A 72,089-nucleotide genomic window follows, 5' to 3' on the forward strand; every position below is an offset into this window, starting at 1 on the left:
GGTCAATGCCCTTTTTCGGATCCTTGGCAAACTTTTTTAAGAACGTTAACAAACTAACGTCGATCTCGGGTGTGTCTGCCACCTTATGGGCCAGGTCAGGTCTAGGGCATTCTGAGCGTAAACGGTTACGCACCTCTTTGTCAAAACCTTTCCTGAGGTTCTCTTGCAGATACTCCGCCACGGCAGCGGCCGGGACCCAGTCAGATGACCTGGGGTGGACAATTTCGTTAGGATCGAAAGTGAAAGGTGTAGCAACTTTCGGGATGGACGCCGAAGGTGAGGCCTGTTTTGCTCTCTTCTTCGGTGGGACCTCCTCGTCCGTGTCAGTGGTATCAGTACCAGTAGTGGTGGAAGTGTCCGTGTCCACGTAGTGTTGCTTGCTCTTGGCCTTGGCCCCTGTAGAGTAACCATGCTCTGTCCCTGACGCTGGTATGAACTGCAGAGCCTGAGCTTGCCCAGAGGCTGGTAGGGATTGCAGAGCGCTTGAATGCGGCCATTGGTCACTGTTACCTGCCTGCGTAGCTGGTGGAGTGGTCTTAGTGGACTTGTCCTTAGTGAAACCATGTCTCTTAGCAAAATTCTCCAACTGTTTAGTAATAGGCTTAAGAGCCTTTGCCAATGCTTGATGCACAGTAGAAGGCACTGTGCTCTCGACTGCCTTGTTAACTGAGGCCTGCACCGAAGCGTCTAAGGCCTCCACAATCTTGTCTTCAACTGCAGCAGCAGGCTGCTCTCCATAAACTTCTTCCCCTGCCTCCTCGTCAAAATACACCCAGTCTTCCATTGCAAAACACAGTGGGAATGACACCACCAAAAAGAGGCAGACACAAGGGGAGTAAGAGGGGGGGGTCAGCCCCACTGCACACCGAATACACACAGAAGTCCTGTACCAGACCCCCTCAGCAAAGCTGTATAATTATTATTGCAGCCCAGTGGGCGTCAGAGCCGTTGAAAATACAAAATATAGAGCGTGTGCACACTCTCAAGTAAGGCAACTGCTGTTACAACCAGTTAGGCGTCTCCTCCACCAGCTCTAACTAACAAACGCGGTCAAATTTGGTGGAAAAACGAGCTCGAAGCGTGTGCAGCCCAACCGAGTCCAAATCCTACTAGGAATAGCCCAATGGACGTGGCTTGGGCTGCACGCGCTTGCCGTGTGGTTCGCGGCTCTGTTGTGCACTTCAGGCGATCAGGGGCAGCCTTGCGCCTTCCCTCAGGCCCCTGGAGAGTGCGGCCGGGGAAACTAGACACCCGCAGGGCGGGCCGGTACAGGCGCGCAATGCGCGTGAAGGAAAAAACGGAGCGAGGCTCCAACACAAGCGCGGCAGCGCCACCAACGCGGCTACAACCGCCGACCCAGGAGCGGGTCCTCAGAGCGCGAAGCGCGCGTAGTGAACAACACAATAAAATGAAAAATCGGCAAATAAACGGCAGCGCCGTTTACAAGTACACCAACAAGGTAAATACAGCAATCTATGCATATAGCAACCAATAACACTCGTGTATAAAAGCATAAACACTGTTAAATCAATGTGAGAATAATGGGAGCAGCACTTATCTCTTGCTGTGAGAAGCAAAGAAAGAGGAAGTTGGGACTATTACCAGGGCTCTTGTAGGGCTAAGGAGGCGTGGCTTGGGCCAAGCATGATGGTTAATGTAGTTTTAATTTGATAAACTGTATGTTTATTGGCTGCTGTGAGTTTTACAGTAAACGAAAGAGAAGCATAATCTGAAGCCTCCGGTCCTGTAATAGAATCACGTTTACGTGGCAATCTTGGCCCTTTAAATATGACTGGGCTCCTAGGGGGGCGTTTAACACTAAGAAACCTCCACGACGCACGGCTCCAATTGAAAGGAAAGAATCCGAGAAGACCTCTGTTTCAGCATAGTTAGCGAGCAGTAATACCTAGACTGTGGTAGAGACCATATGGATATCAGATTTATGACTCTTTACAACGCCAGAGGTGAAGTCTTCTACAAGACAAGATTGAGTAACTTGACACGCTGCGTTCATCGAGTTGATACGCAAGTCAAAGAGAGAGGCATGGGTGACTTGACATGCTGCGTTAATTGAGCCTGAACGCGTGTCAATAACAGAGAGGCAGTATCAGGATATAGGATTTGAACTGCGAAACGATAGTGAATGTTAGTACTCCGCCCCACAAGTGATTAGCTATATGAGCAATACATGGGGGAATAGATTTGTTGGGTTATTCCGAACCGGACTCATGTCTTTACATGCACATAAAATCAGGCAGTTGGAAGATGACTTTTATTCTCTCTTCTAGGGCATAAACTGATGTTCGTGTAGACGGTTGTATGACAAATGAGGACGTTTAAGGCTGACACTCCTCGTGCTATATATATTTTTTCAAATAGACCGTTCATAAGAAGGTAAGGGGAATAGGCAGTACCGTCTGCTACAATACTGCATGTCCGGAGTTTTAATTTTTAACAATAAATGAAATATGCAATCCAAGGATGTAAGTTCTATAGACATCGCATTGGTTAATTTTCCAGTGCATACCTTAATCTGACCTCTAAGAGGCGGATGAGTTGCAGCAGGAAGATCAGATACAAGAGGGTCTCCGATTATCTGCATACTGTCTTCACTACCTGGCAGCAACTTGTTATCTAACAGTCATCGCAGGTGGTTTGCACATTACTAGAGAGGATTGTTGATATCATAAACTTTACAGAATGCAAATCATGAAGTAATCATGAAGTAATTAGATAAATAAACTATTGAGGGCTAATACTGGATTTTTTTGTTTTTCCCATGTTTTTGTACATCTGTAATAATCAGAATTAGATGCTGGTCTTGTTAGAAGGGATTGGAGGCATATCCACCCTACAGCTTGAGGAAATAGGAAAGTGGAGATTTTTAACGTTGAGGCACGATTATTCAAGGACGTGGCCTATGAGAATAGCGCAGGTAATGAGACATGAATACTGTATCAGGATCAACAAGAATATACAGTAATATATTAGGATTATTAATATTTGACTGAGTAGATGTTATCCTGTTTTGTCTCCCTATTGCTGGTTTTAAAACAGCCCTAAGGATTTTTAATGAAGTTGTGTGAGAGTACAGACGGAAAGCTATTTGCTGGTCTGTCTGACCACCCGGTGAGTGTGAATTGGAGTTTTTATTTTAAGAGGACCATGTGGATTGAGTAGAGGAACATGTAGTATTATTCCATCATGGGTCGTAGGGTGAGTTTTTCCTGGTACCTATGGATTGAGATATTGCACAGAAAATCTGTAATAGAATATACATCTCCTAAAGGATCTAGTTGGTGCTACATGTGGGACAATGCAAGAATGAACATCAATAAGTCCCAGGGGGCTTTAGAACCTGGGTTGTGTCATCAGAGGCATCTATTAGAAAAATAAGAGATGAAGTTTTATTGAAATTACATAATGTACAAGATGAGACACTGTCTCTTTATGCTAAATATGTTTTTTTGTATATGTTTTGTTATGTATGCTTTTGGAAATGCATTTCATGTGACCTGAGTCCTGAAGAAGGTGGTCGTATATTTCTTTGTGTACCACCGAAACACGTTGACGCTCTTTTAAATAAGGAATCCAACAAGGAGTAAACATAAGGATAGGAGCCGGGCTCTTACCTGGTTTTCAACCCTGAGAAACATTGCTGTTCCTTTAGAGACAACAGAATTTTTCTCTGTGTCAATAGGGTTTCCTCAAGTTCAAGTTCAGTAATTTGTATAGCGCACTACTCACCCAGAGGGTCTCAAGGCGCTTGAGGGCGGGTGGGAGCATTACTTATCGAATAGCCAGGTTTTTAGCTGCTTTCTGAAAAAGAGGTGGTTCTGTGTAAGGCGGAGGTGAGTGGGGAGAGAATTCCAGGTTTTGGCTGCTAAGTAGGAGAAAGATCTTCCTCCTATGGTGGATCTATTGATGCGTGTAATTGTGGCGAGGGCTTGATTGGATGAATGTAGTTGGCGGGTGGGTGTGTAGAAGGACAGTCGTTTGTTGAGGCATTTGGGTCCTAGGTCGTAGAGGGCCTTGTGTGCGTGGGTGAGGAGACGGAACGTTATTCTCTTGTTGATAGGAAGCCAGTGGAGATCTTTCAGGTGACCGGAAATGTGAGCTTGACGGGGGATGTCCAGTATGAGTCTGGCTGAGGCGTTTTGGATGCGTTGGAGTTTTTTCTGTAGTTTGGCTGTGGTTCCGGCGTAAAGTGTGTTTCCATAATCTAGTCGGCTAGTGACTAGTGCGTGGGTGACTGTCTTTCTTGATTCGGCGGGGATCCAGCTGAAGATTTTTTTGAGCATGCGTAGGATGTTGAAGCATGATGATGAGACGGCGTTGACTTGTCTGGTCATCGAGAGGGAGGAGTCTAGGATGAAGCCCAGGTTACGTGCGTGATCTGTAGGTATGGGTGCTGTGCCCAGAGCCGGTGGCCACCACGAGTCGTCCCATGCAGAGGGGGAGGATCCTAAGATGAGGACTTCCGTTTTGTCCGAGTTTAGTTTTAAACGGCTGTTCTTCATTCATACGGCTACTTCTTTCATTCCTTCGTGTAGATTGGTTTTGGCTGTGTTAGGGTCTTCGGTGAGGGAGAGGATCAGCTGGGTGTCATCTGCGTAGGAGATGATGTTGAGGTTGTGTTGGCACGCGATGGATGCGAGGGGACTCATGTAAACGTTGAAGAGGGTGGGACTGAGTGATGATCCTTGTGGTATGCCGCAGATGACTTCGGTGGCCTCTGATCTAAAAGGGGGAAGGCGGACTCTTTGGGTTCTTCCGGCGAGGAACGAGATGATCCGGTCCAGTGCTTTTCCTTGTATTCCGATGTTGCTGAGGCGTTGTATGAGGGTGTTATGACAGACTGTGTCGAAGGCGGCGGAGAGGTCAAGTAGGATGAGGGCAACTGTTTCTCCTTTGTCCAGTAGCGTTCGGATGTAGTCTGTGGCAGCGATGAGGGCAGTTTCGGTGCTGTGTTTGGCTCGGAAGCCGGACTGTGAGGGGTCGAGTGAATTGTTGGATTCAAGGAAGGCGGCGAGCTGACTATTGACGGCTTTCTCGATGACTTTGGCCGGGAAGGGGATGAGTGGGATGGGGCGGTAGTTCTTAAGTTCAGAGGGGTCTGCTGTGGGTTTCTTCAGAAGGGCGCTGAGCTCGGCATGTTTCCAGCTTTCTGGGAAGGTAGCGGAGTTGAAGGAGCAGTTGATGACCCCACGGAGATGTGGTGCGATGATGGAGTCTGCTTTGTTGAAGATGTGATGGGGACATGGGTCGGTTGGTGAACCTGAGTGGATGGAGTTCATCAGGCGGATGGTGTCTTCAGTAGTGATTGGGTTCCAGGCGCAAAGGTTGTGAGAGTGCTGTTTTGGTTCGGAGGTGGGTGGAGTGGATTGTTCTTCGGACAGGTTTTCAAAGCTGTTATGAATGTTGGCGATTTTGTTGTGGAAGAAAGAGGATAGAGAGTCGCAGAGGTCTTGGGAGGGAGTGATGTCATTGGTGCCGGCAGTGGGGTTGGTAAATTCTTTGACGATGTTGAATAATTCCTTGCTGTTGTGGGCGTTGTTGTCGAGTCGATCCTTGAGTGCTGATTTCTTGGTGGATCGGATCAATTGGTGGTGTTTGCGGGTGGCGTCCTTGAAGGTGGTCAGGTTGTTAGTGGTTGGGTTTTTTCTCCAGGTTTTCTCGAGGGAGCGACATAGCTTCTTGGATTTATTAAGGTCATTGTTGAACCAGGGGGCCTTTTTGCTACCTTGTTTGATCTGGTGGTTTTTCAAGGGTGCTAATTCGTCAGCGCAGTGGGTGATCCATTTTGTGAGTTTGGTGGCAGCTTGGTTTGGGTCCAATGATATGGCGGGGGGTAAAGCTTAAGCGTTGTGAAGAGTTGGTCGGTGGTGATTTTGTTCCAGTTTCTTCGAGGAATAGGTTGTGGTGGGACGTGGGTCGTGGCCTTTTTGTAGCTGAAGTGAACGCAGCTGTGGTCCGTCCAATGGAGAGCTGTGGTGTGTTCAAAGGAGATGTGTTTGCTGGAGGTGAAGATAGGGTCGAGCGTGTGTCTGGCTAGGTGGGTGGGGGTGTCAACAAGTTGTTTGAGTCTGAGATTGGCCAGGTTGTCCAGAAGGGTGGTGGTGTTGCTGTCGTTTTTCTTTTCCAGGTGGAAGTTGAGGTCTCCCAGTAGAATGTAGTTCTCGGATGTGAGGGCATGTGGGCTGATGAAGTCAGTGATGTCTTCGTTGAATTGTGTGCGGGTTCCTGATGGTCTGTAGATGAGAGTGCCTCTAAGTGTGGTCCTGGGGTCGGTATGGATCTGGAAGTGCAGGTGTTTGGCAGTCGCGAGGTTATCGTCGGAGCTGGTCGTGATTCGGATGGTGTTCTTATGGGCGATGGCGATGCCTCCTCCTGTTTAGTTGGTACGGTCTTTTCGGATGATCTTGTAGGCGTCCGGGATGGCTATGGCGATGTCGGGCGCTGAAGAGGCGTTCATCCAAGTTTCTGTAAGGAAGGCGACGTCCGGCGATGTAGTGTTGAGTAGGTCCCAGAGTTCAGTGGCGTGTTTGTGGAGCGAGCGGGTGTTCAGCAGGATGCACTTCAGGTGGTTAGAGTTGGAGTTGCGTTTGGAGGAGGAGGATATGGTGTGGGTTCTGATGCAGGCGAACTTGCAGGAGAGGCAGACGAATGGTCCATGGGTGTGTCCTGGGGTAGCTACGCAGCATTGTGGGGTGCGACCGGGGTTAAGGGCAAGGAGAATTGCGGCATCATACGTTATGCGGGAGGAGTGGGTCTTGCGAGGGTCAGGGGGTCTGGCGCTGGGCGCGGTCCAGGTGCGGACGGGCGTAGACGGGCTTACCTTTGGCGCACCTTCGGCGTGACTGGGGCGCGTCCGCTGCGCGTGAACGCTGCGCGAAAATGCATCTGTCATAGGAGGGGGGAGGGGCGAGGGAGGAGCAGCTGGGAGGCGGGTGCGTGGTGGAGGGGGCAGGCTCCGGGCACAACAACAACAATAATGGCGGCTAAAACGGAAGCGCAAAGCAGGTTGAGGGAAACTGACTAAATATTTACTCGGTGGGCAGCGAGGCGCTTGAGGAGTGGAGCACAGAAGCAATGGGCCACAATATTAAATAAATAAATGATCCGGTAATGCGAGCAAAACGATACAGGCACTTAAAGTTAATGAAATAATGCAGGCACAGTCAAGCAAAACAATACAGGTACTTGAAATTAATGAAATAATGCAGGCACAGTCAAGCAAACAATACAGGCACTTGAAATTAATGAAATAATGCAGGCACAGTCAAGCGCAGGCACAGTCAAGCGCTATTATGAGCAACAGAGCAGAGCTAACGATACCCAGGCAGAGTAGGCAGGGGAGAGCAGGGGCAGTAGGGAGCGACCGCTTCTGTCGAAGTCAGGACGGTCACAGCGCTTCGGTCGGCAGGGAGAAGCCTTGCCACTTAGTGGGAGGGAGGAGCAGCTGGGAGGCGGGTGCGTGGTGGAGGGGGCGGGCTCCGGGCACAACAACAACTATAATGGCAGCTAAAACGGAAGCGCAAAGCGGGTTGGGGAAACTGACTAAATATTTACTCGGTGGGCAGCGAGGCGCTTGAGGAGTGGAGCACAGAAGCAATGGGCCACAATATTAAATAAATAAACGATCCGGTAATGCGAGCAAAACGATACAGGCACTTAAAGTTAATGAAATAATGCAGGCACAGTCAAGCAAAACAATACAGGTACTTGAAATTAATGAAATAATGCAGGCACAGTCAAGCAAACAATACAGGCACTTGAAATTAATGAAATAATGCAGGCACAGTCAGGCGCAGGCACAGTCAAGCGCTATTATGAGCAACAGAGCAGCGCTAACGATACCCAGGCAGAGTAGGCAGGGGAGAGCAGGGGCAGTAGGGAGCGACCGCTACTGACGAAGTCAGTATAGGGAATGTCTGTGTTTATGTTTTGTTGATGTATTTTTATGTTATTCAATTTCGCATTGGACACCTATGCTGAAGTTTTTAATTATTGTGCAACTAGAAATTAAATGAATTTTGACTCGAGGAGTGGGAGGAGCATTCCTCTTGCTTTTTAAAACTGAAATTTGAAATTTTTAATAAAATAATAGTTTTTCACGCGCTATATCTGAATCCAAGGGATTTCTTTCTGACTACTTTTTAAATTTAGTGGGCCATCCCTTAGTGGTATTACTACTCCAATGTTTGGGTATGAGAGTAAGCATGAGGTGCATTTTTGATGGATGTGAGAGCTAGAACATTTGCGCACAAAAAAAACCCTAGGGGAGTGTGTTTTTTTCACTGTAACTTAGTGCTCGGTCCCCTAGGACAGTTGAGCCACCTCTTACTTGTCTTACAATAAGGCGTACCTACGGATGGTTGACTCTTGGATATTTAAAAGAAAGGTTTAGGCCTATCGAAACATGTATTTTGACAACTCAAATTAGCTATTGAAAACTACCACAGGTATGTTACCTGTGTGCAGCTACCATTCTGTGCAGAACTGTAGTCTCTCACATGCAGCCTGCACCTGTGCAACATACGTGTGCACATGAGCTCATGTGTAACCTGCCCAGTGCTTCTTATGCTTGCTGCATCACATCCACCTTATCTTAAAAGGCAGACTGGTGATAAACATGCACAGTTAATTTGCCTTGCAAATCTCATGAGTGAGACTCAGATAGGGAGACTCATCCACAATAAAGGTCCAAAAACCAAAGGATCCAAAGCAAAACATTTGTCATGAACTAAATGTGCGGAACTTATTTGCAACAATACCTAATTGTTTTTCAATCTTCTGTAACAAACAGAATCTTTCCAGCAGTCTTCCTCTAGCTTTGGTAGTACACTCAAACCTGGATAAAATGATCCATTGCTCCTACTCTCTCTTTGTTTTAACCAGCTTCATAAATGGCCTTCTTTGACCATATATGGCCAAATGAATTAGGCTTGATTTAATGAGAGTAGTCCACACAAAGGGCTCTGGCCGATTTCAGTGGGGGCAATCCTTACTGCGGTTTTGTTAGAAACGTAGGTATCACCCTAAACTCTTGATTGTTCCTGAGAAGCCAAGTGTATAAGATGACAAAACCTGATTTTTGCCTGTGCAAATTACTGCGCATGTTGCTTTAAAGTAAAATGGTCTTTTTATTGCCCTACTTAAGAAAAATAGCATCTATAGTCTACTCGGAACGCTACTGCGAGTGTTATTTTCATTGAGCATATCACTGAACATTTAAGACAATTACACTGTTACCACCCCCTCACTTCACCAGGAGATCTGGTATGAATCAAACTGATTAATGCATATGTTTTTAAGACTCTATGTAGGCTAAGTTAGCTCGAAATGTACTTTATAGACCTTTATAGATCATGCCACAAATTGATTATATAGTTCTTATATATAGGTATCAGGCTATAAAAAAAAACGATATATATATATATATATATATATATATATATATATATATATATATATATATATATATATATATATATATATATATATATATATATATATATATATTACCTACTGGCGTTCGCCAGTAGGTATATATAGTTAGGATTTTTTCCCTATGGGATTTTTGAAAATTCTATGTCTAATAACTTTGGCGTTTGTGGACGGAATCGGCTGAAATTTTCAGGAAAATGGCACATTTTGTTTCTGAGCAGCCCCTGAAAATTTGGTGGGGTTTCGTCAAGGGGGGGCCGAGAAAAAAGGGGGGTCCCAAAACGCGTTTTTCCCATTCATTTTTCCATAGGGCGGTTGGACTCACTTTTAGCTCGAACGGCTGAATGGATTTGCACGAAACTTGGCAAAATTGTAGGGACTGTTAGCCCGATGTGCCTTTGCTAGGTCTCAATATATGTGCTCCAGTAGTTTTTGAGAAATTAACGTTCAAAACAAGATATATATCTGTAACAGCGCTCTGGGCAGCGATCCGGTCCGCTTACTTTTCGCGAAACGGAACTTTGCGCGCAGAAAGCTGATTGGCTCTCCGGTGTCTGTCAACATTCTAAACAGTCCGGAGCGGCCGCCATCTTATCTCTCGGTAGGATCGAGAGAGAAGAAGAGGTGAAAAACGAAGGGGGAATTTATTGAAAGGGGGCAACGTATACCCCTCTTGACCCCCTAGGAATGTTGTTGGGGTTATTAAAGGGTCCTGTGGGGAAAATAAAAAAAAAATGATTTTTCACGGTAGAAGCGCTTCACGGGCCGCGAACTGGGCCGCAAACTGGTAGCGAAACGGGAATTCGCCATTTTGTGCTTCGTTAATTAAATTACTAGGTATAAGGGGGTGCGGGAGACGTATCCTAATCCCCTATGTTTCCTGAGGGTGGCTGAGGAGGCTCATATATGTTGATACATCTCTTCCAGCGGCTGTGCGTGAGCTTTTTTTTTTTTTGCTGCGTGACAGTCCGGAGCGGCCGCCATCTTATCTCTCGGTAGGCTCGAGAGAGAAGAAGAGGTGAAAAACGAAGGGGGAATTTAATGAAAGGGGGCAAGGTATCCCCCTCTTGACCCCCTAGGAATGTTGTTGGGGTTATTAAAGGGTCCCGTGGGGAAAATAAAAAAAAAATGATTTTTCACGGTAGAAGCGCTTCACGGGCCGCGAACTGGGCCGCAAACTGGTAGCGAAACGGGAATTCGCCATTTTGTGCTGCGTTAATTAAATTACTAGGTATAAGGGGGTGCGGGAGACGTATCCTAATCCCCTATGTTTCCTGAGGGTGGCTGAGGAGGCTCATATATGTTGATACATCTCTTCCAGCGGCTGCGCCATCTTGCCTTTTTTCCAATGCCACAATTTTGTCGTGCACGGCAGCCATTTTAGATGCCAGGCTGGTCCCAGGCTATCACCTACCCCTGCGGATGTAGTTTATGGCCCCAGCTGTAGAGAATTCAGACATGCCAACCCTCCCGATTCAGGCGTGAGACTACTGATTTCAGTGCTAGTCTCCCGCCTCCCGATTTCTGCAAGCAAAAACCCGGGGGCATATTACGAACAACTAGCGATAATTTTTGTCTCTAACTTGTTTAGAGACAAAAATTATCGCCGCACATCGGCGATTTTTATCGCAGATAAACTTTGCTATTATCGCAGAAAAGTCAGCGATATTCATGTATTATCGAGCAAATGCTCTTAGCCATGTTATCCACCTCCCATTGGATAACATGGCTAAGAACTGCTCAGGGCAGGTGTTAGATTTTGGAGATATTCGCGCTTAGCGCAAATATCTCCAAAAGTTGGTAATAGGAGATAGCGATGGTTAGGGACTGTTTCCAGTCGCTAACATCTTGGCACGCCCACTTTGCATGTCATTAGTGATAAATATCACTGATATGCAAAGCGGGGCCCAAGATGGTCGCTATCACCTTTTAGCTGTCACTAACTGGTGTTAGCGACAGCTTGGTAATAGGGAGATAATTTTATCTCTTTTTTTTTGGCTTTTAAAGTCCAAAAAGCGGAAATAAAACCCCTTGATAATATGCCCCATGATTTCTCGGGAGTTTCAGCTGACAGGGCTTGGTATTGTGTTACGTGCTAATTCTTCCAGGAAACGTCAGAGGGTCGATGCAGGGGTTCTAGAAGGGGTGATAAACCATTTAAGCCTCATGAACAAGCGCATGGTCTTTTAAAGATTTGTGAAGTACTCGGGGCGGCGGTGTGTGTGTGCCCTCTTTCAGGAGCGGGCGGGGGGGCACTGCCAGCAACTTGCCAGGCCAGGCAGTGTTCAACACGTGCGTCACCCTTTCTCTGCCTGCTATTGCGCTCCATGCTTCGGAAAGGTAAGAAAAAGAACGTGCATTTGAGTTTGAAATGTCCGATCTTGTAGCAGTACACTTGCAAAGCCCACACATGACAATAACCCGATTCAAGGCCCCATTCACCCGATTTTTTAAACATATATAGCACTCCAACAAAGTTAGATTTTAAAACTTTATTAACATTTAACTATAATGAACGGAACAAAAACTGTAAAAACATTTAAACATTTTTCACCCAAAAAAGCAACAATGGTCAGAAGCTGTCTTTTGTGCGAATAGTCCCAAGGCAGCACAACGTGCAGAGTTCTGGACGGCACCCAGGTGATGTCGCCTGGGTGCCGCACTGGTTTTGGGATCCTACAATGCTGCTCCGAAAATTGGCGTGGGGCGTCCCGGGTGGGGCGAGGGGAGGCCTCGTCAGTAGCGGTCTGTTGTGCGAATAGTCCCAAGGCAGCAGAACGCGCTGAGATGTTGATGGCACCCAGGTGATGTCCAGTAAACTGCCGCACTGGTTTTGGTATCCTACAATGCTGCTCCGAAAATTGGTGTGCGGCGGCCCGGGGGGGGGGGGGGCGTGGGGGAGGCGGCGTGAACGGGCCTCCCCAGGTGGCGGCCATCCAGCTGAGTTGCGCCCGCTCTTGCGGCTACAGCGTCTCGCTCACCATGTTGTTGAGTTGCTCCCACTCTTGCAGTGCAGCGATAGGCGCCTGCCACAGGACTCTTAAAATGGCGGACGGCTCTTCGGTTTTGGGCCTGGTGCACTGAAATGGCCCTGGGACACCTTGGAACTCGGACGCTTGCCTGCTAGGGCTTGGGCTCCATTCTCGAAAAGCGTCCCCTCAGCCGTGAAGATTCTACAAAAGTCTTGGGGGCCCCCGACTCCCGCAGGCTTCCGGTGGGGAGCGGCTGCCATGATTGCTCGCGGAATGACCACGACGGAGCCACGAGATGGTGGTGCTCTCATGCTGACGCCAACTTCAGTCTGAATGAGCCAGAAACAAGGTGGGGCTTTCATCGTTTGGGAAAAAAAAATGTTCTAAACCAATGAAAAGTGTTATTTTTAGGTCATATGACCAAGCCTTCCATCTTTAGGAAACCAAAAGTAAAATGATCCAATGAAAAGTCACATGACCTGTTATGCGGCATAGGGCTACAAAAAGCGTAGAAAATCCGTTGGCACGTGAGGCGGCGTCAGTAGCGGACCGATGTGCGAATAGGCCGAAGGCAGCACAACGCGTCGAGATCCGGATGGCACCGAGGTGGTGTCCAGCAAATTGCCGCACTGGTGTGGCCATCCTACAATGCTGCGCCGAAAGACGGCGTGTGCAGCTGAGTTGCGGTCACTCTTGCGGTACAGTGACTCGAACGCGCCGAGATCCGGATGGCACCGGGGTGGTGTCCAGCAAATTGCCGCACTGGTGTGGCCATCCTACAATGCTGCGCCGAAAGACGGCGTGTCCAGCTGAGTTGCGGTCACTCTTGCGGTACAGTGAGTCGAACGCGCCGAGATCCGGATGGCACCGAGGTTGTGTCCAGCAATTTGCCGCACTGGTGTGGCCATCCTACAATGCTGCGCCGAAAGTCGGCGTGGGGTGCCCCGTTGGCTTATGAGGTGATGTCAGTAGTGGACCGATGTGTGAATAGGTCGGAACCAGCACAAGGCGCCAAGATCCGAATGGCAAGTCCTGGATGTTGAGTGCCTCAGTTGAGATTTCTGAGCAGTGCTTGTAAGACTGTCTGAAGCTTATTTGCACCTGCTGCAGCTTCACTATTGCCCTTGTGTGGCCAAAGGTCGCACATGACATAGGCGGCCGGCTCCCGAGGTCCGGCGGAACTTTTTTCCTTTTCCTTTCTGCTTCTTTTCCTACAATCCGTTTCATCTGAAGACACGACCAGGTCCCTGAATGTGTGCAGGGGGACGCTATTGATTGAATGAAAATGGCGGCTTGACACAAAGCTGACTCAAGCGTTGCTGTTGATGCTATACAGACAAAAATTGGTTTTCAGTTTGTACATTCTTCAGGATTTTTTTTTCTATCCAAGTCTGATTGAGAGTTTGTAGAAAAATGGCTTCAGATTTTCCACATACTACTCTTCAACATTCTTCCTAAATGTAACAATGTGAAACTCACTAGGAGAACGGCTGTTTCTGTTTCCTTTCAAAATGCTGCCAACAATATTTTCTGAATGGAAGACACCATCTTGTAGCATAAAGGGCCGAAAGGGGTTCTGGTCTGGCCGATGGTTGGTGGAGACATTTTGACTATATCTTGGACCTGCCCGGCCTCGCACAAAATGGCGCCGGTATAAATGGGACTCGTAACTCCTTGCCCGCAAATGTATATCTAGAAAATGTTATTGTAAGTGGCCCTGTCGTATTTTAATTACAAAATGTACGTCCACCGATTCCGCAACTGTTAGACACCTTTGTTCTTGCAACCTAATGGCCCGCTCGTTACGTTCCTCTTCAGTGTAAATGTCTCCTCATCATATACGATTTCAGTTTGCTCCGTGGCCGGCCCACGTGGTTATAGGCCCGTATTTGTATACTGACATTTTCACAATAAAGGTTTTTAAAACAAAACACGGTAGTAGTATTTACATTGGTAAAGTTTTTACTTTTAGTCACTGTTTTCGAATCAGTAAAAGGCAAGTGAAATAAAGCAGTCCAATTACATGACGGATAAAAGGTATAATATGTAGGAACGCAGTAAAGATAAATGGTCAAGGGCAGTTGTGTTTTTCATTTCTGCAACATAAAGTGATCGATAAGAATCTGATAATCAGGCGTATCGGCGACTAAGACAGCAGGCCGAGTCTCTTTTACTCAACGGCTCCGTCATGGAATGAAGAAACGACCTTTTTCTCGAAAAAGGAATATATTTTACTTGCAGGACAGTTGTAAATTTTCCGGGAAAGTACATTAGCCTGGAATATTGTAACATATATGTTTTAAAAAAAATAATGTTCGAAAACAATAAAAAGCGTAATTTTTAGGTCATATGACCAAGCTTTTCATCATTAAAATAACAAAAGCAAAAAGAACCAATGAAAAGTTTTATTAACAAGTCACATGACCTGTTATGCTTACGTTACGCGCTGCGCGCCGCGCCTCGGATCACTTCCGGGTGCGCTAACGCGGCGTGTCATATAACGCATTACGCGACAACGTAGGTCAAGAATATAGTCAAAATGTCTCCACCAACCAGCGTTCGGAACACAACCCCTTTCAGCAGTCCAAAAAGTTCTGTTAAATGACAACAGAGGGGACAGGCAAGAAGAACCATCAGTCAAAGAGGGGAGGGCAAGTTCTTCTCTTCCGGGTCATGTTGGGGCGCTACCGGAACTGATCGAATTGGTAGTCTACAGTGTTTCTGGATGTTTCAGACTAAAACTGGCGTCAGCATGAGAGCACTACCATCTCGTAGCTCCGTCGTGGCTATTCCACGAGCAATCATGGCAGCCGCTCCCCACCAGAAGCCTGCGGGAGTCGGAGGCCCCCAAGACTTTTGTAGAATCTTCACGGCTGAGGGGACGCTTTCGAGAATGGGACCCAAGCCCTATCAGGGAAGCGTCCGAGTTCAAAGGTGTCCCAGGGCCATTTTAGTGGACCAGGCCCAAAACCGAAGAGCCGGCCGCCATTTTGAGAGTCCTGTGGCAGCCGCCTATCGCTGCACCGCAAGAGCGGGAGCAACTCAACTACATGATGAGCGAGACGCTGTAGTCGCAAGAGCGGGCGGTAAACAGCTGAATGGCGGAAGAGGCACAGTGTAGCAAAAGCGGGCGGAATGGCAACTGAAACGGTAAAGGGGCGCCCCACTACAGCGTGTCTTCAGGTCAAACGGATTGTGGGACAAGGTCCAGAATTGAAGAGTCATCAAAAGGCAAAAAGTTCCGCCAGACCCCGGGAGCCGGCCGCTTATGTCGGGGGCGATCTCAGGCTACACCAGTGCTATAAGACTTGGGGAGGGTGTCGGAGCCAAGCGTCTTCTCCGAGTCCATGGCCATCACACCGCCCCTCAGGGGCCTCCGTCAAGCTGTTTAGGAAGGTAACATATCACATTGTTTTCTAATGCAGTCAGGTCCACAAACGACACTCACTTACTTTGAGAATAGTGAAGCTGCAGTAGGTGGAAATAAGCTTCAGACAGTGTTACAAGCACTGCTCAGAACTCTTAACTATGGCACCCAACATCCAGAACTTATGCCATTTGAGAATGGCAGTGACATTGAAGCAACTCAGGGACCCAAACCATTAACGTACTTTCACGTATGAAAAACTTACTTGGGGAGGGGGCAGGAGCGAAGCGCCCCCTCCCAGTCCGCGCCACCACACCATATGTTGAAAATCTGAAGCCATCGTTCTACAAAGTCAACCAACCTTGGATTGAAAAATCTAGAAAAATGTACAAACTGAAAACCAGTTTTGGTCTGCATAGCATCAGTAGCAACGCTTGCTATCAGAGTGCATGAGTTTCATGCTCGATCGATTGAGCTAGCCGGATCGGGCAATAAAAAGTATAAAATAGTTATGTAAATAGTTATTTAATAAAATGTTTTACCCTGTTTCTTTGCTGGTGTGTTGTCTATATTTTTAATATTTGCATAGGGTTTGTCGTTATTTTGGACGGGGTGGGTGACGGAGTCGAGCTGTCTTGCAGCCCTCATGGTGTGGAGCTCAGTTCATCTCACTATTTTCGTATTTCTCATGAAGGGTTGTTCCTAATATTTCTATTTTAGCGAGGTCAAAAAGAGATCCAATTAGTGGCCTACTGATTTTGCTCGATTACTTTTATTTTTTTACACGATTTTTCACTATCTGCAAAAACTAAACAGAGTATTGCGACTTTGTGCTTGTTTGTAAATAGAGAATGATCCAAAGAGAACCAATTCTAAAACAGTAAATGCTTGGATAACAATCAATCAAATGGAGAGACAAGCAGGCACGACGGATTACAACGGGGGCAAAGGCCTGCGTTAACAACTGTTCAGTATCTGCAAAGAGAGAGTACTACTAAGAGAAAAGAGGGGAAGGGGGGGCAGCGTTCAAAGCACATCAGCGTGCATAAATACGAAAATGTTTTTATCTATCACGTACTTGACATTTTAAAGCTTTTCATATTTGCTATTAAAAAAACAATGAAATTCACAGAAAAAACCATAGGTTATAGTGGATATATAGTTAGGAATTTGCACTTACAAAACCTTGAAAATTCAATGAAAAAACCATTGGTTTTAGGCCATATATAGTTAGGGATTTGCATTTACAAAACCTTATTTTACTCGCATAAAACCATTGAAATTCCATATATAGTTATAAGCGCTAACTATATATCGCGCACCCGCAATCCACTGCTGATGATGTCACATATTACATCATTCATGACATGGTTAGTGACATCACTGATGACATCACTGATGACATCTCAAATGACATCACTGATGACATCACTGAAAACATCTCATTTGACATGACTGATAACATCACTGATGATATCATTCATGTGATAATACCATGAACCTCTTCAGACTCTAATATAACCTTAGATACAATCAGTGTAAACAGACAGTCACAGACTGTCACTCATCCATGGAGTTACTCACACACCTAGTCAGTTATGCCAAAAATCAATCACACCTCCATTTTCTCAACTATACAGTTATACACACCTTACTTCTTCAAACATATACTAACACATATTTACTTTACTCTCTTATACAATCTCTGATACATGTTCTCAATGATCCATACAGCCACTCACACATTCACTGGCTCTTATGCACAGTTATTTATAGATGTCAACTCTCACATGTACTGTGTTTTACATATGTACTTAATTTGACATGTAGCACTGAGATATCCATTCACTCACTAATACACTCATGCACAGTCAACCGCCCATACAGCTGTTTCCACATACACTTTTGAATCCATACATATAGTGAATCAACTACTCACACATCTATGTACAGTCACACACCTCCCAGCCACCCATACACACACACTCAGTTTCCCATACAAATACTTGGACAACCAATGAATAACCCATACAGTTACTCATATAGCTACTGATCAACACATGCAGCAGTTTACAGAACAACAGACATAATGATGCACAAATTAAAACAGTTTAGTCACTAACCCATGCACTCAGTGAGACACATTTAATCACTCACTCATACAGTCAGTCATGCACCTACTAAATCCTTCATCCAGACACTTATACATCCACTCATTCTTCAATATGTAAGACATATTTTAACTTTACAGAAACATACAGTCACTGGATGTTGTCATCAGTGATGTCATCAGTGATGTCATTTGAGATGTCATCAGTGATGTCATCAGTGATGTCACTAACCATGTCATGAATGATGTAATATGTGACATCATCAGCAGTGGATTGCGGGTGCGCGATATATAGTTAGCGCTTATAACTATATATGGAATTTCAATGGTTTTATGCGAGTAAAATAAGGTTTTGTAAATGCAAATCCCTAACTATATATGGCCTAAAACCAATGGTTTTTTCATTGAATTTTCAAGGTTTTGTAAGTGCAAATTCCTAACTATATATCCACTATAACCTATGGTTTTTTCTGTGAATATATATATATATATATATATATATATATATATATATAGATATATATATACAGCTAGTATTATCAAAGAGCCGTTTTGCGAGTCCTTAATAGCGATTATTAAGGAATCGCTATTAAGGACTTGCAAAACGGGATTCATGTAGGAATCGCTAAATAAATTGCGATTCCTACACATTCCTTATTTGCGATTAGCAAATTGCTAATCGCAAATAAGGAATATCCCCATTCATTCCTATGGGCCTAAAGGCTCATAGGAATGAATGGGGAGTATTCCTTATTTGCGATTAGCAATTTGCTAATCGCAAATAAGATAGCGATTTCAAGGGTGCCAGGGGTGTCCAAAGGACACCCTGTAGCACCCCTGAAATGCAAATTTACACAGGTGTTGCGCACACACATGTCCAAAGGACATGTGTGTGTAATATGCAACAGAGAAAAATGCACTAAAGTGCATTTTTCTATTTTTTCGCTATTTACCACGAAGTCAGACTTCGTGGTAAATAGCGGCCAAATATTGCGAATTCGCAATTTAAAATTGGTTAATGAATTGTATTTAAGGAATCTCTAATAAAGATTCCTTAAATGCAATTCCTCGCAAATATGCGATTTCGCAAATAGCAATTTTTGCATTTGGGATGATGAATCCCAAATGCAAAAATTGCGCTCGCAAAGTGCCAGATTCTCAGAATCTGGCCCTTTGCGAGCGAAATTTACTTTCATGAATCTAGCTGATAGTCTTTATGTGGCTGTAACACACTCCCGGAGTAACTACATCCTAAGTTACATCCAGTGCTTATTTGGTATAAGAATGAGTGCTGGTGCCCAAAGCACTGCTCAGAAGTCTGCAGCCAGCGCTTTTAAATGTTGATGTGTTGACTACAAAGGCGGCATAGTCGTGAATCACCTTTAATCCTCTACCAGACACTCTATGCCTCTATAACTAACTTTTGCAGGTTCCTGCTGTCTCCTTTGGTGACAGTATTTCCATATTTCTCATCTTCCTGGTTTCCCCTTTTGCATGTTTTTCCCTTTCCTGCACTCAATAAATGTCTGATGCAGAATAATAAGTGCCTGTATGCCAAAAATGAGTGCTGGTGGGCCATACCAGCAACCACCGGCTCATATTCAGCACTGTCTGTCAGATTTTGGGAAGGGGAGTGGGGCTCATTGAGGGATTAAAGGAGCCTTCATTCGGAATGCTCTGTACTGTTAGTTTCAAAAGAACCCTTCCTGCTAATGAGTAGAAAAGTTCTAAAACGTGTTTTTTTAGGGCCATAGTTATAAAAATGTAATGCAGCATAGCCAGTCACCTTTCAGTACTGCGCTGCATTACTGGAAAAGGGCAGGACTGCACCATATTTATCACAAAACTGTGCATTCACGCTTTTTCCCAGCGCTGGCACACAATGTGCTGCCTAGCGCTAATGCAGGCATTCTTGCACAATGGTGTAATAGTGCCTGCGTTGTAAGCAGGATTGTTATTGTGCAGGAAGGAGCACTTTCCTGCACAAAAACCAATCCCCTGAGGCATTTTGTTTTTTCTGTGTGTGTTGCAGCAGCAGCACACATAGAAAGAAGAAACAATGAGGAGAAATGAAAATATCTCTCCTCGTTACACCTACATTGCGAAGGTGTAGCATTGTGGCGTATTCCCAGGTCTACCAGTAGGGTAAATCTGAGAATGCATCAAAATCCATGAGTGTTACGTGGGAATGCCCACGCACCTTCCATGGAATGACGCCCTGGGGCACAGTAAAGCAATACAACAATTTAACGCTGCAGTATGTTAATCTGGATTTATTTTTTGGCCTGACGCAAGGGTGCCTTGCGCAGCTTGAAAAATCGCATTTTATGAGTTGCGTTCCTTTGTGCAAAAGCGGCACAACCCCTTAATAAATATGGCCTTTAAAATGTAACCTAGTTTATATATTTGGTGTTGACTACATTACTGGCTTCCTTTTACATCCCCTGAGGTAAAAATAAACTATAAATTATTTATAAAGGAAAATACCAGAGAAGTACCCAGACTCTACACAAAGATATACATTCTCACAAAAATGCACTATTACAGTTAACAACAAATCGAACATTTCTCAATCAGTAGACAAATCCTTTAGGGGAACTCAAAGATCCTCATCCAACCCCTTAACGTAATTCTTTAAAAAAAAAATCAGGATTTATGAAATAAAACCTTCCTGAAGTTTCTCTCCTATTGCACAATTTTGAGAAATCTGTTACTGTGGCATTTACATCAGGTGTTCCCCATTATTCTTCGTGAAATTAGATGAAGCAGGCTTTAACGAAGGTTAGCAGACAACTTCATGACCTCAGGTATAATTTCATGGGTTCCCGCAGGGCAAAGTGTAAACCTAAGCATCTTTACATGTTAACAAAAGGATGGTTCTGTCACTGAAACTTGATGCGGTGCAACTAATTTCATTTCTGACATATTACATCAATCAGTGCAGTAATGTACTTATCTTTACTTATACACATTTCGTAAGACTGAAAGCCATATTTGCTCGGGTCTAACCTCTTCAGGTATCCTATTCCAAGACATTTTCAATCTATCTAGGTGTTCCCACGGAATGAATCTAAATACTAGTGATCCAGCATTTCAAGACTGACAAATTTCTATCATCTTCACCCAATTTAATACCCGACCTTCCCTTTCACGCTGGGTGAATTTAAACCAAACTTAACAATTTGTTCATCCTATTTATCCTCTTTCTTGGCAATGAATCTTTATTTAGTTAGTTAGGGATTGGCAAAATAATATCAACATTTCTAAATTCATCACCATAGAATAATCATTTCATATAACTAAATCAAATACACTAACAATGACTGACAAACTCCATTTAAGAGTTTAAAAATTACTTCATCTAAATACATGTGAATTGCTCATCAAGTACAATACAGCTCCAATCATGTCATCACACAAGAGAAACATTAGCAAAATAAACATCAATTATACATCTCAAATGTCAACACAATGAGTGAGTAGGTAGGTGTAGAGACACAAGGATAAAGACAATTGCAAACAGAGTTATATCATACTAACCAATCTTGCAAATTTTCTAGAACTCTGAAAAGCTATCCTCTGGCCATGAGAGTAATCTGGGCACCTCAAGAAGAGTTGAGGAGAAAAGTCAAAGAGTCAGGATCAGCAGAACAACAGCCTGTCCATAGAATTTAGGAAACAGAAACACAGCTCTCTCCTCTCGCAAAGTAAGAAAACGCGCTTCAACCCACACCCTCCTACTACTAATAGTTATACTGTAGATTCACTAAAAGTCCAACCACCATTGTGTCATCTCACATGGATTTATTAAATATAATTGGTCCAAAACAAGGGGTGTTCAATCACACCACTCTCGACGTACCTAACTTTTCAAATGTCCTGTTGTCATTCTTTTAACCTTGCATATTGTAATCAGCTTCCATCAGAGGAAATTCTAATATCAAGCTTCCATGGTTGTACGTTTCTCCATCTCACTTATGTATAAATTTGTAATACAAATGTCCTCATGCTTCTCTCGGCAAGGAAATTCCATTCATTTATCTCATTTTCCTCTGCGCAACCTTGGCCATCATCAGGAACCTGCAAAGGACAGATAACAGTTTCTCCCTTTTACATTTCTAATATACCATGTTAATTCTAAAAAGACTCTTGGGCCTTTTCTGCAGGGCAGTAAATTACACTTCTAGGGAAAACTAATATAAGTGTTATCTATCATTTCATAAAACTCCACTATTACACGCTCTTTGAATAGTTTCACTTGCTTCTTCTTTTCTTACACAGTGCTTATTATTTACTAACTGTTAGTGAAAAATAAACTCTTGACTTTTGACTGTTATTTTCTGCATTAATCATGTGCATTTACAACCTACCCCAACACTCCCAGCATGTGCTTGCGCAGTTTTCAGTTTTCCCCTTTTTAGTTTTGCACTGTTTGTTTTTTTTGCCATTTGGTTAATAATTCACACACCCCCACATGCATCATTGTTTCATTTTGCACTTCCTAATTTGCGATTTTTAGGGAATCGCAAATTAGGAAATGCAAAATGGGATGCATGTACATTTTCGCAAAATATTTGAGAATGGGTAAAAATCGCAATTTTTACCGATTCTCAAATATTATGCGATTAGCAAATTGCGAATTCGCAATTCCCATTCATTCCTATGGGCTAAAATGCCCATAGGAATGAATGGGAATTGCGAATTCGCAATTTGAAATCGCAATTCAGCAATGCATTACAAGGGTGGAGAGGGGGGTCCAAATGACCCCCCCCTGCACCCATGAAATGTACATTTCAGTACAAGTTACATACACACATGTCCTAAGGACAGTTTAAAAAATGCATTTTCAAGCATTTTTAGACAATTTCGCAAATTACCACGAGGTTGAACCTCGTGGTAATTTGCACTTCCAATTTGAATAATCGCAATTGTTTTTGAAATGATGCATTGCTTTTAAGGAATCGCAAATTTGCAATTCCTTAAAAGCAATCGCATTTTTGGAATTCGGTAAAAATACCGATTTACTCAAAAATGCTTGATGCATCCCAAACACATATTTAGGAAGTGCAAACGGCCGAATCTACCGATTCACACCGTTTGCACTTCCTAAATAGGTTGATGCATGTGGGGGTTTGTGAGGAGTTCAATTTAAGCAGGGTTTATTTCGCAAAAACCCTGCTCCATCACTAGGGGAAGTAAAAATGGTATCAAGCACCTTTTCACCCCGTATGACATCGCATTGTAGAGCCCTTGTCCCACCATGAGCCCCTGACACTCTCCTATTTTCTGCTTGTAAGCTAAAAAAGAGCAAAGAGCAAACACTACAAAAAGGGCTTCCAGAGCCATTACCGCTTGTTAATTAACCAAATTCCCTTTGTAGACAATTTTAAGTAAAGCAATGTGAACCATCAGGTAGACACAGGAACACAATGTAGACATCCAGAAAAAGAACTTTATTGAAGTGACAGGAGCGTCATTAGTACAGATGTAAAAAGGCCCAGAGATTCCTCCAACTGCTCTGAACATTTGATCTACAAAGTACTTTCCAGTACAGAACACTAAACGGTCCATTAATAACTAGGTTTATTTACATAATACATAGAATGTTACATTAACCAATAACTACATAGCTTATATAAACAGTCCATGCAATGGAACAATTCCATATAGCCACACTGATATCCACACAATTGTTTGTAAATAGCTTCAAGAGACATTGGTCAGGATCACAAGTTTCACTACGACCTTGAATATAAGCTGTAGTACCCCGTTCAGGGTGGTAATGCTGGGTGGGATGCTATCTTGGGGCATAACAAGTAGCTCAGTGTCACAGTAATTCTGGGCCTGGTTTCACCAGGGGTGGATCCACACTGTGCAAAATGGCTGTTGGGACAGAGGACCAGATCCTGGACCCATCCTGGCCCCTGCAGTGCCAGAGGAGAAGTAGAACACACTTCCCTCAAATTAATTCAACCATGCCCTAATCCATGTTATGTACAACTCCTTCCCCCCTTCACCAGCATCCACATGGCACTTTCCCCTGCTGCTCTGAGAAGGCATATACATGGCATGGGTTTTCTTCTTCCAGTAATCAGAAAAAAACACAGGGAAAAGGATCCGGTATTTTCGGGTTATTCCCCATTCTTGGGAGAAAACGTCTAATCAGTGGGTTTGTGTAGGGGTTCTGGTTGGAATCAGGTCTTTTAGCCCACTGGTACACCTGCACTTAACTTCAGCAAGCTTGTCATTAGGGCCTATGATACAGGATGTATGATTAGATAAATGAGGAAAAGGGTACAGCTAGTGGACATGCTCAAGAGTACTTTCTTCTCCAGGGTGTCTGTTGAGGATAAATAGGTTGACTTTGTAAGAATCGAAGTTAATACCTGCAATATAAGCAGTCATAGTCAGCTGTTTTTTTAATTGTATCATCAGCAGTTTCCTTGTCTTTATTGCTTTTGACTACATTACTAACTGCCAGTTAAAGGGTTTCTGGCATCACAGACAGCTGTTCCTCCATGTGCAATAAGACTGGGAACCCTGGGTTTGACGTGGTGAGAGTCTTTCTGATTTAGGGTTGGGCTCTCACTCCAACCACTCTGTAGTGAGGGAGGTCCACTCAGGAAGGTTGTAATTCAGGATGCTTTATTCATAAAGACAACAGGTTGTAAGGAACAGGACATCATGTTGATAAGTGGTAGATCAGAGCCCCACCAGGAGCTGCCTGTCAGCTGCTCAGCCCATGACCAACTGTCACTCTCTGCCTCTCTCAGTCCCAACATTCTGAGGCATCATCAGACTCCAACATTCTAATGAGTCAGAGCACAGGCCCTGGCAGAGCAGGGCTGGTAAAACACCTTACAGAATAATATGCAGGATACTACATATCCCCTTTCGTTCTAATAGAAGCATTAGACCACTACGTGAATAACAACTAGCGAGAGAGAACCAAGGAAGAGATAACAAGGAAGAATAGCAGAGGAAACAGAAACAATGACAAAGAAAGGTGTAAGCAAAGCAGCGTGAAGAGACGTGTGGAAGGAAATGAGGAGTAGGAAGAGAAGAGTAAAGCGGGAACCAATAGAGATAACACAGACTCACGGATATAGAAAAGATGAGGGTAAGATGAGTAATCAGAACATGGAAACAACAAATGGGCAGAAGAACTCACATGCACCAAGGACTAAACCCCAAACATACCCACTGGTCAGGCAGGCAGGAAGGGAAGAAAGAACAAGGCACGATGGAAAACTGACACCAGCCTCCACACAGACACAGGAAAGAGGGAGTAACAGATTTCCTCCGAAACAGGGAAGGAAAGAGTAAAAAAAGAACGAAAGAAAGCTAGGAGGCAAAAGACGACAACAAGACGTGTAGATCCAGAAACCAGGGATGGCAATGAGAATGACACCACGAGGAAAGCTGGACGAGTAGGAAAACAGAGAAGAGGCAAAGTAGATACAAACAGTATAACTACAACTTCCCTCCGTTTTCAATAAACAATATAAATGTGATGTAAGAGTAACATTGTGTTATTCAAAACAGCAAAATTACAAAATGTAAGAAGACACTATCCGTCATAAGGACTAACACCCATGACCGTCCTCTACTCCTATGTAAGAGTGTGAGGAGCACTGTATATGGGACTGAAACCCATGTGACGCCCTATGTAGGGTGACCATCTAAATGTAAATGGGACTGGAACCCATAATGAGCCCTGTGTGTGGGTGAGATGTAAATGGGACTGTGACCCATAATAAGCCCTGTGTGAGGGTAAAATGTAAATGAGACTATGACCCATAATAAGCCCTATGTGAGGGTAAAATGTAAATATACATGGGACTGTAACCCATAACACTGTTCTCTGTGTGAGGATACTCGTGTAAAAGTAGAAAGGGCTGCGACCCTAGCTACAGTGCCCTTGTAAGGCTAAAATTTGTATGTTACCTATGTAGGCAAATGTATAAGGGCAAATGGGGCTATAACCCATTCCCATCCCTTTATAGGGTAAAATTGTAACCTATGTAGGCAAATGTATATGGGCAAATGGGGCTATAACCCATTTCCATCCCTTTGTAGGGTAAAAATTGTAACCTATGTAGGCAAATGTATATGGGCAAATGGGGCTATAACCCGTTCCCATCCCTTTATAGGGTAAAAATAATGTGAACAGGCACATATGTGTGTGGGCAAAAAGGGGAACCACCCATTCCCACTCCTGTGTAGAGAAATATCTTGACATAAATAAAGATGCAAATAATGCATAGTTTTTTCCTCTTATTTTCCTTTTTTTTGAGGATACTAATGGGGCTATAACCCATAGCTGTCATCTTTCAATATAAAATAATGTGCCATCGTTTTTCACTAAACATATATTTAAACATTTTAGAAAATAGGTGTGTGTGTCACCATCGTCCTGTGACACTTACTGGAAAGTCACAGGCATAATACAATTTAACCGTGTGTTTAACATCTTTTTCTTTGCTCCTTGAATGTGCCAGAATAAGAACAGCACTCTTAGAAAAGTCCCCATGTTAAATAGTTAATTGTGCAAAATTAAACAGCTCACCAATGCTCCTAAAGTGTCTCTGCAACTAAAATGAAGCATGAATACAACGATGAGTTCCACAGTGTTCTGCCAACGTCCACTGCATGTAAAGATGATGCCACAGTAGAAGATAAATCATTGCTCGATCTGTAGCATGAAGAGCGAAAGGAATTAGGCTGTTATTTCTTTCCGGCAAGAGCTGACAAAGCCATTCCTCAGAAAAGTTAAAATGAGCTCCAGGACTTAAGGTGAAAGATTCTTCAAAGATGAAAATGGCGACACGCACTGGACCTAGCGCCGGATGGCTCACAGCACGTTCCTGCTCTCAAACTGTGCCCTAGAACCTCGGATGACGTCACAGAGGCTTCACAGAGATGAAGTCCTCTGAATTAAGGGATCACATTGTTCATTTTTTATGTAAGAAAGGATTCATGATAACTAGCATGCTGGAGAATGTAATACTGACGGTGGACATCAGAATCTTTGTAAACAGAACACTTATCATGAACAAAGGAATTAATTTGGATAGAGGATTGAACATTTCCATAACACCTGATAAAGGATTATCCATAGCTAATCACACACCTGTATGTGTGTAAATTGAAATTGCAAGAGAGAGCATGGATTATGCCACCGCAAACAAACCCCTTCCTCCATTTTGTCTTTGCCAGTGACTGTCAGTTTGAAAACCGCAATGTTTTCCTTTGGCTTCACCCTTCCTGGGATATTATTAGTGTGATGGAGAGAGCTCACCATTAGCTGCACTGTATGCGGTTGCAAGTCAGGCATGTGTCAGCTTGTTTCTTCTCAGCAGCATCTGTAACTTCCCAAAAGCTGATAAACTTGGCCCAGGTTGATTGATTGGAATTTTGAATTAAAGATGCATGAACAGTGATTGCCATTGGACTGCTAACCAGCTACCATTGGCTCTGCATGAACGGTAGAGGCCAGTTCCAGCATTTTGAAAGCCTTCCCCTCAAATACATCTGCACGGACCTTTCCCTTGCACCTTCCTGACCATGTAAACCTATAAGCTGGAACTCAGCTGAATCTGCTGCTGAAACCCTGGTGGTATAGCCTGCTAATGCCACTAACCTTGCCTGGAAGCTCTCAGGACGTCAGAAACTCTATGCAAGCAATAAAAAAACCATTCTCTCTGTCAGCAGAGACAGGAGAGGTTTTGCAAGATCCCAAAGCACAGAATCACAGAATGCACATGTCGCTGAATGGTTACACTTGCAAGCAAACTCCTCAAACCAACAAGCGTCTTGTTCACACACCCCCACCCCTCCTTCTTCCATGCCTAGTACGTCAATATGCTGTTACAAGAACTGGGCCCACCACTTGCATTAGTGCACTGAATACCAGAATAAGCTCAACAAGTCACACTTAGGGTCTTCTGCAGTCCCGTAGCTTAGAAGCCCTGCACTTTGGTGGCCTGTAATCTAGACACTCCCACATTTAAAAACAGGTACTCCTATGAAGCCCTTTGTGTGCCCTCTTTCATCTTCTCAGGTTGCAGACCGACCCTTCCCCACTGACAACATAAACAGACCTGTGGGAATCATGGTTTATGACTGGAGGATCAGCAGTCAGATTCCCTTTGAGAGGTCAACATTGGTCTTTTTTCATTATGAGTAAGAGTCAAAGTTACCACTGTAATGATGACAAACAGCGTATTTAAATTCTAACTTGAGCATTCAGTTTTGCTAATTTGCATTTACCTATATTCAGAGAAAACACTACATTTAAATGGAGTTAAGCTTGACTAATAGGTTAAGAGTGGCTTCACTATAAAAAACTACAAAGTCAGGAAATTGTTGAGTTAAAAGCATAAGCCTTCGCCCACTGTGTTAAGGCAACTGTAGCTCTCACCCTCGTTAAGACTTGAGAAATTTTCAAAGGAGATGTGTTATAGAACGCTATTGGTTACACCTAGAAGCATTTTAAGGTAGTATGATAGTTTCAATAAATTATTGAACTGACGATATACACTGCTGTTAAATGGTGGTTGTATAGTTGTAAGATTGTTCATATATTGGCGTAGGATGTTGCCTATACAGGTCTACGATGAAGGGTAGGAGGACATTTCATGGTGGTTACATGATCATATATTAGAGGACATAGACATGTGAACATGGCTAATAATAATATTATACACAAAAAAGGAGGCCAGAGGAATTTTTTAAGACAAGCAGGTGCCGCTTCCCCTATTTACAAATAGAACACACAAAAGAAGGCCCCTGGGCCCAGTTTGAAAACAAAGTAGTGGGATATGCCTTTCTTAGGAAGATTCCCCTCACCCAGCCGAGGGTGGCATGCTTCATCATAGGGGATATCCTCGCACTACAAGCCTAGTTGTAGTGTGGGCTACAACCCCCACTCTGAGAGAGAGGAGCTCAGTGATGTTTTAGTAGAGATACTGAGGTAAACTAAACCTCTAGATGAGCAGGGTGTGGAGAGGGGCAGTAAACAAGTGAAAGTGACTGAAACTAGGATTCAAAGAAAGTAACTCTGAAAGAGGAAGATTCAATCTGTCAGAATAATGGAAAGGTTGACATGTTTCAGTCTAGAGCTCCCTGTAGGAATGTAGCGGCTTTCATCAGGACCAAAGAGAAGTGCAAGAATTAAAATGTCAGTAACCACATATACATCCTTAAAACAGTGGTTAAGTGTGTATACAAAACCAGTAGGTGGAGTGCTATATCACTCAGCCGTGGAGTATACTGGTCAGCAAACTCCCTAGAAAGAGAAACAAAATGAGTGTGTGTTTAACCACAGTATGCATGATTCTGATTGCAGTGCATGTAAATATCTTATTCAGTGGTAGCATAATGTGAAGCACCTACCTGGATCGTCGGATGAATGCGTAGATACCTGTAACCTTGGTTTAACACACTCAAGGCGGCATCTTATACCAAAAAGGAGATATTAAGGTGGTGATAAAATATAACTATGTATTATAGTCCAAAGAACCCACACAGGGTATACAGTTGATTTAGCGTGTGACAGTTGCAGAAGAAGAAGAAAACATGGAGAGATGAAAAACCTGCTATGCGATTCAAAACAGAAACAGCGAGTAAGTGAAACATGTCTCTTTCGTAAATAAGGGTAAGCACTCTGCCTTATTTAAAACATGCAAGAGTGACTCATCCTGCGAAAACACGTCACTTTGTCTAAGGAGACATGGATTCCATCTAACACACTCGAACCATAAATAGGAACCGAAATGTGCCACATTAGTAACTAAAGATAGCGAAATGGAAACCTAAGCGGTTTCCTTACAGTGAACTCAGATGATGAATATGCCGGTGTCCATCCTATTAAAATGTTGAGTATGCCACAACCAGGGACAGATTGGTAATGCGGGCACTCACACATTGGCTGAAGGGCCGGTGTCTCAGTGCCCTCTGTGGGCCATTTTCCCCCCTTTCCCAGTCCACAGAGAGCACTGGACAAGGAGAGTAAAGCAGCCTTGCTGTGCGGCCGTTTAGTGGAGATCAGCTGTGGCCTCTCCTTCACCCCTTGTCCTGCCAAGCAATCACACTGATGATGGGCTGGGGAGGTGTGATTGTGGGCAAGAATCGGCCTCCTAGGGGGCCAGGTATTGCTCAGACCATTGAGCCATTTTCACCTCGGCCCGTGGGGCCCACACAGCCCTGGAACAGTGTTTGCATTAACACCTCGCCCACAGCCCTTCTCATTCAGGGCATAGTGGGCGAGGAAGAATGGGTCTTGCTGTGGGGGCCAGGTAATGTTGGGAACTGGCACCATCTTCACCTTAGCCTCCCCACACCCCCATGGATGGCCCAGGAGCTGTGTTTTTTGCTTTATCCCCTCTCCAGCCAGGCCACTGCCCCGAGGCAGTGAAGGGCTTGGGAGGGCGGAGTAATTTACAAATAGCTGGGGCCTCGCTGTTTTTCAAGTGCTTCTGCACAGGAGGGCTGGGGACTCATTTTTTGAGAGAAAGGGGCCTTGCTGTTTTCCAGGTGCTCCTGCGCTGGAGGGCGGGGAATAATTTTTTACGGGAAAGGGGCCTCGCTGTCTTTCAGGTGCTCCTGCCCTGGAGTGCTGGGGAATAATGTTTAATAGAAAGGGGTCTCACTGTTTTTCAGGTGCTTCTGCCCTGGAGGGCTGGGTACTCTTTCTTTAATAGAAAGGGGCATCGCTGTTTTTCAGGTGCTCCTGCGCTGGATGGCTGGGGAATAATTTTTTAAGAGAAAGGGGCCTCGCTGTTTTTCAGGTGCTCTTGCGCTGGAGGGCTGGGGAATAATTTTGTAATAAAAAGGGGGCTCGCTATTTTCAGGTGTTCCTGCACTGGATGGCTGGGTAATCATTTTTTAAGAGAAAGGGGCCTCGCTGTTTTTCAGGTGGTCATGTGCTGGAGGGCTGGGGAATAACTTTGTAATAGAAAGGGGCCTCACTGCTTTTCAGTTGCTCAGCTTGTAGGACATTGTCACCTTGGCCCTGTGTCCTTCCCAAGAACAAATTCCTTGTGTGTTTCATGAAAAGGCACACCCGCGAATGTGGGCCTCGCCCCATGAATGTGGGCCACACCCCGCGAATGTGGGCTACTATTTTCATCAGTGCCCCGGCCAAATAGTGATCCCAATTGGACCCTGGCCTCAACAGCAAACGGACCACAACAACAACACCCAGCTAAACCAGGCTCTCATCTAGATGCCATAACCAAGTATAGGGAAACGTAAATTCATACCTCATTTAGGAGAAGATGCGGTCCAAATGTGGCCTCGTCCCTGGTAACTGAACAGTGTGAGAGAACGCCATTTAACCTCCATGTGCAAATGAGGAACGCCCTCCAACTGGTGACGGTGCACGAACTGTGGCATGGAGGGCGGATCCTTGACGTGCTGTTGGCAGTCAGAGAGAAGGTGGTGTCAGAGGGAAGGTGGGAAATGTAGTACGTTTGACAAACGCGATCACTGCCGTAGTCGGCTTGTGAAACCACTATTGAGTATTGTCACTGGCACCACATAAATCACCCAAATTCATGGCTCATTGAGAAAAAAGGGGAAAAGGGGAGGAAGAAAAAGGAGGACACATTTTCATGTGATGTAGATAGAGACTCAAATCCAACAGAGTGTAACTGTCTGTCTAGCTACAATGTTCAGCAGTTGCAAGTTGTGATCATGTTGCATGTAACAGTCTAACCACAGCACATTTCAATTTACGTTTTTTATTGGAACTGTTTTTTCAGAAAATTTACATTTTAAAAATATTTAAATAATTTTAAAGTGATGTAATAGTTCTGCAAAGCGTGTACAGTCATGAGTATGGAGTAAGGAATATGTGTTGTTAGTATATTGGGTAAGCCTTTGTATTGCGTGCGTATCACGTTAAGCATGCCTTTATATGGTATTGGGTGTCAAAACTGGAGAAAAAGAGATGTCCTTAAACTACTTCAATTGGATTTTAGAATGTGCTGTTTGATAAAATGTCAAATATAAGTATATAATATACTCCTGTGGACCATTGTTGACACAGTTTCTATGTAAACATGGCAGCACATTAACACACAGTATGGCTTTTTAAAAAGTTAGGGGAAAAATTACAACAAAATCATGCAACGCAGCGCAGACCCCCTTGAGGCTGCACTGCATTGCACGACAGGGAGGGAGTAGGACAGCGCCTTATCTTCAAAGATATGGCTCTCTCCTCCCCTTTCCCTAGCGCCAGCGCAGACTTCAGCGGTTGTGCGTCATGCAGACACCTTAGCTCCATAACGCTAGGGTGTTTTCAAGAGTCTAGCAAAGGTTTTGTACAGGAAGGATACCCTTCTTGTACAAAATAATATGCCTAGACACGATGGAAAGCTTTTCCCACTTTGTATGCATGCTGCACAGTGCAGCACACATGCAAAGTCGGAAAAGCAGAGAGAAATTCAAGCATTTCTTCTGTTAGTGCCTCATTGAAGGGGCGTTATTTTTTGGCCCAAAACCAGGTACACAAATCTTCGTAAATATAGTTTTGCGTCAAAAGGCATGGGTGTTTGCATTGAAACTCCCATGTTCCACCCATGTAACACCCCCTCAGTGCTAAGTAACGCAAAGCACTACTTTGAAGGTGTTTTCTAGCACAAAACTTGTGTTGCACTGGAAAGTAAATAGCAAAAAAAAACATTTTGCGCAGGTTAGCATCACTTTTGTGACACTAACGCAGCTCAAAATATTTGTAAATCTTCCCCTTAGAGCCTTATTGGGGCCTCTAAGGTATGGTGTGGGAAGGCTTACGGGAGGGGGACACCTCTCTGACCGCACATTCAGAGACTCCTCAGGAGGCCCATTGTCAGCACTTTAGCCTCATAGGCTTTAACTCTCAGGCCCAAAGCAATTCTCACACCTTCAGTCCAAAATGGATTGTAAAAGAGGTGCTTAAGGGTGGCTGAGAGAAGGAGATACGGCCCAGGCGGAGTCTGCACAAAGCAGCTTCCCCGACAAAAGGTGTCACTTGTGTACATTTCAGGGGCCTCGCACATTCCCTTTTGCCCAAGGCCCCAAAAATCCTAGAACCAGCCATTCCAATTCATTGTCATTGCATCAACATCGCAATCCATGTATTAAACCCCTGTATGATGCCAGAAAATATATATACATCCTCTCTTTGGAACATTGGTCGCTGGTAAAATTTCAAACAATTAGGCCTTGGGTTCTGTGCCATTTTGCTTAAAGTCCCAAAAGTATCTTTTTGTTTATAAAAAATGCACAGCTGGTCCCTCAGATGCCATTTTTTTTTGTGGATACTCTTATTTTCTGCCCAAAGATAAATCCCCAATTGTCTTAAAGCATCTCCTCAGAATTTTCTCAAGTACCAGAAGCTGGAATGGGAATGTCCATGCATGGTAGACAGGTATTTACCGGTCCTGAGTATCCCAAGTGCCTGTCATAGCTGATATTATGACATTTTGTGGCCCGGAACACAAGTTAATGCAGCATGAGCTAGGTGGCTTAGACCTGCCCTTTGACTCTGAGGTTCAGAACCTAGTTCTGAGACTTGGGGTGGTGCATGAAGGATTCCCTCTCACTAGCATGTAATTGCTGTCTATGTTCTTGATTGTAATCATCAACATAAGAGTGACTGTTAGTGTAAAACTATTAGAAAGAAAAATAACGATACAGGGGGGCCAGGAGTGATGGAAAAAACCTCTATTTTTTAACCGCATCGCTGCTGCGGTGATTTTTGCGCTGTGCGGCTGTTTTCGATTAACCGCGATACATGACGAGCTCTGCTCGTCATCCGCACACGTCACCCGTGGCTGATGACGAGCTGAGCTCGTCATCAGCATCGAAGGGGTTAAAAGAACCCTCACTCACCAACCTAGTTGGTGAAATGCTTCATCACAGGGTTCCCACCAGGGAGACCGAGTGTCTCCCTGGTGTGCTTCGATGCCTGGGTTACAGTGGAGCTGGGTTTTCTTCGCCGATGTGCTAGTGTAATGAAAAAAAGGTGCAGTTTTAAAAGATGGCAAGCTGCACCCAGAAATACTTTTAATAACAGGACAGCTTGCAATTGTTAATAACAAGTGAAACAGACATGTGCTGGCTTTATCAATGAACCAACTGTGTACTACGTTTTTTAAGGTACAAGAGTGGTTGACATGTTTCTGCTTATCAATGCTTGGTTACTTAAGCTTTCATCAGGACCGGAGCACTCCCCGGCAGTATACGCACGCTAAGGCGTACCCTAACCTGAGGAGTTTGTGTATGTGGTGGTAAAACTCAAGGTTTTACCAGAAACTGGTGCTCCCGGGATTCCCAAGGGCCCTAACCTGAAAGAGAAATAGTTAAAAGACAAAACATAAACGCATCCATCGGTATACACGTATCTCTCTTAGGATTAAACAAGGTGCATTTGCATCCGTCAACCCTCAAAAGACAAGAAACATATCTCTGGTGTAGCATTCTCCCCAGCCCGGAAGCATGAAAATAAATACACCACACACAAAGCTCTGGATTGTACGTCTTTATTCCGCCGCCTACAAGCTCACACTGTTCTCTGATTCCGTCACAACCGTTAATAACCACACCTTAACATGTCCCTACTAGTTACCTATTTCCTGTACTGGGTCTGCCCAGTACTGCAAGAGACTTGGCACACATAATGTCAGGAAACTACATCTGGCTCTGCCAGGCTGTTGTAAACACTAACCTTGCCTATTGTGATATACAAGAAACGTACTGTAGAAACCTGCCTCGTTTTAGGTTTTGAGATCATTTAAAAGATTTCAATTTGTATTTGATCCCAGCTTCTTTGCATGCATTATTTCCTCCATATACTAGATAAAGTTGACTAGATAAAGTTGATTGTTTTGGCAAAGCAGTGTTGAAAGCAACGATGTAAAAACATCATTTGTCAAGGACCATTTACTCACTTCTCTCCTGAGTGTATGGCACAAAACTCGGAAGGCGCGTTTTGAACAATTCAGATTGTGCACAAAAGGTATTTCTCTGGGCAGGCACCCACAAACTCTAGCCTTCTTATGATTGGTGTAAGCTGTTATGTATACCCTTTGACTTTTTCGTTGTCAAATACAAATGAAAAACTCACATTAAAATAAAAGTGGGAACTGGCTTTTGAAGTGGAATTTATTACTACAGGAATACAAAACAGCCGTTTTTTGTTCCTTGTAGAAAATGCCACATATCTGTCTGTAAATGAGCGTTGCATGATGATGGTTGGGACACTTCGGAATATTTTCATGGGAAGTACATAATTATTCCAGTAAATTTCGAAATGCAATACACTAGAGGCCTGCTGAAAAGGAAAACAGGATGTCCTGCAATTGTTGGCTCATACTGTTTCAATTATTACAAAGTTATTACATCTGAAAATAATGTAATTTCTATTCACTTTGGAGGTGAATCAACATACTGACACATTTTACTGGGAAGTAACAATGTAAATACAGAAGGGGCCCGATTCAGAAAGGTAAATTGAGACGAAAATGCCTAACTTTATTAATTTCGGTATTCACAAAGGGAATTTACGAGCAGTAAATGACCTTTGTGAATATTGAAAGTCGTACTTTACAACTTTCTGCATTCACAAAGGTAATTTACGAGTAGTAAATGCTCTTTGTGAATACAGAAAGTCGTAAATTTAGACTTTTGTCTCAGTTTATCTTTGTCCTATACTAGTCTGAATGAAACGTCTTGGTGTGCCATAACTCACTGCAATGACGTCACAGCAGCTATTAACAAAAGCTATTACCCACTGTTAATATCATAAAGGGATTCCGGGCTACTAGGGCCCGGCACTCACAGAGCCTGTCAGAGCAGCACTGAAAGGCAGGTAGCCTGGCTTTTGAACAAAAGAACAAAAGGAGGTGGTGAGGGTGGGTGGCAAGAGACAAGAATTTTTTATACGAATGTTGCAACCATGTTGTGGATGGCTCCAATCCCACCTCTTGCATTGTAGTTGAAAGCAGAGGCAAGTGATTTTGGTGATCATGCATAATATAAAATTACAAATTGGTAACAATGGAATTACTGGGATATTTATTTCCTCAGGGTTCTGAATGACATCATAGCTAACTCAAGCTTGGCTCTTGTTGCCTGTTTAATGTCACTGAGAATCCCTTGGTGAAAAACATCCCCATAGTTTACAGTTACCCTTCTATAATTCTATTGTGTATGTATGCACGGACATCTTGTTTCTTTTTTCAGTAATTGACTGTTATACCTTAGATGCAGTGGGTAACACCAACAAAACGGAATTCCAGCGTATCCTGGCTGGGCTCTGTGAGCTCCTGTCAGAGCAGTGCTGGAGAGCAAGTGGCACAGCTTTGGGAGGAAAGGGTTGGTGCAGAGAGTCATGGTGGTGGGTGGCAGGAGACCAGATTTAATTTAATTTTAATTTGCGTGTTTATATAGCGCTAGAATCACTCCCGGGGGAGTATCTCCGCGCTTCGACCGCTGCGAAACCCTTCCTGGCTTCCCTGAGAGATGGTCCCTTAATGGGTATCTCCAGGGTGAGACCAGGCATCCCCGGCGGTCTGGTGGGGCCGTTAGTGAAGATGAGGCAAGCTAATGCCCAGAGTTGCCGAGTGTGATCGCTGATCAGAGTGGGCACCAAGGCGAGAGAATTATTGAGTCCGCTGACCCTGGTCCAGAAACCTGCCGCGCCGGGAATCGAACCCTGGTCCCGGGCCGTCCTCTGCTCTCGGGTCTGCCGCCTCTAACCAGTGAGCCACACTACCTCAGATCTTTTTTTTAAACGTTTGTGACAGTGAAGAGAGACGATGATACATATGACTCTCTCATTACTCCTTTGCCCCTGCGTTGCTGATGAAAACAGAAGCAAACAATTTTGGAGGCCATGCATAACATTAATTAAAGATGGGTAAAAAGTGAATTATGGTGATGTTTTTCACCGGCGTGTTCTGAGTGATATCATAGACAGCTCGGACTTTGCTCTGGTTGTTAATTTTATGTTACTCAGAAGCTCTCAACTTCTTGCTTGTCTGGAAAAAGGACCAGATTTAGACTTTGATGGACAGGTTACTTCTTCACAAACTTTCCAGATATCAACTCTTCAGTATTACAAGTTTGTTATATTCTATGACACTTTTAATATGGTGGGCCTGATATTAGTAATTTTTATGACAAAGAACCCCTGTCTGCCAAACTCTAAAACAGGCCCTAAGTCCTAAGGTAAATGCTTTGACCAGGGTGATATGCTTTGTATAACCGAACTCTACTTTGCTACAGTTGGTCTGAAATCTCATCTAGGTCCCATTCAACGCTGATTGTTTGGGCATCCTTTTGCTTATTTATTGTTTTCTATTTTGTGGAATTTTAATGTGTTCTTGACTTTAAAACTGACACCACTGCTACAGCGTAATATATTTCTCAGTGAATTTACCGACTACCTTTGCGTTAGCTAAAAGAGGTTCAGCAGAGGTTCTATAAGACCAGTGTCTTAGCCACCCAGATTTTGGTTATTGAACTTCAAAGATACTCCTGCCAAAACCTCATTCCTGACAGGTGCTGTTACAGTCTGGTCTGTCACAGCACTAGATTCAAGAGCCCTTTTCGGTGATAGTGCGCTTGTACTCAGAGAATTGCAGTTCCATTCCTTGATCCGGTATCGTTCATAGGTGTAACCCAAATGCCTTGTCAAGACCACATAGCTGACACATATAAAGGAACATAATGTAATAAAATTCCAAATATCTCAATTCTAGTACTTCTTACATTTTTTTGGACCCTGTTGATTCCAAGAAAAAAGATTTTTTTTTGGAAATCTGTTTATTACACAGAATAGCAATCCAATCATTACATACATTGAATTATTTCTTACATAAATGAAAGCGTTCAGTGGTAAAGCTGAGAGTATAGTACAATACAGTGGGATTGCAAACTATCCGATTGACTCATAGCGATAATGTACTTTTGCTTTTTTATAAAACAAGAAAATAAAAGATAAACCATAATAGAAATAAAGAAAAAGCGGTCACACAGGTACACAGAATGATGGCGGACAATAAAGTTGTGAGCAATTTCGAACATACCAGTCAGCACAAACTCTTGACTTGTATATAGCATGGCACATGTCATGGCACATGTCAAATGGAGCAACATGACTATTAGTCCCAGATCCATCATTTGTCAAAGGTCATATAGAGGAACCTCCTAGTAAGAAAGACAACACGCAGTGTGGCCATAGAGAGCACACATAATATAGCCAGTGCAGACAGCCACGTGGCCCAGCAGTGCCAGTCAAGCATGCCCCAGTGCCAAATAGCTGAGTGAGAGGTCAGGCGCACTGCGTGGGTTTAGTAAAACAGGTTTTGGTTTGAGGGTGCTCCAACAAGTGACATATCCGTCCCATACTTCAAAATAGGTATACTGTCGGGCAACAGGAGCGCTCCTTGAGAAAGGGCTATCCCAGCCCGAAATGCATCGGAGCTTTTGTGTTATATAACAAATTGGAGTCTCAATTTCCATTAAGAAAATTGTTAAACTTGGATACCCCAAAAAATGTTGTGAACTACTATGAAGAACTTTAATCAAGAAAAATAAAAAAGTTTTCTTCAAAAAATCCACAGAGTCTGTCAGTGATTGACGAACCCAAAGGTGTGCCCTATACACAAGGATGCGTTTACGCACTTGGTAACGCACTCAACCAGTGCCAAATAGCGCCAGAAGTAGTTATCAAGAGTTGTTGCGGAGCTGCTTATCCCATCCCCTCAGGGACAAAGGAAGTAATAGATTGGGACTGCGTCTCCTGGGCTATCTTCGCAATATATTTCCGATATGGCCCCCAGATATCTAGTGGCCTGGAGGCTGTTGGAACCGTCTCCGAGTATTCAACGCTGTTCACATTGCAGTATGCCATGCTAAGAAGCCAAGTGCGAACAGTGGGAGCTCACCTAGCACACCAGAGCAGCGCCACTTCACGCTTAACTAAAAGGAAGCCAATGGATGCTAGCTTCCGCAGCGGGCGCGGGAATTTGGCGACATAGCCAAGTAGCGCAATTTCAGGGGTGGGTTGTAGAACCATTTCAAGCATCTCCCCTAAAACCCGATGCACCTGCAGCCAGTAGGTGTGCAGTTTCGGACAAGTCCAGGAAAGAAGGGCAAAGTCAGCCTGCGGGCCGTGGCATTTAGGGCAAGTGTGCGGTCTGCTTGGGTCAATTCTGTGGGCGAGTGCTGGAGTGTGGTATGCTCTCCTGAGGAACTTGAAATGTATAAGTTTGTGTCTGGCATTAATGGACACATCTCTTGTGGTGGCACAGCACGCTGCCCACTGGTCATCCGTGATTGGAACACCCAGGTCGCCCTCCCAGTCAGCGCGCACCTTAGAGTCGAGTGTGGGAATTGAGGCCAGACACAGCTTGTATAACTTCGACACTACATGCGCCCCAGTCTGTGTTGTATTATGAATGATAGCACAGGGGTGTCATCAGGAGGAAGCGGGAATGTGGGAAATTCGTCTCTAAGCATCGAACGAAGTCTAGTCAGTATGAATGAGTCCATGAAGGTCCTGTCTGTGAAGCGGGGATCTTCAATGAGAGAAAAGGCATGTCCGTCCGGGAAAATGTCACCTACCATGTGTAGTTGGTATTTGGAGAGTGTGCGTCGTACCACTGAGTCGCCTGTGATGGGGAGGCAGTGGGGATTGGGCAACGGCAATGCAGGCGAGTATAGCTTCTCGAGCAATAAGAGGTGTCGAAGTTTGTCCCAGGCCCAGCAAGTAGTGGACAATAGCTGTATGTCCTGCGGGTCCCGAGGAAGACCCTTAGGAAGGACGGAGGAGAGGGCCACAGGGAGCGCCAAGTCAGCCTCTGGTCACAGATGGAGTATCCTGGCATCAGGGTGAAACCAAGGGTACGCGTAAGCGCACTGCGCCACCAAATAATACAAAAAAAAAAATCTGGCACTCCAAAGCCACCTCGTTCGTAAGGGAGTGTTAGTGTACGCCAGGACACGCGTGGGTTCCTGCCTCCCCATATCAGGCGCAGGAGGGAGGAGCGAAGCTGGGAGGAAAAAATCTTGGTGAGAGGGATCGGTAGATTGTTAAATAGATACAAAAACCTGGGAAGTACAATCATTTTAATGATGGCAATCCTTCCAGCCTTAGACAGCGGGAGGCGAGTCCAGCGCTCCGCATTGTCTTCTAAAAAATCAAGGGCACGACCGTAGTTCAGTCGGACAATGGAAACCGTGTCTAGGTGAACATGTATTCCCAAATATTTCACGGAATCCGTGCACCATTCCAAAGGGAACGAGCAGGTCCACTGCACAGTGGAGGGGGTGAGCGGGAAGATTACCGATTTATGCCAATTTATTTTTAGGCCTGAGTAGTCCCCAAAACGGGAAAGCTCCGTCAACAGTGGTTCAAGGTTGGACTGGGGAGTGCGAACATACAGAACTGTGTCATCGGCATATAACGAGATCAGCAGGGGGCCGGTGCGAAACTGGAGACCACGGTGTAGATGTTCGTCTGGAAATGTCACACTAGGGGGTCCATCGCTATGATGAACAGGAGCGGGGATAGGGGACAGCCCTGCCGGATGCCACGTGAAAGTGTGAAGTTTTCAGTGATAGTGCCGTTTAGCCGTATACGGGTGGTGGAAGCCGAGTACAGCAACTCGACCGTCGCCACAAACATAGCAGGCATCCCCATTCTCCTCATAATAGTCAGAAAAAAGGGCCACTCTAGGGTGTCGAACGCTTTCTCCGCATCCAGGAACACCGCTGCAGCCGGTGTGGAGGGTTCAATCCTGTGTAAAACTGAAATTTGTGTCCGAAGGTTTAGAGAAGTGGATTGGTGTGGTACGAATCCGTACTGTGCCGGCGAAATTATAGTTTCCACTATAAGCGCCAGCCGAATTGCAAGGACTTTGGCCAGGATTTTGTAATCGAGGGACAGGGGTCTGTATGAGCTGCATAACGAGGGGTCGCAGCCCTGTTTGGGAAGTAGAACAATGACCGCTTCCCGGAGCGTGGGTGGTAGAATGCCCGTCTCCAACGCCTCTGCGTACATTTCGACCAGTTTAGGTACAAGTTCCTCTTTGTACTCTTTGTAGAAGTCAGCCGTGTAGCCGTCAAGGCCGGGAGCAGAAGAGCTACGCAAGGAATCGATCGCCTCATTTATAAAATCCGGTGTAATGGGCATGGCTAAAAACTCTTGCATGTTTCTTTCCAGGTACACCATGGCGATTTCGTTCAAATAAGAACCCGGGCGGCAATGCTCCCCCGTGAGTGTGGAAGTGTAGAGGGTCTTGTAATATGACAGGAAAGTGTTGGATATCTCGGGGGTGGAGTGTTGTTGTGTACCCTGAGCGTCAAGTACCTCCGTAATGTAAGCAGCTTGGTGTGGTGGGCTAGGCATTTGCGCTAATAGTTTGCCTGGCCTGTCTCCCTCACCATATTGCCACGCTGTGTAGTATTTGACCATGAACTTCACCTCCCTGTCCGCCGTGTCCCGAAATTCCAAAAGCAATTCCAGGCATTTAGCCTCACGATCCACCGAGGGATTCTCAAGAATCTCTTTCTCTAACTTAAGGATATCCGCCTCAATGCGGGTCAGGGTGAAGCGAATCTCTCGCAAGGAACCCACACTCTTAGTGATGCAAACCCCACGTAATGTGGCTTTGAAGCCTTCCCATAGCGTGGACCAGGAGGTAACAGAGCCAGTATTAATGTCAAAGTAATCGTCGATAGCAGTTCGTATGTCCTCCTTGAAAGTCGGGTCTAGTAGAGCCCTGCTAGGGAATCGCCACTGTCATTCGTAACCTCCCAATCTGGGGATCTCTAGGGACAAAACAATGGGAGAGTGGTCTGAAAGGGTGCGAGGCAACGTGGAAAGGCCTACCACCCAATCCGCGACACCCGGGGACAGGAGCCAATAGTCGATTCGAGTGCTGGTGTTGTGAAAGCCCGAGTGATGTGTGTAGGCTGGAGTGCGGTGGTGCAATCTAGCCTCTATATCCACTAGGGAGAAATGGGAACAAATTTCCGCCAGTACAGCACGTGACCTCGGTTTGCAGTCAGGAGAGGGGGAAGTGCTGTCCCTGTCGGGATTCATCAAAATGTTAAAATCCCCTCCCAGAACCAATAAGTCAATGTCGGAGTGAAGCAGTGTCAACTGTAGATCCTGAAAAAAAGCAGGGTTATCCACATTCGGACCGTACACACCCACCAATGCAATCCTGTACCCGAACAGTACTCCCATAACAAGTGCATATCTGCCCTCCCCATCTGTTTTGCTGCCAGTCATTACAAACGGGACTCGTTTGTGTACAAGGATCGCTGCGCCCCTAGCAAACCTACTATAGCAGGAAAATACTCTGTGTGACCCCATCCTCTAGCCACCGATGCCACGTCCTGCTGTACCAAATGAGTTTCTTGCAGAGAGAGGACATCCACCCCATGCCGCGCCGCATAAGCCAGCACCTGTTTGCACTTCCTTGTGGTATTCAAGCCGGGGACATTCCAAGACATCAAAGTCAGTTTGGAAGGACCAGACTGTAGACCTATCCTGGCCATATTTCCATTGTCATTATAGTCTGTAGCAATTGTGCATATGACTGGATGCTCAAACGATACTTGCAGCTAGGTTTCAACCTACTTGACCATTGAAATAAAACAAACCCCATCCCCCACCTGCCTCCCAGCCTCCCAGAATCCCACGAGAGGCAATCCCCAGACCATCGCTGAACAATAATGCAGAGTAACAAAGGTGATAACCATTCAAAGAAACAACAAAACTGCAAATAAAGAAATGAGAAAACCCCAGTAAATAGCAACAACATGGCCCGCGCCATTGGGGGTGGCAACGCCACTCCAGACGGGCATCCGAACAGGCGGCCGTCGAACCGGAGACCTAACCAATTAACGTTAGTAAATCCACATCTAGACTACAGTGTTCCGACGAGGGTGCAAATAGAGTCCATGCAGAGTGGTCCGCCCTGGCCAGTTTCAGCAAAAAAGGTCGGCGCTGGACTGTGTCGGTGCGGGGTGGAGAGTTGGGAGGAGGGCCGGCAGCCGCCGCTGAGCCCTGTTTCTTGTAGTTGTGGCAGAACTCTTGGGCATCCGCTGGAGAGTCAAAAATACGAAATCTACCGTTCACATCCACCTTCAACCTAGCTGGGTACAGCATACCGTATTTCAGGCCTAAGTTCCGGAGGGCGGATTTAACTCCATTATATTTGCGGCATGCCTCCTGCACCATCAATGTGAAGTCTGGGAAGAAGGACAGCTTGCTGCCCTGCCACTGTATTTCTCCAGTCTCTCATGCCGCACGCAGCACAGCGTCACGGTCACGGAAGTTCATGATCCTGGCGATAATGGGTCTTGGCGATTGGCCAGGTTTAGGTTTAGGCCCCAGAGACCTAGGTGCACGTTCAACCACAAAACCTGCTATAAATGTGTCTTTGCCAAATAGTTCGATCAATAGGGTTTCGACAAAAACGTCTAATTGACCCGTGGCTGTTGTTTCTGCCACGCCAAGGATACGAATCGTATTGCGCCTACTGCGCGCTTCCAAATCTTCGTTTTTAATTGCCACGTCTTTCAAAAAATTTTCAACCCGCTCCAGTCGCTTAAGCGATTTCGATGCACCATCCTCAATGTCTGATATCCGCGATTCAGCCACAGCGAGCCTTCTGTCATGGGCCTGCACCTTCGTGCCCATGTCCGCCAGTTTCTGTTCCAGGCTGTCGAAGCGGGTGTCGAGCGCCTTAAAGCCTGCGCGCATTTCACCCATCATGGTGGCGACCTTAGCCGCTGCATCTCCCAAGTCCGTAGCGTTTGAGGCCCCGGTCGCCGAACCAGGCGGAGGGTCCGTGGAGAGAAGGGGAGTCTTGTCGAAGCTGAGCTTCCTCTGGTTGGAATCTCTCTTCGCCATCTCCATGGTCGCCCGCAGGGCGAAGCTGTGCCGAGAGTGGTGGCGTGTGTGTTTCGGCAGAATGGGAGAGCGGCAGAGCAGAAGCAAGCGCCAGAAAGTGCCAGCGCCGTCCACCAACAGTAGAGGTTCAGCGATCGGGCAGCGCCGGTCCAGATGAATGAGGGCCGGGGCAGTCACTGCAGGCCCAGGGCCCGATGTACGGTTCAAAGTGCAGAATGCACCCATAGAATATGGTGGGGTGGGGGGCGGCCCTCTCCCGTCTATGAGATCAGGAGGAATGGAGGGGTCCGCTAGTCCCACGAGTGCTTACAAGGCGGGGCCGCCTAAAAGCGCGTAGCAGCGTCCCACAGTCGCCCGACCCCCGAGCACGCACACCCCCGTCGCCTCACCGCGAGCGTCCCCGCCCGCCGCCTACCATCCGGCCTAGGCCCGAAAATCGAGGCCCCGGTCCCGGCACCCCGCAGACCTAAGGGCCGCGGCCGTATCGGGAACTAGCAGCCCCCACCCGGGAGCCTGAAACGGAAGGGCGGCGCGCAAGAAACACTGCAGCAGACGACTGAGGGGCCGAAGGCCCAGCGACCAGGCCCCGTGCGCCACTCACCAGCAATCCGGCGCAGTAAGAGAAGATGGCGCCTGTTGGACCCGGCCCTTTAGGCAGGTTCACCCCTAGACTTTTTGCTTTTTCCTAGCCTGTTTATGGAACCTGGTGTTGGTGAATTTAGGCCTCTGCTCACTTTCTCACTGTGGTACAGTGTAAAGTGCTTGAGCTCTCTGTGAATGAGTGGTGAGTGACCTGCCCTCCCATAGGAATGAATGGGGAATATGTATGCCCATGGTAGTTCCTGATGTGTGGGGAGTGCAGGGGCGAGTTTGGTATGAGCGAACTCGTGAGAATGAATGCTGCAAAATGGTATATGCGGCATGTTTGTGTCTAGTCTAGAAGCGCCACTTTTAGAAGTTGGCATATTTGTGTAAGTTGGTTCTGGTGTGCGATTGGCTGGTGAGCCTGGCCCAGGAGTGCCTGGGCCTGCTGGTGGATGGACTGTCTGGTTTGAGTAGGACAGGGTCTGCAGGGACTGCAAGGCCCCGGAGGAGGGGGTCTGAGTCAGCCGTAGATGAAAGGCCCCCATCTGCTGTCAGGGATGGGAGGAAAGTGCGTCTGGCGGTGCCGGGCCGTGCCTGCCTGCCCACCATGCTGGATCTCCCTCCTGACGGCCCACTGTCACCTCTGACCGGAGGCTGACAGGAAGACGAAAACCAGAAACATTCCAGTACTCAGGGCCCCTCGCCCCAAGACTTCAAAGGGCTTCAAAGACATTTCTGTGTATAGGAAGGGGCTGTGTCCTCTTCCAAAATGTTCTTGTTCTTGCTCTTGTGGCTGACTTGAATCTACCAGAAGTGGGCGCTGCCCAGCCCCTGGATTCCTGGACTCCTGGGGGACCCCTCTGCCCTGCCTGGGCTGAAGGGGGGACTTGGCTTTGCCCCTGGGGAAGCTCTGGGACCTTGGCAGCATGGAGAAGCTGCCTTTTCCTGTGGAGAGCGCTGGAGTTGATTTCTAGCGCCTGGAGGCGCTGTGCTTCCCCCTGAGCGCCTGGGAGCGCTCTGCCTGCTTTCTCTGGACTTTTTAGCGCTTAGGAGCACTTTTATGCTCGCTTATAGCGCTGGACGCGCTAAGGATTCTTGCCCGTATTTATTTAATTATTTACAAGTGCCCACCTCGATCTGCCGCGGAGAAAACAAACCACGAAGGGGCCGCGACCGGATTGGCCGAGACCCGAGGAGAGACACGCTCTGATTGGCCGCTGCCCCGGAGAGTCGCGCTCAGGTTGGTCGAGACGCCTGCAGAGGCTCTGGCGTCACTGGGGGCTCGCCGAAGGAGCCGCGATGGGATTGGCCCATCGCTCGTAACCTGCTGGAGATGAGGCAGCGAGGAAGAGAGGTGGCGGCCGGTTAACAGGGCTCCTGTGTGCCGAAGAAGCCCTGCAGCGAGAGAAGAGACTGCCACCGGGAGCCTTGCTGGCTCCACTGTGAGTCCCGGTCCCGAGACAGGGGACCAGGCCAAGCGAGGAGAGTCTGCGAGGAGCAGGAGCTCCTCAGATGCCGCCGAGCCCCGCCCTCGCCGCACAACAGAGCCGGTGAGTGAAGGACTGTTGGGGGGGGGGAGCTCCGTGCGGTGGCGGTCGAGGCGCCGAGTAAGGGCGGCCCCGAATGGCAGTGGGGCGACCCACCGTGATTACAGAGCCCGCGAGGGGCTCTTGAGGGCCCGCATTTCTGCATGTTGGTGCCGCTTCGAGGCACAGAGTCAGGGCGGCCCCGTTTGGCAGTGAGTCCCCCAACGTTGCCCGGAAGCCATGAGAAGGCTCCGGGGGCCATTTGTGGTTAGAGGGGGCGTCGGGGCACATTGTCGGTGCCCGCCCCTTCCTGCCAGCAAGATTCTGTTTTTAGAGCCACGGAGGCTCTAGGGGGCCTAGTTGTCTTGAGAGCCTGGGGGCTCCATAGAGACTATTTCTGTTTAAGAGCCTGTTTGGTCCCAGAGAGGGCCATATTCGATAGAGGGGGCTTCGGGGCACATTGTCGGTGTCCGTCCCCTCCTACCTCCGAGTGTGAGGGTTAGAGTCCGGTGAGGCTCATGGGGGCACCATTGTTTTTAGAGCCTGAGAGCTCCAACGTCTGGGGCATGTGCGATATGCCCAGAGCCTGTGTGGCTCTAGCAGTGGCGCAGTTGGCGCCTAAGGGCCAGTGAGGGCCCTGGCGCAGTTTTGTTGTTCCCCAGCTGTCCAGCACTTTGTGGGCAGCTGTCACGTTTAGGCTTTTTGTACTTTGAGACTGGCGCTGCATGGCGGCGCACCCTGACATTGAGACTCAGTGCGTCTGAGCCCCCAACAAGGCCGGTTGGCCTAGGGACTGCCACGGGTAGTGGCTTATGTGAGTCTTTGCGCAATTATATGGGTATTGCACCTCTGAATGTGTTCTCTTGCATCATGTGTTATTCCTGCACCTCTGAATGTTTTTAGACATCATGTGATTCTTGTGCTAGTGTATGGCTACTGCACCCCTGAATGTATTTTATTGCATCATGTGCTTTACTCTTGACACCTCTGATTGTTTTATGCATTATGTGTCTTTCTTTTCCGGCGCTGCACCTCTGAATGTTTAGTCATCATGTGTCTTCTTGCGCTGCACCCCTGAATGTATTTTATTGCATCATGTGCTCTGTTCTTAAACACCGCTGAATGTGTAGGTTTATGCGTTAGGTGTTTCCCGTTATTACTCCTCTGAATGTATATTTATGCATCATGGGTAATCTGTTCTCTCCTAGACCCCTAAATGCTGTGTGATACTTAGGTGGTTGTTCTATTTATTACAGGTGGTCCTAGTGAGGTCCTGGTTCCCTGCGTGACATGCTCCTAAGGGGTTTAGGGTTGCGTAGTGTGTACTTACCTGTTTCCAGTAGTTACTGGATGTGATTCATAACTGTTACTTTGTGCTACAGTGATTTTATATTCTTTTAGTCTAAGTTCTGATAGTATTTCATTTCTACTAAAGTGCTGATTGTGACAGTGGCCCATGTGGCCCTGTCTTGTGAATAATCCCATGTGAATATTGCCCGTGCCAATTGGCACCATGTATATGTGTGATTTTATCTGATGTGCTTTTACAATACAAAAGGTATTTTTATAATAACCTTGTGTGGAGTCTCTTTTGTGGTGTGCCTAGTATGTTGTTGCTGTTGTGCGCTGACGCAAATGCTTTACACATTGCCTTCGAGTTTAGCCTGACTGCTTGTGCCAAGCTACCAAGGGGGTGAGCAGGGGTTATCTTGGCGTGTGACTTCCTTGCCCTGACTAGAATGGCGGTTTCTGCCTGGCTTTGGCGTCAGCCCTAGCCTACCAGAAATAGCCGGTTCTAACATTGTTGGTCAGCGGTGCGGATTTGGACTTGTGTTTGCGCAGTGCCATAGTGACAACTGGCTACATTACAAAACTCTGCAATTGTTTGTTTTCAGATAGTCACATGTTTGGGATTATTGTTTTTGATTTTTTTTCCTCAAGAGTGTCATTTTCAAATGTGTTCCTGCGCTTTATGTTTAGTGGCAGAGGAGAGAAAGTGACAGGGCAGTACGCCAGTAGAGGGGGAGGTTCCCATAGATTAGGAATCCCTTGCTGGGTCCGTTGTCCAATTCCAAATCCTGTCCCCATGTGTGTGTGTGGGTAGATAAGAGAGAGAAGGAGTGAGGAGAAATGACTAGCTCAGGAGGGTGGTTATCCCTGAGTGGAGTGTGTGTGTCTGGATTCCCCAGTGTGGTAGGGTCCAGTGGTGGCAGCTTTAATGTGTCCAGTGTGTTAATTCCCATTCCCCGCTCCCAGAGTTTGGTACCTGTGTCACGTGTGGTCAGGTTGAGGGATCAGGGGTGGTAAAAACTGCCTTACCAGTCCGAGGGGGGGGGAGTGTGCGAATGAGTGATGTGCTGAACTGGAGGAGTTGGTGTGAGTTTTCTTTTTGTTAAAGAGCTTGCCTGAGAGGTGTACCTCTGGTGGTGTGCAGGAGGTCCTGCAAAAGAACTGGACAAGACGGTGGATGTCTGGCGGTGTACTAGATGTCTTGCATTAGGGAGTGATTCTAAAAGGAGTGGCTTGAGTATCTGATGATCCGGGGTAGGAGAAGAGGTTACTGTGTAGCCCAGCTAGATCCCAGTAGAAAGGGTAGGGTGTAGGGGCTCACGTCCTGTCTCAGTGGAGGCGGAGTGAGTGTGGGACGGTGTGTCCCACGTTGGCCTGAAACCCTATCTCCGGACCTGGAGGGTTCCCTAAGGGAGCGCCAGGTCAGGGGCCTAAGCTGTACATAGGTCATTTGAGGAGGATCTTCCTGTGTCAAGAGGACGGAGAGTGTCTGTAACAAGAACTCCGGCGGTCCTAGTGTTGGGCAGTACCGCTCCTAGTGGAGGGTGCAGAAGTCCTGGCTCGCTGAGCATTCGACCGTCTAGAGTGCTTGACCATTGGTGGGGCCTCTGGAGGTCGTTCCCCGAGGAGGGGGGAAAGCCAGGTTGGGGTGTGGCCTGACCCGGAAGGAGTACTGGAGGAGAGTGTGTCGCTGATACGCCGCTGGCGTGTGCTCTGTCTAGCCTGAGACATACTGGGCCTGTAGTCATGGAACTGGAAGGGGGTGCAGAGGGACGGTGTCCCTACTTCTGACCCCGGTGCAACCTGAGGGTTTAGAGCTTAGGTTGGGAGATTAGGGAACTTCTAGGTCAAGAGGAATCTCTGCCAAAGTGGATCAGCTGAAGAGACTGAGGGGGCTGCCCTTGCTGTGTGATGTGGGGCTCACCTGCAGTTGGTTGTTTTCACTAAGGTAGAGGAAAGGGGGCTTTGCTGTGGACTGTGTCCCCCCACCTGCTTGGAGAGGAACTGTGCTGTGTGCTTTGTACCTCAGAAGTGAAATAGTTTCCAGGTGGTAGACCAGTGATGGAGTGAGGTCCTGATCTGGTAGGAGAATTGTGTTCTGGTGAGTGCTTCTCTGTGAGGGTGCGGAAACCCAGAAGTAGAGGTAGGGTGGGGCATCCTTGCCCGAGACCTCTGGTCAGCCTGGGGGTGTGGACCCTAGGTTGTTGGATCAGTGGTAGTTGAAGCTACACTGAGAGGGAAAGAGTGGAGAATGGCTATTGTGTGCCAGGGGTTACTACCCCCGCTCTGTGGATTGGTTAGGACCTGTGATATTTGCATGGCCTATGGCCTGGTCCTGGCTGTGGATGACTAGGGAGTACCAGTGGGGTATCCTAGTTGTGTCAGAGAGTTATTGTTGGGAGGCAACCAGGTAGGTTCAGAGTGGCGAAAAACCGGAGGGTGTCCCTGCCGTGCAGGTCCCTGTCCGTGTTTTTGTCGCCCAAAGCAAGGAAGCCCATCAGTGGTGTGATTGGTCTACCCTGCGTTTTGGCTGGAAGGGGTTTATGTTGGACCCGGCCCTTTAGGCAGGTTCACCCCTAGACTTTTTGCTTTTTCCTAGCCTGTTTATGGAACCTGGTGTTGGTGAATTTTGGCCTCTGCGCACTTTCTCACTGTGGTACAGTGTAAAGTGCTTGAGCTCTCTGTGAATGAGTGGTGAGTGACCTGCCCTCCCATAGGAATGAATGGGGAATATGTATGCCCATGGTAGTTCCTGATGTGTGGGGAGTGCAGGGGCGAGTTTGGTATGAGCGAACTCGTGAGAATGAATGCTGCAAAATGGTATATGCGGCATGTTTGTGTCTAGCCTAGAAGCGCCACTTTTAGAAGTTGGCATATTTGTGTAAGTTGGTTCTGGCGTGCGATTGGCTGGTGAGCCTGGCCCAGGAGTGCCTGGGCCTGCTGGTGGATGGACTGTCTGGTTTGAGTAGGACAGGGTCTGCAGGGTCTGCAAGGCCCCGGAGGAGGGGGTCTGAGTCAGCCATAGATGAAAGGCCCCCATCTGCTGTCAGGGATGTGAGGAAAGTGCGTCTGGCGGTGCCGGGCCGTGCCTGCCTGCCCACCATGCTGGCTCTCCCTCCTGACGGCCCACTGTCACCTCTGACCGGAGGCTGACAGGAAGACGAAAACCAGAAACATTCCAGTACTCAGGGCCCCTCGCCCCAAGACTTCAAAGGGCTTCAAAGACATTTCTGTGTATAAGAAGGGGCTGTGTCCTCTTCCAAAATGTTCTTGTTCTTGCTCTTGTGGCTGACTTGAATCTACCAGGGGTGGGCGATGCCCAGCCCCTGGATTCCTGGACTCCTGGGGGACCCCTCTGCCCTGCCTGGGCTGAAGGGGGGACTTGGCTTTGCCCCTGGGGAAGCTCTGGGACCTTGGCAGCATGGAGAAGCTGCCTTTTCCTGTGGAGAGCGCTGGAGTTGATTTCTAGCGCCTGGAGGCGCTGTGCTTCCCCCTGAGCGCCTGGGAGCGCTCTGCCTGCTTTCTCTGGACTTCCTAGCGCTTAGGAGCGCTTTTATGCTCGCTTATAGCGCTGGACGCGCTGAGGATTCTTGCCCGTATTTATTGAATTATTTACGAGTGCCCACCTCGATCTGCCGCGAAGAAAACAAACCACGAAGGGGCCGCGACCGGATTGGCCGAGACCCGAGGAGAGACGCGCTCTGATTGGCCGCTGCCCCGTAGAGTCGCGCTCAGGTTGGTCGAGACGCCTGAAGAGGCTCTGGCGTCACTCGGGGCTCGCCGAAGGAGCCGCGATGGGATTGGCCCATCACTCGTGACCTGCTGGAGATGAGGCGGCGAGGAAGAGAGGTGGCGGCAGGTTAACAGGGCTCCCGTGTGCCGAGGGAGCCCTGCAGCGAGAGAAGAGACTGCCACCGGGAGCCTTGCTGGCTCCACTTTGAGTCCCGGTCCCGAAACGGGGGACCGCGCCAAGCGAGGAGAGTCTGCGAGGAGCAGGAGCTCCTCAGATGCCGCCAAGCCCCGCCCCGCCGCACAACAGAGCCGGTGAGTGAAGGACTGCGGGGGGGGGAAGCTCCGTGCGGTGGCGGTCGAGGCGCCGAGTAAGGGCGGCCACGAATGGCAGTGGGTCGCCCCACCGTGATTACAGAGCCCGCGAGGGGCTCTTGAGGGCCCGCATTTCTGCATGTTGGTGCCGCTTCGAGGCACAGAGTCAGGGCGGCCCCGGTTGGCAGCGGGTCGCCCCAACGTTGCCCGGAAGCCATGAGACGGCTCCGGGGGCCACTTCTGGTTAGAGGGGGCATCGGGGCACATTGTCGGTGCCCGCCCCTTCCTGCCAGCAAGATTCTGTTTTTAGAGCCACGGAGGCTCTAGGGGGCCCAGTTGTCTTGAGAGCCTGGGGGCTCCATAGAGACTATTTCTGTTTAAGAGCCTGTTTGGTCCCAGAGAGGGCCATATTAGATAGAGGGGGCTTCGGGGCACATTGTCGGTGTCCGTCCCCTCCTGCCTTCGAGTGTGAGGGTTAGAGTCCGGTGAGGCTCATGGGGGCACCATTGTTTTTAGAGCCTGAGAGCTCCAACGTCTGGGGCATGTGCGATATGCCCAGAGCCTGTGGGGCTCCAGCAGTGGCGCAGTTGGCGCCTAAGGGCCAGTGAGGGCCCTGGCGCAGTTTTGTTGTTCCCCAGCTGTCCAGCACTTTGTGGGCAGCTGCCACGTTTAGGTTTCTTGTACTTTGAGACTGGCGCTGCATGGCGGCGCACCCTGACATTGAGACTCAGGGCGTCTGAGCCCCCAACAAGGCCGGTTGGCCTAGGGACTGCCACGGGTAGTGGCTTATGTGAGTCTTTGCGCAATTATATGGGTATTGCACCTCTGAATGTGTTCTCTTGCATCATGTGTTATTCCTGCACCTCTGAATGTTTTTAGACATCATGTGATTCTTGTGCTAGTGTATGGCTACTGCACCCCTGAATGTATTTTATTGCATCATGTGCTTTACTCTTGACACCTCTGAATGTTTTATGCATTATGTGTCTTTCTTTTCCGGCGCTGCACCTCTGAATGTTTAGTCATCATGTGTCTTCTTGCGCTGCACCCCTGAATGTATTTTATTGCATCATGTGCTCTGTTCTTAAACACCGCTGAATGTGTAGGTTTATGCGTCAGGTGTTTCCCGTTATTACTCCTCTGAATGTATATTTATGCATCATGGGTAATCTGTTCTCTCCTGGACCCCTAAATGCTGTGTGATACTTAGGTGGTTGTTCTATTTAGTACAGGTGGTCCTAGTGAGGTCCTGGTTCCCTGCGTGACATGCTCCTAAGGGGTTTAGGGTTGCGTAGTGTGTACTTACCTGTTCCCAGTAGTTACTGGATGTGATTCATAACTGTTACTTTGTGCTACAGTGATTTTATATTCTTTTAGTCTAAGTTCTGATAGTATTTCATTTCTACTAAAGTGCTGATTGTGACAGTGGCCCATGTGGCCCTGTCTTGTGAATAATCCCATGTGAATATTGCCCGTGCCAATTGGCACCATGTATATGTGTGATTTTATCTGATGTGCTTTTACAATACAGAAGGTATTTTTATAATAACCTTGTGTGGAGTCTTTTGTGGTGTGCCTAGTATGTTGTTGCTGTTGTGCGCTGACGCAAATGCTTTACACATTGCCTTCGAGTTTAGCCTGACTGCTTGTGCCAAGCTACCAAGGGGGTGAGCAGGGGTTATCTTGGCGTGTGACTTCCTTGCCCTGACTAGAATGGCGGTTTCTGCCTGGCTTTGGCGTCAGCCCTAGCCTACCAGAAATAGCCAGTTCTAACATTGTTGGTCAGCGGTGCGGATTTGGACTTGTGTTTGCGCAGTGCCATAGCGACAACTGGCTACATTACAAAACTCTGCAATTGTTTGTTTTCAGATAGTCACATGTTTGGGATTATTGTTTTTGATTTTTTTTCCTCAAGAGTGTCATTTTCAAATGTGTTCCTGCGCTTTATGTTTAGTGGCAGAAGAGAGAAAGTGACAGGGCAGGACGCCAGTAGAGGGGGAGGTTCCCATAGATTAGGAATCCCTTGCTGGGTCCGGTGTCCAATTCCAAATCCTGTCCCCATGTGTGTGTGTGGGTAGATAGGAGAGAGAAGGAGTGAGGAGAAATGACTAGCTCAGGAGGGTGGTTATCCCTGAGTGTAGTGTGTGTTTCTGGATTCCCCAGTGTGGTAGGGTCCATGGTGGCAGCTTTAATGTGTCCAGTGTGTTAATTCCCATTCCCCGCTCCCAGAGTTTGGTACCTGTGTCACGTGTGGTCAGGTTGAGGGATCAGGGGTGGTAAAACTGCCTTACCAGTCCGAGGGGGGGGGTGTGCGAATGAATGATGTGCTGAACTGGAGGAGTTGGTGTGAGTTTTCTTTTTGTTAAAGAGCTTGCCTGAGAGGTGTACCTCTGGTGGTGTGCAGGAGGTCCTGCAAAGGAACTGGACAAGACGGTGGATGTCTGGCGGTGTGCTAGATGTCTTGCATTAGGGAGTGATTCTAAAAGGAGTGGCTTGAGTATCTGATAATCCGGGGTAGGAAAAGAGGTTACTGTGTGGCCCAGCTAGATCCCAGTAGAAAGGGTAGGGTGTAGGGGCTCACGTCCTGTCTCAGTGGAGGCGGAGTGAGTGTGGGACGGTGTGTCCCACGTTGGCCTAAAGCCCTATCTACGGACCTAGAGGGTTCCCTAAGGGAGCGCCAGGTCAGGGGCCTAAGCTGTACATAGGTCATTTGAGGAGGATCTTCCTTTGTCAAGAGGACGGAGAGTGTCTGTAACCAGAACTCCGGCGGTCCTAGTGTTGGGCAGTACCGCTCCTAGTGGAGGGTGCAGAAGTCCTGGCTCGCTGAGCATTCGACCGTCTAGAGTGCTTGACCATTGGTGGGGCCTCTGGAGGTCGTTCCCCGAGGAGGGGGGAAAGCCAGGTTGGGGTGTGGCCTGACCCAGAAGGAGTACTGGAGGAGAGTGTGTCGCTGATACGCCGCTGGCGTGTGCTCTGTCTAGCCTGAGACATACTGGGCCTGTAGTCATGGAACTGGAAGGGGGTGCAGAGGGACGGTGTCCCTACTTCTGACCCCGGTGCAACCTGAGGGTTTAGAGCTTAGGTTGGGAGATTAGGGAACTTCTAGGTCAAGAGGAATCTCTGCCAAAGTGGATCAGCTGAAGAGACTGAGGGGGCTGCCCTTGCTGTGTGATGTGGGGCTCACCTGCAGTTTGTTGTTTTCACTAAGGTAGAGGAAAGGGGGCTTTGCTGTGGACTGTGTCCCCCCACCTGCTTGGAGAGGAACTGTGCTGTGTGCTTTGTACCTCAGAAGTGAAATAGTTTCCAGGTGGTAGACCAGTGATGGAGTGAGGTCCTGATCTGGTAGGAGAATTGTGTTCTGGTGAGTGCTTCTCTGTGAGGGTGCGGAAACCCAGAAGTAGAGGTAGGGTGGGGCATCCTTGCCCGAGACCTCTGGTCAGCCTGGGGGTGTGGACCCTAGGTTGTTGGATCAGTGGTAGTTGAAGCTACACTGAGAAGGAAAGAGTGGAGAATGGCTATTGTGTGCCAGGGGTTACTACCTCCCGCTCTGTGGATTGGTTAGGACCTGTGATATTTGGATGGCCTATGGCCTGGTCCTGGCTGTGGATGACTAGGGAGTACCAGTGGGGTATCCTAGTTGTGTCAGAGAGTTATTGTTGGGAGGCAACCAGGTAGGTTCAGAGTGGTGAAAAACCGGAGGGTGTCCCTGCCGTGCAGGTCCGTGTCCGTGTTTTTGTCGCCCAAAGCAAGGAAGCCCATCAGTGGTGTGATTGGTCTACCCTGCATTTTGGCTGGAAGGGGGTTATGTTGGACCAGGCCCTTTAGGCAGGTTCACCCCTAGACTTTTTGCTTTTTCCTAGCCTGTTTATGGAACCTGGCGTTGGTGAATTTAGGCCTCTGCGCACGTTCTCACTGTGGTACAGTGTAAAGTGCTTGAGCTCTCTGTGAATGAGTGGTGAGTGACCTGCCCTCCCATAGGAATGAATGGGGAATATGTATGCCCATGGTAGTTCCTGATGTGTGGGGAGTGCAGGGGCGAGTTTGGTATGAGCGAACTCGTGAGAATGAATGCTGCAAAATGGTATATGCGGCATGTTTGTGTCTTGTCTAGAAGCGCCACTTTTAGAAGTTTGCATATTTGTGTAAGTTAGTTCTGGCGTGCGATTGGCTGGTGAGCCTGGCCCAGGAGTGCCTGGGCCTGCTGGTGGATGGACTGTCTGGTTTGAGTAGGACAGGGTCTGCAGGGTCTGCAAGGCCCCGGAGGAGGGGGTCTGAGTCAGCCATAGATGAAAGGCCCCCATCTGCTGTCAGGGATGGGAGGAAAGTGCGTCTGTCGGTGCCGGGCCGTGCCTGCCTGCCCACCATGCTGGCTCTCCCTCCTGACGGCCCACTGTCACCTCTGACCGGAGGCTGACAGGAAGACGAAAACGAGAAACATTCCAGTACTCAGGGCCCCTCGCCCCAAGACTTCAAAGGGCTTCAAAGACATTTCTGTGTATAAGAAGGGGCTGTGTCCTCTTCCATAATGTTCTTGTTCTTGCTCTTGTGGCTGACTTGAATCTACCAGGGGTGGGCGCTGCCCAGCCCCTGGATTCCTGGGGGACCCCTCTGCCCTGCCTGGGCTGAAGGGGGGACTTGGCTTTGCCCCTGGGGAAGCTCTGGGACCTTGGCAGCATGGAGAAGCTGCCTTTTCCTGTGGAGAGTGCTGGAGTTGATTTCTAGCGCCTGGAGGCGCTGTGCTTCCCCCTGAGCGCCTGGGAGCGCTCTGCCTGCTTTCTCTGGACTTTCTAGCGCTTAGGAGAGCTTTTATGCTCGCTTATAGCGCTGGACGCGCTGAGGATTCTTGCCCGTATTTATTTAATTATTTACGAGTGCCCACCTCGATCTGCCGCGGAGAAAACAAACCACGAAGGGGCCGCGACCGGATTGGCCGAGACCCGAGGAGAGACGCGCTCTGATTGGCCGCTGCCCCGGAGAGTCGCGCTCCGGTTGGTCGAGACGCCTGCAGAGGCTCTGGCGTCACTGGGGGCTCGCCGAAGGAGCCGCGATGGGATTGGCCCATTGCTCGTGACCTGCTGGAGATGAGGCGGCGAGGAAGAGAGGTGGCGGCCGGTTAACAGGGCTCCCGTGTGCCGAGGGAGCCCTGCAGTGAGAGAAGAGACTGCCACCGGGAGCCTTGCTGGCTCCACTCTGAGTCCCGGTCCCGAGATGGGGGACCGGGCCAAGCGAGGAGAGTCTGCGAGGAGCAGGAGCTCCTCAGATGCCACCGAGCCCCGCCCCCGCCGCACAACAGAGCCGGTGAGTGAAGGACTGCGGGGGGAAGCTCCGTGCGGTGGTGGTCGAGGCGCTGAGTAAGGGCGGCCCCGAATGGCAGTGGGTCGCCCCACCGTGATTACAGAGCCCGCGAGGGGCTCTTGAGGGCCCGCATTTCTGCATGTTGGTGCCGCTTCGAGGCACAGAGTCAGGGCGGCCCGGTTGGCAGCGGGTCGCCCCAACGTTGCCCGGAAGCCATGAGAAGGCTCTGGGGGCCATTTGTGGTTAGAGGGGGTGTCGGGGCACATTGTCGGTGCCCGCCCCTTCCTGCCAGCAAGATTCTGTTTTTAGAGCCACGGAGGTTCTAGGGGGCCCAGTTGTCTTGAGAGCCTGGGGGCTCCATAGAGACTATTTCTGTTTAAGAGCCTGTGTGGTCCCAGAGAGGGCCATATTCGATAGAGGGGGCTTCGGGGCACATTGTCAGTGTCCGTCCCCTCCTGCCTCCGAGTGTGAGGGTTAGAGTCCGGTGAGGCTCATGGGGGCACCATTGTTTTTAGAGCCTGAGAGCTCCAACGTCTGGGGCATGTGCGATATGCCCAGAGCCTGTGTGGCTCCAGCAGTGGCGCAGTTGGCGCCTAAGGGCCAGTGAGGGCCCTGGCGCAGTTTTGTTGTTCCCCTGCTGTCCAGCACTTTGTGGGCAGCTGCCACATTTAGGCTTTTTGTACTTTGAGACTGGCGCTGCATGGCGGCGCACCCTGACATTGAGACTCAGGGCGTCTGAGCCCCCAACAAGGCCGGTTGGCCTAGGGACTGCCACGGGTTGAGGAAATAGAAATTTTACGTGGCCAATGTGTCCCCTGCATGTACCCTATGTATGTTCATGTCACCCATGCACTTTCCCTCTCATGCCTGTAATAATAACACCTCTGCATTTCCGTCCAACATTAGAATGTCAGTTACCAAGCCTTCCATGAAAGAAATGTTAATTCTGCACTGAGGCCTATGTTGCCAATGTATTTGCATGGTGCACGTTTAAAAGTCGAGATGAACCCGTTTTGTGGCTCAGCCGAGCCAGGACCCGAATTCAGGCTCCAAGCCTCCAGACACTCTGAAAGCTGCAGTTTAGCTCTGTATCCCTGACCTCTCGCATACTTTCTGCTCAGCCGAGAGGTGCCCAGCCCGGCCTGCCAAGACAGTATTTTGCTTACAGTTATCTGCTCTGCTCCACAGAAACACATTCCTGCTTAATGAAGAAGGTAAACATAGTCCGCCTGCAGAAGATAGGGCCTAGCCTTTCTGTCTCCATTTAAGTGATTTACAGAACTTGCATCCATAGAAGGCCCATGGCCCCATGCAATGCACGAAGAAATATATGCACACACTGGCTCTTAGTGATGAGCAACCTTTGCTCGAGCGACCTTTACTTCAGACCATACATCCTCCAAAACTCAAGATATCAGATAATACCAGACGTGCAGGTTGTCCTGACACTCAAGGCTTCTCTACTAGAATGAAAGTCAGCTCCCCCCAGCCTTCCCCAGTTACACGTCAATTCCACGTCATGACCAAGTGGCGCACACAAGTAGGGTAAAGGTTCCAGCTGACCACGCAGACCCCCTCCATGTATCCACCCACCTATGACACAGCTATGACTCCTTAAGGGAACGCCCACGTGTACTCCTTCTTACACGTCTTTTACACGCCCATGTGCTCTTATCTCTCTCTTTCGCTTGCTCCGCCTGGAGCGCTCCGCCTTCTCCATGCAATGTAATGTATGTTTAAAGTATAAATAATGTACTCTGTGAATAAAGTTCAGATGACGATCCTTCCTGAACCTTAGTGGTGATGGAACCCGATTCTCCCTTAACTCGAGTTACTGAAATAAAGCCCTTTTGAATCGGACACCACGGACTCTGCCTCTCATTATATGCTTGACCCTTGTTTAAGTAAAGAAATTCCGACAGGGTAATATTTTTATTTACCACATAATCTGGCACCCGAACAGGGACCAGTCCTCTTCTCCACGCGCCGGTGATGTAGGTCCAGCCCCTGCCCCCTTCTGCAGCCGTGACGGACTTCAAAGTGTACACGACAGCGGGACTTCCTGCCTACTCCCTCAGGCCCACGGAGGAGACGGACTGCGACCAGGCATCCACACGAGGCGGTGAGGATTGCGGACCATCCCAACCAGAGCCCAAGCCGTGAGAGAGCAAGGTCCGAGGTATCCCGAGGCCCACCTGTTCCGAGGCGCATGCGCAGTAGCAGCAGCGGCAGCACAGTCAGACAGTATCGAGTTTCCGAGGCCTTCAAGTTCTGCTTCCCGGTGAGTACCGTTATTGGGAACGCATCTAGTTCAAGACGGGTTCATTTATTGAACTCGGTAAAGACGTGTCTGGTCACACAGGCACGGTAAAGACGGGTCCATTTCGGTGGGCACGGTAAAGACGTGTCTCTTTATGAGACCGGTATGGTTGTACTGTATTACAGTGCTGTAATGACCGACTTTTTCGGCCCTCTTTGGAGGGAGGATGATAGAAGATGACTCCAGCCTATTACCCTTATAGTACAGGGATTAGGACTATAAACGGGACTTATCCATGAGGCACAGTAGTGCATTTTCGTACCTTTTTTCTTTAGATCAGGGCCTATAGACTTAAGCTAGGGGATAGATATACTAGTATTAGTGATGATCCATCCTTTTGCAAGAGTGTTAGTATATTTTCTATGGAGTTATGCTTATTTCGGGCCTTGTAGGCCTCAAACGGGACAGACTCCATCTTGCCCTCTGCCTGGTAGTTTGAGAGGCTTTCTAGGTCAAGTGTAATGTTTTAGTTTCGAGGTGTTGTTCGCTTGGAGAGAACCGGCTCAGGCTGGCCCTTATCGAAAGACTGTATTTTTCTCCACTCCGAAGACACAACTCCAGGCCGGCCGGCTGGGAACGTGTCCTTGGTACAGGGAGGTACAAGAATTTTGTGGGCGGCAGGTTACTGGCCGTAACTTTCCATGAAGGGACAGGCTTTGAAATTAGCGAAAGTGTTAGGCAATGAGTCAGTCAGTCTGTAGGCGGCAGCTAGCCGTTAGCATCTATGTCCTTAATTATTTCCAGGCGGACAGTCACCATTTTGAAGTCCGAGAAAGCTGAGACTCTCTGAGAAAGCAGAGCAATTAGAGACAGAGAGAGACAGCAATTAATAACGAGAGAGGTTCCAGTGACTTGGAGGGAAGCAGAGGAGATCGAGCATAGCGGTGCAGACGTGTACCCGTGACTGCTAAGGTGTGATTCCGAGACGAGCCAAGACACAGACGAGAAGGGAACCTAGATGACTGCCGAGCCCCGACTTCACGTTAACCAGGTGACCACCGCCCTTTACCTTATAGAGCGCGCATTCTACCCTTTTACTTTTCTTTGCAGAATATATATCTATGTTATCGTGTAGTATTGTGTTTATAATTATTGTAATAAAATACCCCAGTTCTTAGTGAACCGACATGTGCCTTGTATTCTTGTTCAATCAGGGTAACCTGGTCTTCTAGTCAGACATTGTTTGCATGAACGGATGCGACTCCCGATCAGGTAAGAAATGACTGAGCAATGAGAGAGAAAGGGAACGTTTGCTGCCAAGAGCAGAAGGTACATATTTCAATTTGGAAAGCCATACTGATTTCTATTATCGTAGTTTTATCCTGAGTAGAAAATGAGAGATTTCTTCCATAAGTGTTCATAGGAAAGTGATCGTCGTTGGTACACGGCGTTAATGAGAGCACCGAAGATAGACGGTGTGTAGATCCGCCGGATTGTGGATCGTGTGTGAATGAGAGCACCGGAAGGACACGGTGCGGAGATCTGCTGGATTGTAGATCGTGTGTGAATGAGAGCACCGGAAGGACACAGTGCGGAGATCTGCCGAATTGTAGATCGTGTGTGAATGAGAGCACCGGAAGGACACGGTGCGGAGATCTGCCGGATTGTAGATTGTGTGTAAATGAGAGCACTGGGACTGCAGGCCCGTGTGTAGACACGCCGGATTGCGTGTCGAGTGAGCAAGAGTACATAATCAGACCTGCCCTGGGGTAGATTAGTCTGGGCCTAAGTGGCCGCAAGACTAGTTGGTATGAATAGGATATTGTAGAAAACCTACACATGTTTATTGCTGTTTTCCCCATCCTTAGGTATGAGATGTACATACATATATCCATACCCATTGTAAATACGTTCTAAGGAGGGAGGTGATTACGTTTCGGCTGGGTTAGAGGGGCTCCTAGGAGCTGATTCCATCTGGTCCGAAAATCCGGTCGTTACATCTGGCGTCACGAACTGTTTACGAAGCCTGTGTTCGCTGTATTGTTTTGATCTTGTTGGTTTGCGCTCGGCTCGTACGTATTTTCTTTGTTGTAATTGTGTATATATTTTTTGTGTGTTACGATGTTTTTGAAAAAATCAAAATCTACTTTCAAATTGCCTGTTAAAATTCCCGGCTGGGAATCAACGCCTTATGAGGCCTTGGCCCGTGAGTGGGCCGATTCTACTGGTTTGAGTGAGAATTGGTCTTCTTGTTTTGAGCAGGCGGAGCCTGCTGATGTGGTTTCTTGCTTGCAAAAAGCTCCGGTAGTGAAGGGTGATGAGCTTCCTATTTTGGGTCGCAGAGGTTGGATTGTGCTGACTGCATACAGAATTCTTCATGAGAAGTTTGTTAAGTTGCAGAAGCGGTTTGTGGATGTGGAAGAAAAGTTTGTTGAAGTGCAAAATGCGCATACTCTTTTGCGGTGTCAGAATAAATTGCTTGCCGACAAACTTGAGACTTATCAAACTATAGCCGAAAGGGCTGCAGTTCGCATTGCGAAATACAAATACAAACACCGTCGTGGTCGTGTGTCTACACGGAAAGTGCGTCTGGTCGTGGCGAAAGCCGGACTGGATTGGAACCCGGACGAGTGGGACGGTAATATCTGGGATTCGAATGCTTCTGACTCCTCGGCTGAGGAGGGTGACAAGCGCGAGTCTTCTCGCTCCGGGCGTGATTGTAAATCTGCTTCTTGTGACAATGGTGGTGTTTCTGGCGACCGTAGTCGCTCTTCCCATTCTGATGACGTGTCTCTCTCTGGTAATTCTTCTACATCTAAGGACCGGGCTTCTTCGGAGGCTCTTCCGGAGGTTTCTGCTCATCCTGTGTTTCGTCGCAAATTGCAACAAGCTCCTGGTAATCCTGCTGGTATTGCTATGGATAGTATTGAAGATTTTACTCAACAGGAGGTTAGTGACATTTTACAACGATTTCGTCAACGGCCCGGTGAGGCTTTGCTTACTTGGATGGTGAGCCTTTATGAACTGGGTGCTGCCGGTATCATGCTTGATACTTGTGATTGTTTACGATTTTGCTCTTTGAGTTCCGATTCTACTGTACAAGATCATTTTCGGAATTATAATGGTGCTGGCCAAATTAGTTTGCTCCAGCTTGCGACTGAAAGCTGTAATCATAAATACCCTACTGAATCTGATTGGCCTTTCTGTGACAAACCGTGGTACACTTTGCGCTATGCGTCGCAGCGTTTGAAGGAGGAAGTGATGAAGACTGCGATTTTTCTCGGTACTTCTGACAGATTGTTGAACGGTCTTTTAACATCTTCTGTACGCAATCGCATTATCTGTTCTTCCCCTGTTGCTTATAAGCAGGTTATGATGACTTTGTTAATTAATCAGACTGGCAATCCTTTGTCTATGGTGCTTGACTCTGTTCGTCAGCTTGGTGAGTTGGGTGAATGGTTTAAACCTGAGAGACAATATCGACCTGAGGGTCGTACTGCCGGGGATTATAAATTCTCTAGACGTGATATGTTTCTTGCACTTTTGGCTGATGGTGTGAAGAGGGAGGACATTGACGGTGAACCTAATAATCGCTTATGGGAGATCTTTCGTAAGCGTGGTTTGGATCGGAAGGAGGGTGCCCGTCGTGTGCGAAAGAATGATTGTGACCGGGGTTCTGATGACAGTGGTGATGAGAGGCGTCGTGTGGATTCTGATCGCCGTGATGACCGGCGCTATGACCGTGATGTGTCCCCTCGTCGTGACAGAGTGAGAGTGAGAGAGGGGGAAAAAGAAAGGGGGAGAGATGATCATGTTTCCAACAGATATAGAGAAGAAAAGGATTATTCCCCTGAGTTGAGGAGAAGGGAGGATCGTCACAGGCTTTCTGATCGTAATTCACAGTACTATGAAAATGACAAAAATCCCTTTCGTAATGGAGATGGATATGAACAGGACATTTTAATACCCAAGAAAACTGAGAGCATTTATCCTGATTTGTCTTGGTTGACAGAACGCAGTAAAAATGACTAGGAAATAGGTCAAGCTCCAGTACACAGGTGGGCTCACAGAGACAACAGACCCTATGTAGATATTGAGATTTTTTGGAAACATCGTAATATCCAAAGGGCCCGAGCATTGGTAGATACAGGAGCGGAGGCCACTTTAATTCATGGTAAATCAAAGAAATTTAAAGGACAATTTTTCACAATTACTGGTTTAGGTGGAAAAGAGACCCCCGCAGTGCAAACTACACTTGAGATGAAAATTGGTAGGATTCCCCGTAAAGAATATTCTGTGTTAGTTGTACCACTTTTGGAGTATATAATTGGAATTGATATTTTGAAGGGAGTAACTTTGCATTTGGATGATGGTTGTTATCAATTTGGAACCAAGCATTACATTTCGTCCAGACCCGTACGGATTGGCCGTTTACGAATGCCACCCATTAAAATTCCTCAAGCTACGAAAGTAGTTTCCCAGAAACAATACCGTATTCCAGGTGGTCATGAAGAAATTAGTGCCACAATTCAGGATTTGGTTGACGCTGGAGTTATAACTCCGGTCACTTCTGCTTGGAATAATCCCGTTTGGCCTGTGCGCAAGAGTGATAATTCTTGGCGCATGACTGTTGATTATCGAGAACTGAACAAACACACACCTCGATTGACTGTTGCAGTACCCGACATTGTTACTTTGATTCAGAGAATTCAGAAGCATCCAGGTACATGGTATGCGTCCATTGATATTGCTAATGCTTTCTTTTCAATTCCGATTCTTGGCGCATGACTGTTGATTATCGAGAACTGAACAAACGCACACCTCGTTTGACTGTTGCAGTACCCGACATTGTTACTTTGATTCAGAGAATTCAGAAGCATCCAGGTACATGGTATGCGTCCATTGATATTGCTAATGCTTTCTTTTCAATTCCGATTGCCCCCGAGTGTCAGGAACAATTCAGTTTTACATGGAATGGACGTCAAATGACGTTTAGGAGTCTTCCTCAAGGTTATGTACATAGTCCCACGATCTGTCACCGGCTGGTGGCGGAACATTTGTCTGAGGTGCCCGTACATCCACAAATTCAGGTGTGTCATTATATTGATGACATCTTGATTCAAGGTGAGACGCAAGATCAGGTCCAGTCCCATTTAGATCAGATCCTTGACTGTTTACGTGCAAAAGGTGGGGAAATTAATCCTGATAAGTTACAAGGTCCATCCCAAAATGTTACATTTTTAGGCATTAATTGGCATGAAGGTCACAGAGAAGTGATCCCACAGGTAAAGCGGAAAATTTTAGATTTTGCCGTTCCGAGGAATAGAAAAGAGGCTCAGAGTTTCATTGGCTTGTTTGGTTTTTGGCGTCAGCATATTCCCCATTTGAGTCAGATTTTGGCTCCTTTATATCGAGTCACTCGTAAAAAGAATGCGTTTGAATGGGGTGAACCACAACAAAATGCATTTAATTTGGCAAAAGAAGCGATTCAGTACGCCTTGGATTTGTGGCCTGTGGGCGAGGGTGATGTGGATCTGAATGTGTCTGTGGAAGGTCTGTATGCCAATTGGAGTCTATGGCAAAAGCAGGGCAGACAAAAAGTGCCATTAGGTTTTTGGACTAAAAAGCTACCTGAGGCTGGTGAGCGTTATACACCTTTTGAAAAACAGTTGCTTGCATGTTACTGGGCTCTGGTGGATACCGAGCAATTGACCCTAGGTCATGCTGTGATTTTGAGACCTGAAATTCCTATCATGCAGTGGGTTTTGAGTTCGCCGAAATCCCATTGAATTGGACATGCTCAAGATGCGAGTGTGATTAAATGGAAATGGTACATTCAGGACAGGGCACGTGTGGGTCCGAAAGGTGTGGCTGTGTTGCATGAGCGAGTGGCGCAGGCGCCGTCGAATGAGACTGGAAGTGACTGCTCCGTACCTGTAGTACAGGAATCTCCTGTCAAGTGGGGTAAGCCATTTGATGATTTGTCCACGGAGGACAGAAAACATGTGTGCTTTACGGATGGTTCAGCGAGGTTCATTGGTGAGAAACGACATTGGAAAGCAGTGTCCTATAACCCGATCACGCAGAAATGACTGAGTACAACTGGTTCCTTCGCTGCGTGGGATTCCTCATCGAACTTTTGGATCACCTTGGCAAAGCGAGTGATTAACTCTCCACATTTCTGCCTCACTCCCATGAGGTCTGTGACTGACATTCTGGCGACCTGCTTGGTTGCTGTCCCTGCTTCCACTGAAACGTTGCGGCATATTTTCAATATTTCGAATGCCCGACCCAATATTATTCTGGGCGACTTTGCGGCCCATGAATTTTGCCCTTTGTGTACTATTCTTTCAGACTCCGTTCCCCCGGTTCATTCCCAAATTACTACCTGCAATATCACGCAGGGTGATTTATGCTTTATTTTGACCTGTGATCCCAAAGCTATTACTGAATGTGTTAAACTGAAGTTACAAGCTGCCACTTCTTTTTCAGCTCATCAACGATTGCTGTCCTTGCAAAGACTTCCAAATTCATGTGTTTCTGTTAAAAATAATATGACATGCAAACGTATATTAGTTGCTCCTAGTTATTACCGTGCAATGTTGCTGCCCTCTGGCTGGCTGTTTTCCTGCGGGAATTCCTCCTGGCCCTATATTCCTGCAAATATTTCTGGAGGTCCGTGTGCTATCACTAGACTAAGCTTATTAACGTTTTCTTCGCACCCTAGTTCCCATTCCCGTGTGGTCTGCAACTCTATGACGTTACATGAGGACTGTGACTCTTCCATTCATCTTTATTCCAAATCTGAATATCTCAGTTTAGCGATTTCTATTATTGGTGTCCCGGCGTTGGCCGTTTACAATGCCAAAACAATTGGCAAGATGGCCTGCTGGATGGTTAAATCCATTAATCAGACTTCTACCGTTTTATCTGACCTGTTATTAGATGCCCAGGGTGAACGCAGGGCAATTTTGCAAAATTGTGCAGCAATTGACTATCTCTTGTTAAAACATGGACATGACTGTTCTGATTTTGAAGGTCTTTGCTGCTTCCACTTATCTGACCACTCTAAATCGATCCAAGCCCATATTGACAAACTTCATGACTTGACTGCAGAAGTTAGAAAACATATTTATCAGGGCTGATTTGACTGGCTCTTTAATTGGTTACCTGACTTACATTCTTTACGACAGATTTTAGGGGGTATTATGATTTGTATTTTTATTTTAGTGGCCATTTGCTGCTTTATTCAGTGCATTCCTTCTCTACTCCAATATTGTAGATTTAGCAAAAGGAATAGATCAGTTAATTTTGTTTCTTATTATTCTTCCACTGATGTTGGTTCCATATAGTACATGGTTAATAGACTGGAGTCAAGGGTGAAATGTAATGACCAACTTTTTCGGCCCTCTTTGGAGGGAGGATGATGGAAGATGACTCCAGCCTATTACCCTTATAGTACAGGGATTAGGACTATAAACGGGACTTATCCATGAGGCACAGTAGTGCATTTTCGTACCCTTTTTCTTTAGATCAGGGCCTATAGACTTAAGCTAGGGTATAGATATACTAGTATTAGTGATGATCCATCCTTTTGCAAGAGTGTTAGTATATTTTCTATGGAGTTATGCTTATTTCGGGCCTTGTAGGCCTCAAACGGGACAGACTCCATCTTGCCCTCTGCCTGGTAGTTTGAGAGGCTTTCTAGGTCAAGTGTAATGTTTTAGTTTCGAGGTGTTGTTCGCTTGGAGAGAACCGGCTCAGGCTGGCCCTTATCGAAAGACTGTATTTTTCTCCACTCCGAAGACACAACTCCAGGCCGGCCGGCTGGGAACGTGTCCTTGGTACGGGGAGGTACAAGAATTTGGTGGGCGGCAGGTTACTGGCCGTAACTTTCCATGAAGGGACAGGCTTTGATATTAGCGAAAGTGTTAGGCAATGAGTCAGTCAGTCTGTAGGCGGCAGCTAGCCGTTAGCATCTATGTCCTTAATTATTTCCAGGCGGACAGTCGCCATTTTGAAGTCCGAGAAAGCTGAGACTCTCTGAGAAAGCAGAGCAATTAGAGACAGAGAGAGACAGCAATTAATAACGAGAAAGGTTCCAGTGACTTGGAGGGAAGCAGAGGAGATCGAGCATAGCGGTGCAGACGTGTACCCGTGACTGCTAAGGTGTGATTCCGAGACGAGCCAAGACACAGACGAGAAGGGAACCTAGATGACTGCCGAGCCCCGACTTCACGTTAACCAGGTGACCTCCGCCCTTTCCCTTATAGAGCGCGCATTCTACCCTTTTACTTTTCTTTGCAGAATATATATCTATGTTATCGTATAGTATTGTGTTTATAATTATTGTAATAAAATACCCCAGTTCTTAGTGAACCGACATGTGCCTTGTATTCTTGTTCAATCAGGGTAACCTGGTCTTCTAGTCAGACATTGTTTGCATGAACGGATGCGACTCCCGATCAGGTAAGAAATGACTGAGCAATGAGGGAGAAAGGGAACGTTTGATGCCAAGAGCAGAAGGTACATATTTCAATTTGGAAAGCCATACTGATTTCTATTATCGTAGTTTTATCCTGAGTAGAAAATTAGAGATTTCTTCCATAAGTGTTCATAGGAAAGTGATCGTCGTTGGTACACGGCGTTAATGAGAGCACCGAAGATAGACGGTGTGTAGATCCGCCGGATTGTGGATCGTGTGTGAATGAGAGCACCGGAAGGACACGGTGCGGAGATCTGCTGGATTGTAGATCGTGTGTGAATGAGAGCACCGGAAGGAAACGGTGCGGAGATCTGCCGGATTGTAGATCGTGTGTGAATGAGAGCACCGGAAGGACACGGTGCGGAGATCTGCCGGATTGTAGATCGTGTGTAAATGAGAGCACTGGGACTGCAGGCCCGTGTGTAGACACGCCGGATTGCGTGTCGAGTGAGCAAGAGTACATAATCAGACCTGCCCTGGGGTAGATTAGTCTGGGCCTAAGTGGCAACAAGACTAGTTGGTATGAATAGGATATTGTAGAAAACCTACGCATGTTTATTGCTATTTTCCCCATCCTTAGGTACGAGATGTACATACATATATCCATACCCATTGTAAATACGTTATAAGGAGGGAGGTGATTATGTTTCGGCTGGGTTAGAGGGGCTCCTAGGAGCTGATTCTATCTGGTCCGAAAATCCGGTCGTTACAAGTGCATAAAGTTAACGGTTTTCAAGTTCATGTTTTCCCCATGTATCAGTCAAACTGTATCTGTTTTTAATGTTTTAGTGTTGTAGTGTGAATGGTTGTTTCAGTCAGTCTATTTTAGTGTATTGTGTTTCCATTACGTTAGTTCAAACATGCCACTGTTTTCGAAATTACGTCAGATAGGGACCAGGAAAGGGATACTCGAAGAGGCAGTTCCCGTCCCGCCCAGAGACACACCTGGTCATTTTATGTACCAGAAACATGGGCTGGATGCCATATTGTTTTTAGACTTGTGGGTAGATTACACGAAGGATTTAGAGGAGAAGTACAGATGGCCTGCCTCAGGAACATGGGATGCTGAATGTATTATGAAAGTAGAGGAAGCGCTATGGAAAAGGAAAGTAAGACCGTCTCAGAAAGATGCCATTGAATTATGGCGTAAAGAAGCGCATAGGAGAGCAGAAAAAGAATTCCACCAAGCAGAGAGAAGTAAACAGGCAGCTGAAAAAGCCAGAGAAAAAGAACTGCGGTAATAGGGGGAACTGGTCAAGGCAGAACAGGCAGATAGAGAAAGAAATCCCTCGTTGCAGGTATTTATCCCGTCCTCACAGAAGAACTAGCTAAAGTGACCCCCTCAGAAAAAAAAGGTAGGTCGCATACGCCCCCACCAGTACCCTTTAGAGTACGCAGACAGAAGCCGACAGCCTCTGAAGCTTTTATTTCCTCCTATCTAGAAGAGCCCGCACCAGACTATGTAAATGCAGAATTCCCTCCGCCCCCACCACAGGATCAGCTTCTACAGTTTCAGCTCCCGCAGGCTTCTCTTCCGCAGGCGTCTCTACCACAGGCCGTGGCCGTGAAAGACGACGTAGGGCAAGGGGCAGTGGGAGGAGGGCCACCGCCGACGCCACGAACACCGCCAATGCCACGAACACCGCTAGGGCTAGGGCAACCACGAACGCCACAAATGACATCAACACCATTTAAGTATGTAGGTGTAACGATTCCACGTTGTATATATGATCCAGTACCAGGAGAGGGTGCAATGCTCGTGTTTTCACTAAGATTAAGACATGCCGTCGACTATTTGATCACATTACCAGGCATGAAGGACCACCTAGATAAAATATACGATTTCATTAGAACTGGTAAGGGACCCGAGAGTATAGAAGATGCCATGGAACAAAGAAAGGTGGATGTTAAGAACATGATTTTACGTTTTTTGATTAACTGTCTGATCAGGGAACAAGATCAACCAGACAGGGAGGTAAAGAAAGTTTTGACGGATTGGAGTGACAACATATCGGCCGGTCGGCATGATAAACAGGGACAGACAGAAAGTATGTACAAGAAAATACGAAAGGCGATTATAGAAATACACAAGGAAGATTCTGACTCATCAACGGAAGAGGTTGAGCCAGAAACGGAGGAGAAGGATAAAATAAATTACGTAGGCAAAGCGCGACAGTTTGACAGGCCCAAGTGTCTCGACTACCGCAAACAGGGACATTCTATAAAAGAAATATATTCCCTCGAAAATCTATTCCAAGCTACTGAAAAGGCACTGAAACAATGGGTAGAGTGCGAGAGACCCCACACCCCACACGAACAGGAATTTTTCCGGTCAGCCGTCCAATGGATTTCTAATTCTAATATATATAACAGTGATGTAGTGGCCCAGACCTTTTTGAGCCTTCCGCCGAACGAACAGCGTTTGGCTGGTATTTACATGGTTCAACATTTGATCACGTTATATGAGAGTCAATATTCTGATCCCGGTCCCTTGTATAAATTACTGGACGATATACTTCTAGAAAGATGGACAGACCTAGGTACTGAATTAATTAATGTCATTCTGGACCAACGACATAAGTACTTGACTTCTCTGACCACATGTATGATTCCCGCCCCACACCACGACAGAAAGAACTTACACCTAGACAGACAGAACCCCCTACGAGAGGTGCATCCCGTTAAAAATACAGCGGGTGAGCTTCAACGAGTATATGTTTACACACCCTTGACGAAACTAGAAATATTGAAAATGAAAAAGATGCTGCCCTGCCATGATAAAGACCCGGGGGGTTTCACCGTGAATTAAAAGACATTCTCCGCATAGGGGATTACACGTATGCTGATATTATAAGATTATTGAAAGTACTGTTGCCTGCTGGTATTTACGAAAAGCTTAAAGAAAAAGACTGGGAGGTGGGAGAGAAAAAGTTAAGTTGGGCAGAATTGGAAGCAGAGGATAAAGACCGGCACCCTGGTGTTGGTCTTGGGGACAAAGCTAAAGCACTACCCGAACTCCTGATACAAGTTTTACCAAGACTAATGATTACTAAAAAGGAAGATTGGGATGCTATTTCAGCCTGTAAACAGAAACAAGACGAGGACACAAGTGATTTTTATTCTAGATTAGAGAAATGTTTTTCTATTAATAGTGGTCTTAAGCCCAGTAGCGAGTCATATCCACATCTTTTTGTGAGCAAATTAGTAGAGAATTCCTTACCCCCGATCAAGAATAGAGTACTGAAGGTTGAGAGTACCTGGCAAGCAAATAGCCCTTCCCAAATGTGGCAAATGTTACAATATCACCAGAACAGAATTCGAGAGGAACAGGATCATGAAAAGAGACGCATGAAAGATACGAAAATAAAAGTGCTGGTTGCACAATCGGTACCAGCTAATGCGAATAAAAAGGGCGCGACACCTGTTAAAGGGAACTGTAATTATTGCAAGCAACCAGGTCACTATGTAAATGAATGTGCTGTCTTGAAACACAATATAGCTACAGGCAAGACAAAAGAACGACCTCATCCTCCTAGACAGAATAGCACCCCACAGAACACGCAACAGACCGTAGCGAATTTTCCACCCCCACCACCTCCTGCCACACAACATGCCACACAACAAATGTACCAGTACACTCAGTCGGACTATCCAGAATACCAACAGTTCTCATGAAACAGCCTAGAGAGGGAAGTTGGCTTGCCCCTTATTGAGGTTCCTGTAGATCAAGAGGGTCCCTATGTACATAGTCGTGTATTGGGAAAAGACAGAAAATTTCTGATTGACACAGGGGCGAGCAGAACTACCATCAGCCATGACGAGGTTCCAGGGGCACCCCTCTCAGGCTCCCAGAATGTTTCCCTGGGATTTTCAGGAAAGCCTATTGTTAAAGAAGTGTCGAAACCAGTTTCCCTAGGGGTCGGTACATTGACCCGTACCACAGACTTGTTGCTTACTAGGTCATGTCCAGAAAATTTGCTTGGTATAAAGACATTGAAAGAACTAGGAGCAGTTATATGTTGTTCTCCGGAAGGAGTACGATTGTTCTTACGTGATTTTAAAGGACATTATGTGTTGAAAGATTTTGACCACAGACTCCAGAATGTACCACAGCATTTATGGGCACAAGGTCCGACTGACGTAGGTTACATGCACATTACACCACACCGTGTCACTCTCAAACCAGGAGTAGTACTGCCACGTATCCGACAATACAAGTTACCACCTGATGCCGTAGTAACCTTACTGAAAATTGTTGACGAACTCATTGCACAAGGAGTGGTAGTGGAGACTGACTCGAATGTATGCAATTCACCTGTCATCCCTATTCTTAAAAGAACAGACCCTAATGCACCACCAGTCTACAGACTAGTGGTTGATCTTCAAGAACTGAACAAATGTATAGTCCCTCAATACCCAGTGGTCTCAGACATTTCTTCATTACTGACTGCAATTGATTCTGAGGCGACGTTCTTTACTGTAATTGACCTGAAGAATGCCTTCTTCAGTGTCCCAATTCATCCAGAGAGCCAATATCTCTTCGGATTCAGTTTAAATGGACGCAGCTTTAAATTTACGAGAGCTCCCCAAGGTTTTACAGAGAGTCCCAGCATTTACAGCCAAGCATTAAAGAGGCAACTGGACAGTATTCACATGCCTGCCAACACTGCACTGCTCCAGTATGTAGACAATATCCTGATCACAGCACGATCAGAACCAGACTGCGAACATGCATCACTGACAGTTTTACACTTCTTGGCAGACAAGGGGCACAAAGTGTCCCC

This window comes from Lissotriton vulgaris, chromosome 5, assembly GCF_964263255.1.
Source record: "Lissotriton vulgaris chromosome 5, aLisVul1.2, whole genome shotgun sequence".
Lineage (NCBI taxonomy): Eukaryota > Metazoa > Chordata > Amphibia > Caudata > Salamandridae > Lissotriton > Lissotriton vulgaris.